Below are 62,132 nucleotides of genomic sequence, written 5' to 3'. Positions count from 1 at the left end.
GTGTCTAGCATGGTGCTGATCACATAATTTCTACTCAGTAGGAAGATAAAGATTCCTGGGCTTTATCTTTCAAATAGCAGCTCTTCATGCATGAAGTGGTTTTATTTCAACCTCATTTTTTTCATTTTTTAAAAAATTATAAACATTTTAGACCATACATAAAATAGAAAGAATAACACCTATATACCCATCTGGATTCATTTGTTACTATTTTGAGATATATATATCTATATCTGTATCTTGCTATTCATCATTTTTATATTTTTGTCTAAACACTTCAAAGTAAATTACATGTAAGCTCTAAATAATTTGTTTTGCATCTTCAAAATATAATAGTCCCTGAAATAACTAAATATCATTATAACCCCCTTAATAAGTTTAACTATAATTCCTTACATTTGAAATACACTCCATATTTAAATTTTTCAAATTGCTCCAAAATGTGGCTCATAGCTCCTTTACAAACAATGTTCCAATCACGGATAACACATTCTATTAGCTATTAGATATTGATATATTTCTTTTCTTAGCTGCCTGGATGACTAGGAAGTTATTGATATATTTCTTAACTCTTTTTTTTTTTTTTTCCCTTTTTTTTGTGGAGAACGGGGTCTCGCTATATTACCCAGGCAGGTCTCGAACTCCTGGGCTCAAGCTATCCTCCCGCCTCTGCCTCCCTGAGAGCTAGGATTACAGGCGTGAGCCACCGCACCCGGCATAACTCTTAATCTACAACAGTTATTCCCTTCAACTTTTTTTTGTGACACTGACTTTTTTAAGTTACCACGTGGATTGTTTTGTATAATGTCCCATACTCAGGATTTGTCTGATCGAATATTTATAATTTGTTTCACCTGTTACTCCTTGCTGTATATTTCCTACTACCTAAGAGTTAGCTTTGAAGGCTAGATTCATGTTAACCATTTTCCCCCTCTTCTTCTCTGGAGGTAGGATTCTAGATTGACAGGTTTGTTTCTTTTATATGAGTACTTAATTTGGTTGTTTTCTGGTTTTCACTACTACTATTGATTATCAGCTGCATGTAAAATTGGTATTACTTTGAAGGCAATTTATTTTTCTCTAACTCCTATTAATATCCTGTGTATGACTTTACTGTACAATTTTACTATGATGTGTTAAGGGTATGTATCTTTTTATTAAGTTGCTTGAGATTCACTGGGGTTTTTGAATATGTGGTTCTTTCATCAGTTCTAAAAATCCTCAACCATTGTCTTTTCAAATGGTGCCTCTGCCTCATGCTCTCTTTCCCTTCTACTTGAAATATTTTGTTCTTAATGCTAATGCTAACTGCAGAAAAAATTTCAATTCTAAATTCCACTTAAACTCCTCTTTATTTGGTTTTAATATTCTTTATGTTTCCCATTTCAATTAGTATATCATTTTTCTTTGCATAATGTTTATTTATATTTACTTTTCTAATATATTTGGAATTTTTGTTGGTACTTTGTTAATAATTTTAATGCTTTTTCATTTAGGAGCCTATTACAATATTTTATATTACATGTTATAAAAATTCCAAAATATGAGGTTTCTGGGAATTTTGATTCTTCAGGAACTTGTTCCTATAATTTAATTTACTCTAGTGTGTTTTGTGATTTTTAACTATGAGGTACTTATTTTCCTTTAAATTTCAACTGTAGGAATTCTTTATGTCCTAAGGGGAAGCTAGGTAATTCCAGGGATTTGCTTGTTTCAGTAATGTACCTAGGCTCACTACTTGTTTGGGACCTCAAAATTACCTATTTAATATTCATTTGACCAGTCAATTAATGTGAAATAGAACTTCATCTCTGTGTGTGGGTAGGCTTATGTTTAAAATTTCTCAAGTGAGTGACATCACTGAAAACGGCAGAGGAGGAAACTCCAAAACTGCATTCATCCATTAAAGAAAAAATGGTCAGAATCAAATATTTTGGCAGATAAATTATAATTTAAGAATTATAACAATAAAGGGAACATTTAATTTTAAAAAGGTACTAAATTTCAGTGAGAGAGCATTATGGCATTTTAACTTATTGTCTACCATCCTACACTACCTAGCTGGTAGGCAGCTATAGCAGCAGCTTCTTGTGTTCCTGGTGTGGCTTGCTAGGAACCAGAGAGGCAATTTGGACGTTGTTCTCCATAAATGTGGTTTTGTGTTTTGATCTGTCTGAAAGCTCCCAGAGGGGTTAGCTCAGAGTTGTGGTGTTTTTTTGTTTCTTTTTTCTTTGTTTGTTTTGTTTTTTCTTGCCAGCCTTTTAACTTTTATTGAAAGCATTTAAAGGCAAACATACAGGCTGCAGCCTCCTAGGACAAGAAATAATAGAAAGAACAAGGCACAGACAGACCAAAAATCCTGGGGGAAAATGTCAGTGAAGGAGATGATATGTGGGGAGTAAGGGCTTTTAAAAGCCCCTGTATATAAAAAGGAAACAGAAAGCTATGCGAGAGATACATGCTCAGAAAACACTGGAGAAAACTCGAAGATTTCACTTCTACCTGACCTTTACTTTAGGCTCTAGCAAGCAGGAAGTGAAGGTCTATGCAGAGATGTAAATGGCCAAGCCGAAAGAGTGCACCAATATACAGCCAATCTACAAAGATTGTAAGATAACTAAAAACTTTTTTTTTAACTTTAGATATTTTAAAAACTATGTTTAATCACTGACCACTGAGATAACAAAACAGAGATTTCAGGGACCAAAAATGACAAAATATAGTATTTAAAAATAGATCAGAAAAATCACTAAACAAACAAAAAATCACAACCTACAACAAATAGCAACAAAAAACCCCAAGGAGGAGAGATAACCTCATTTATAAAGTTACCACATTGTAATAATATAAAAATCCAGTTTTCAACAACAAAAAAAGAGGCACAAAAAAAGTAAGAAAGTGTGGTTCATTCACAGAAAGAAAAAAAATTAATAGTTATAGTCCCTGAGTAAGCCTAGACATTTTCCATATTAAACGAAGACTTTACACTTTAAACAAACTGCCTTAAATATGCTCAAAGAGCTAAGGGAAACAATGAACAAAGAACTAAAGGAAGCCTGGAGAACTATTATCTCAACAAAGTGAGGATATCAATAGAGATAGAAGTTGTAAAAGAGCACTACATAAAAATTCTGGATACAGAATTACAGTTGGATAGAAAGAATGAGTTCTTTTTTTTTTTTTTTTTTTTTTTTGGCTGTCTTCCAATAAAAGTTTATTTACAAAACAGTAGCTGGTTTGCAGGCCACAGTCTCTGAACCTCTGCTAAGCCTTGGGCATTTCCATTCATATTGTAAAATCACCTTATCAATTTGGAGATTATGGCTGATATAGTGTTGAGCCTTTCTAGGCTCAACAATTTGGGGAGAGTTGACATCTTAACAATGTTGCGTCTTCCAATATGTTAATATAGCAAAGTATATTGACTGATTTTTTAATGTTTTTTTTTTTTTTTTTTTTCCTTCCTTTTTTTTTTTTTTAATTTATTTATTATACTTTAAGTTCTAGGGTACATGTGCATGACGTTTATATCATGTATAACTCCCCAATGCAATCCCTCCCTCCTCCCCCCTCCCCATGATAGGCCCCAGTGTGTGATGTTCCCCTTCCCGAGTCCAAGTGATCTCATGTTCAGTTCCCACCTATGAGTGAGAACATGCGGTGTTTGGTTTTCTCTTCTTGTGATAGTTTGCTAAGAATGATGGTTTCCAGCTGCATCCATGTCCCTACAAAGGACGCAAACTCATCCTTTTTGATGGCTGCATAGTATTCCATGGTGTATATGTGCCACATTTTCTTAATCCAGTCTGTCACAGATGGACATTTGGGTTGATTCCAAGTCTTTGCTATTGTGAATAGTGCCGCAATAAACATACGTGTGCATGTGTCTTTGTAGTAGAGTAATTTGTAATCCTTGGGTATATACCCAGTAGTGGGATGGCTGGGTCATATGGTACATCTAGTTCTAGATCCTTGAGGAATCGCCATACTGTTTTCCATAATGGTTGAACTAGTTTACAATCCCACCAACAGTGTAAAAGTGTTCCTATTTCTCCACATCCTCTCCAACACCTGTTGTTTCCTGACTTCTTAATGATTGCCATTCTAACTGGTGTGAGATGGTATCTCATTGTGGTTTTGATTTGCATTTCTCTGATGGCCAGTGATGATGAGCATTTTTTCATGTGTCTGTTGGCTGTATGGATGTCTTCTTTTGAGAAATTCTGATATTTTGCAGATTTGTAGGGTAAATATGGGAGCAGAGATAAAAATCAATAGAGAATAGAAAAGAAATAGAGAGTTTGAATGAAACCGGAAGTTGCTTCCTCCAAAAGATTAAGAAAATTGTCAAATCTCTAGCAAGACTGTCAAAAAAAAAAAAAAAAAAAAAAAGAAAGAAAGAAAGAAAAAGAAAGAGAATCAATTTATAGAAATTAGGAAGTAGAGAACACATCAGCACAATGCACAATTGCAGAATAGGAGGATCCAGCCCCCGCATCTCCATAGAAACATTGATCTTAACAAACAAGTTTATAATTTGATGTTTGTTCCTAAAAAGCTCATGTTGAAATTTGATGCCTAATCTTGGAGGTGGAGCCTAATGGGAAGTGTATGGGAGTAGATCTTTCATGAAAAGATTAACACCCTCCCTCAGGGAGGGGGTGAGTGAGTTCCTGTTCTACTAGATCCCAGGAGAGCTAGTTGTTAAAAAGAGCCTGGAACCTCCCTTTCTCTCTTACTTCCTCTCTCACCACGTGATCTCTATACACCCTGGTTCCCCTTCATGTCTTCCATGAGTAGAAGCAGTCTGAGACCATCACCAGAAGTAAATGCTGGTGCTGTGCTTTTTGTACAGCCTGCAGAACCATGAGTCAAATAAACCTCTTTCCTTTATAAATAACTCAGCCTCAAGCATTTCTTTGTCACAACATAAAATGGACTAGACAGATGAGAAAACATTTAGGAGAGCCCAGGCATCTGGCTGAAAGGTTGGAGCTCCCTGCTGTAGAAAAACAAAACAAAACAAAACAATACAAAACAAAACAAAACAAAAAAAGCAACCCAGGAATAGATGTATTTAAGGGGATAAGTAGGACAATTTCATATACCCATGTCACCCTCCACCACCCACCTGCCCAGGGTGGCAGAGCTCAGGGCCAAAAGAGACCTCCTCAGAAACTGACAGTGGATCCTATGAACTGGTTTGTGTATTCCACCAAAAGTTCCACTCATGAACCTCATAGGATGTTTCACCTGCGGACCTCCCAACTAGCTGACATACACCCTTATTAGTCCACATGCTCTTTCCCCAAGAGCTGAGACCCTGCATTCACCCACAGATAGTGTGCGTAAGCCTCAACAGACAGCACACAGATACGAGCAGCCACTGCAACTCTACTAGATTTGGAGAAAATGCTCAATCTTGACACTTCAAGGCACTGCCATAGAGAAAGTAATCAGGCGGCTTTGAGCAGCTGGTATGACATTGTGAAATCAACAGAAGGTACACAATTCCAAGACTTCACCCTCACAGGGAACAAGAAGACTGGAGCAAATAGATCCATACAAAATATCTGAGAGATCCCCAAAATCTCGAATCAGACTCACTTGTGAAGATCTTTACTTTGAGGAGGTTACTGTTTCTTCAAATGTGAAGACAGAGACACAAGGCTTCAAGGAACATGAAGAATCAAGGACACATGAGACACCAAAGGAACAAAATAAAGCTCCAATGGTCGATGCCAAAGAAATGAAAATCAATGAACTTGTTAATAAGAATTCATAATAATTATCTTAGAAAAGTTCAGTGAGCTACAAGATAACACAGATAAACAACTAAATGAAATTTTAAAAACACATGAACAGAACGAGAAATTTAACAAAGAGATAGAAGCTATAAAAAAGAACCAACCAAATTCTGGAGCTGAACAATAACTGAACTGAACACTTCAACAGATAGCTCAACAACATGCTTAATCATGCAGGAAAAAAGTCAGTAAACCTAAAGACAGATCGTTTAAAATTATCCAGTACACAGAATGAAAAGAAAAAAGAATGGAAAAGTGTGAAGAATGCTTACAGGACTATGGAAGACCACCAAGTGAACCAATAGATGCATTATGAAAGTCCAAGGAGCAGAAAAAGGGAAAGGGAGAGAAAGCATATTTAAATAAATGATGACAGAAAACTTCTCAAATCTGGAGAGAGAAATTAATATCCAAATCCATGAAACCCAAAGAACTCAAAACAGATCGAACATAAAAAGGTATTCACCGAGACACATTATGAAAAGTCAATAACAAGGAGAACTTTGTAAGCACCAAGAGAAAAGCAACTCACCACATAAAGGGCATCCCCATAATATTACAAGGGATTTCTTAGAAGAAACCCTGCAGACCAGGAGAGAGTGGGATAATACATTCAAAGTGTTGAAAGGAAAAAAAACCAAAACACTACCAACTAAGAATGTTTTGTCCAGCAAGTTGTCCTTCAGAAATGAAAATAAATAAATAAATAAATAAATAAATAAAAAAAAATGTTCCCAGACAAAAAAAGCTGAGGGAGTTTATCACCAATAGGCCTTTCTTACCAAATGCTAAAGGGAGTTCTTCAAGTTTACAAAGAAAAGGATGATAAATAGCAACATTAAAACATATGAAAGTATAAAACTCACCAGTAAAAATAAGTATATAGTTGAATTCAGAATAGTCTAATACTGTAATGATGTTATATAAATCACTTTGAACTCTAGTATAAAGTTAAAAGACAAAAGCATTAAAAATAACTCTAGCCATAATAATTTTTTAATGAACACACAATACAGAATGGTGTAAACTGTGACATCAATAACTTAAAATGTGGCAGTGGAGAAGTAAAATTGTAGTTATTGTCTCTGATTAAAGTTAAGTTGTTATCAGCTAGAATCAATAATGATATTTATATCAGCAATATACAACTAGAAATCAGTAACAGGGGGAATCTTGGAAAAGTCACAAATACATGGAAGTTAAACAGCATTCCCCTGAAAAACCAATAAATCAAAGATTAAATAAAAAAGGAAATGAAAATTATCTTGAGAGAAACAAAATGAAAATATCATATACCAAACTTACAGTATACATCAAAAGCCATTATAACAGAGAAGTCTATAGCAATAAATGCCTACATTAAGAAAAACAAAAGATTTGAAATAAACAACCTAACTTTATAACTCACAGAGAAAAAGAAGAAAAAATTAAGCCTAAGGTGATTAGAAAAAAAGAAAATAATCAATATAAGAACAGAAATAAATGAATAGACACTAGAAAAACAATTGAAATGACCAAATAACTAAGAGTTGGTTTCTCAAAAAGATAAACCAAATTGACAAACGTTTAGCTAGAATAGAAAAAAGAGAGTAGACTAAAAAAAATCAGAAATGAAGGAAAAGACATTACAGCTGATAGCACATAATGCAATGGATCAGGAGAGACTACTTTCAACAATTATATGACAACAAATCAGACAACCTAGAACAAATAAATAATTCCTAAACATATATAACCTACAAAGACTGAAAAAATGAATATGCAGAAAACCTGAACAGACTAATAACAAGTAAGGATATTGAATTAGTAATCAAAAACCTCCTAACAAGGAAAAACCCAGGCCTTGATGGCTTCACTGGTGAATTATACCAGATATAAAGAAGCAATTATAACAATTGTATGAAACTTTTCCAAACAATTAAAGAAGCAATAATACCAATCATATGAAACTTTTTCAAACAATTAAAGAGAAGGGAACATTTCCAAACTCATTGCATGAGGCCAGCACTACCCTGATACCAATATAAGACAGAAAATTAGAAGTCAATATCCCTAATGTATACAGACGTAAAAATCCTCAACAAAATATGAGTAAAACAAATTCAACAACACATTAAAAGGAGCATTTACCATGATCAAATTGGATTTATCCCTGGGATACAAGGATAGTTTGCCATATGCAAATCAATAAATGTGATATACCACATTAACAAAATGACAGATAAAAATCATATGATTAGCTCAATAAATGCAGAAAATGTACCTGGAAAAATTTAACATTTTTTCATGATTAAAACTCTCATCAAATTAGGCATACATGCAAACAACCTCAATATATTACAGGCCATAAATGACAAATCTGCAGCTAACATCATACCAAGTGGTGAAATTTTCCTCTAAGATTAGGAATAACACAAGGATATTTACTCTCACCGCTTCTACTCAACATGGTATTGGAAGTCCTAGCAAGAACAATTAGGAGGGGGCGGAGCAAGATGGCCGAATAGGAACAGTTCCAGTCTCCAACTCCCAGCGTGAGCGACACAGAAGACCGGTGATTTCTGCATTTTCAACTGAGGTACTGGGGTCATCTCACTGCGGAGTGCCGGACAATTGGTGCTGGTCAGCTGCTGCAGCCCGACCAGCGAGAGCTGAAGCAGGGCGAGGCATCGCCTCACCTGGGAAGCGCAAGGGGGAAGGGAATCCCTTTTCCTAGCCAGGGGAACTGAGACACACAACATCTGGAAAATCGGGTAATTCCCACCCCAATACTGCGCTTTAAGCAAATGGGCACACCAGGAGATTATACCCACACCTGGCCAGGAGGGTCCCACGGCCACGGAGCCACCCTCATTGCTAGCACAGCAGTCTGCGATCTAACCGCAAGACAACAGCGAGGCTGGGGGAGGGGCGCCTGCCATTGCTGAGGCTTAAGTAGGTAAACAAAGCCGCTGGGAAGCTCGAACTGGGTGGAGCTCACAGCAGCTCAAGGAAACCTGCCTGTCTCTGTAGACTCCACCTCTGGGGACAGGGCACAGCTAAACAACAATAGGGGAAGCAGAAGAGGCCTGTGCAGACGCGAACGACTCTGTCTGACAGCTTTGAAGAGAGCAGTGGATCTCCCAACACGGAGGTTGAGATCTGAGAACGGACAGACTGCCTGCTCAAGTGGGTCCCTGACCCCTGAGTAGCCTAACTGGGAGACATCCCCCACTAGGGGCAGTCTGACACCCCACAATTCACAGGGTGGAGTACACCCCTGAGAGGAAGCTTCCAAAGGAAGAATCAGACAGGTACACTCGCTGTTCAGCAATATTCTATCTTCTGCAACCTCTGCTACTGATACCCAGGCAAACAGGGTCTGGAGTGGACCTCAAGCAATCTCCAACAGACCTACAGCTGAGGGTCCTGACTATTAGAAGGAAAACTATCAAACAGGAAGAACACCTATACCAAAACCCCATCAGTACGTCACCATCATCAAAGACCGGAGACAGATAAAACCACAAAGATGGGGAAGAAGCAGGGCAGAAAAGCTGGAAATTCAAGAAATAAGAGCGCATCTCCCCCTGCAAAGGAGCGCAGCTCATCGCCAGCAACGGATCAAAGCTGGTCAGAGAATGACTTTGACGAGATGAGAGAAGAAAGCTTCAGTCCATCAAACTTCTCAGAGCTAAAGGAGGAATTACGTACCCAGCGCAAAGAAACTAAAAATCTTGAAAAAAGAGTGGAAGAATTGATAGCTAGAATAATTAATGCAGAGAAAGTCATAAATGAAATGACAGAGATGAAAACCATGACACGAGAAATACGTGACAAATCCACAAGCTTCAGTAACCGACTCGATCAACTGGAAGAAAGAGTATCAGCGATTGAGGATCAAATGAATGAAATGAAGGGAGAAGAGAAACCAAAAGAAAAAAGAAGAAAAAGAAATGAACAAAGCCTGCAAGAAGTATGGGATCATGTAAAACGACCAACTCTACGTCTGATTGGGGTGCCTGAAAGTGAGGGGGAAAATGGAACCAAGTTGGAAAACACTCTTCAGGATATCATCCAGGAGAACTTCCCCAACCTAGTAGGGCAGGCCAACATTCAAATTCAGGAAATACAGAGAACACCACAAAGATACTCCTCGAGAAGGGCAACTCCAAGACACATAATTGCCAGATTCACCAAAGTTGAAATGAAGGAAAAAATCTTAAGGGCAGCCAGAGAGAAAGGTCGGGTTACCCACAAAGGGAAGCCCATCAGACTAACAGCAGATCTCTCGGCAGAAACTCTGCAAGCCAGAAGAGAGTGGGGGCCAATATTCAACGTTCTTAAAGAAAAGAATTTTAAACCCAGAATTTCATATCCAGCCAAACTAAGTTTCATAAGTGAAGGAGAAATAAAATACTTTACAGATAAGCAAATGCTTAGAGATTTTGTCACCACCAGGCCTGCCTTACAAGAGACCCTGAAGGAAGCACTAAACATGGAAAGGAACAACTGGTACCAGCCATTGCAAAAACATGCCAAAATGTAAAGACCATCGAGGCTAGGAGAAACTGCATCAACTAACGAGCAAAATAACCAGTTAATATCATAATGGCAGGATCAAGTTCTCACATAATAATATTTTTTTTTAAATTATTTATTTATTTATTTATTTTTTTATTATACTTTAAGTTCTAGGCTACATGTGCATAACGTTTATATCATGTATAACTCCCCAATGCAATCCCTCCCTCCTCCCCCCTCCCCCTGATAGGCCCCAGTGTGTGATGTTCCCCTTCCCGAGTCCAAGTGATCTCATTGTTCAGTTCCCACCTATGAGTGAGAACATACGGTGTTTGGTTTTCTGTTCTTGTGATAGTTTGCTAAGAATGATGGTTTCCAGCTGCATCCATGTCCCTACAAAGGACGCAAACTCATCCTTTTTTATGGCTGCATAGTATTCCATGGTGTATATGTGCCACATTTTCTTAATCCAGTCTGTCACAGATGGACATTTGGGTTGATTCCAAGTCTTTGCTATTGTGAATAGTGCTGCAATAAACATACGTGTGCATGTGTCTTGTAGTAGAGTAATTTATAATCCTTTGGGTATATACCCAGTAGTGGGATGGCTGGGTCATATGGTACATCTAGTTCTAGATCCTTGAGGAATCGCCATACTGTTTTCCATAATGGTTGAACTAGTTTACAATCCCACCAACAGTGTAAAAGTGTTCCTATTTCTCCACATCCTCTCCAACATCTATTGTTTCCTGACTTTCACATAATAATATTAACTTTAAATGTTAATGGACTAAATGCTCCAATTAAAAGACACAGACTGGCAAACTGGATAAAGAGTCAAGAACCATCAGTCTGCTGTATTCAGGAGACCCATCTCACATGCAGAGACATACATAGGCTCAAAATAAGGGATGGAGGAAGATCTACCAAGCAAATGGAGAACAAACAAGCAGTGGTTGCAATCCTAGTCTCTGATAAAATAGACTTTAAACCATCAAAGATCAAAAGAGACAAAGAAGGCCATTACATAATGGTAAAGGGATCAATTCAACAGGAAGAGCTAACTATCCTAAAATATATGCACCCAATACAGGAGCACCCAGATTCATAAAGCAAGTCCTTAGAGACTTACAAGAGACTTAGACTCCCATACAATAATAATGGGCGACTTCAACACTCCACTGTCAACATCAGAGAGATCAACGAGACAGAAAGTTAACAAGGATATCCAGGAATTGAACTCATCTCTGCACCAAGCGGACCTAATAGACATCTATAGAACTCTCCACCCCAAATCTACAGAATATACATTCTTCTCAGCACCACATCACACTTATTCCAAAATCGACCACATAATTGGAAGTAAAGCACTCCTTAGCAAATGTAAAAGAACAGAAATTATAACAAACTGTCTCTCAGACCACAGTGCAATCAAACTAGAACTCAGGAATAAGAAACTCAATCAAAACCGCTCAACTACATGGAAACTGAACAACCTGCTCCTGAATGACTACTGGGTACATAACGAAATGAAGGCCGAAATAAAGATGTTCTTTGAAACCAATGAGAACAAAGATACAACATATCAGAATCTCTGGGACACATTTAAAGCAGTGTGTAGAGGGAAATTATAGCACTAATGCCCACAAGAGAAAGCAGGAAAGATCTAAAATTGACACTCTAACATCACAATTAAAAGAACTGGAGAAGCAGGAGCAAACACATTCAAAAGCTAGCAGAAGGCAAGAAATAACTAAGATCAGAGCAGAACTGAAGGAGATAGAGACACAAAAAACCCTCCAAAAAATCAATGAACCCAGGAGTTGGTTTTTTGAAAAAATCAACAAAATTGACAGACCGCTAGCAAGACTAATAAAGAAGAAAAGAGAGAAGAATCAAATAGACGCAATAAAAAATGATAAAGGGGATATCACCACCGACCCCACAGAAATACAAACTCCCATCAGAGAATACTATAAACACCTCTGTTGAAATAAACTAGAAAATCTAGAAGAAATGGATAATTTCCTGGACACTTACACTCTTCCAAGACTAAACCAGGAAGAAGTTGAATTCCTGAATAGACCAATAGCAGGCTCTGAAATTGAGGCAATAATTAATGGCCTACCAACCAAAAAAACTCCAGGACCAGATGGATTCACAGCTGAATTCTACCAGAGGTACAAGGAGGAGCTGGTACCATTTCTTCTGAAACTATTCCAATCAATTGAAAAAGAGGGAATCCTCCCTAACTCATTTTATGAGGCCAACATCATCCTGATACCAAAGCCTGGCAGAGACACAAAAAAAAAGAAAATTTTAGACCAATATCCCTGATGAACATCGATGCAAAAATCCTCAATAAAATACTGGCAAACTGGATTCAGGAGCACATCCAAAAGTTTATCCACCATGATCAAGTGGGCTTCATCCCTGGGATGCAAGGCTGGTTCAACATTAGCAAATCAATAAACGTAATCCAGCATATAAACAGAACCAAAGACAAGAACCACATGATTATCTCAATAGATGCAGAAAAGGCTTTTGACAAAATTCAACAGCCCTTCATGCTAAAACGTTCAATAAATTCGGTATTGATGGAACGTACCTCAAAATAATAAGAGCTATTATGACAAACCACAGCCAATATCACACTGAATGGGCAAAAACTGGAAAAATTCCCTTTGAAAACTGGCACAAGACAGGGATGCCCTCTCTCACCACTCCTATTCAACATAGTGTTGGAAGTTCTGGCTAGGGCAATCAGGCAAGAGAAAGAAATCAAGGGTATCCAGTTAGGAAAAGAAGAAGTCAAATTGTCCCTGTTTGCAGATGACATGATTGTATATTTAGAAAACCCCATTGTCTCAGCCAAAATCTCCTTAGGCTGATAAGCAACTTCAGCAAAGTCTCAGGATACAAAATTAATGTGCAAAAATCACAAGCATTCTTATACACCAGTAACAGACAAACAGAGAGCCAAATCAGGAATGAACTTCCATTCACAATTGCTTCAAAGAGAATCAAATACCTAGGAATCCAACTTACAAGGGATGTAAAGGACCTCTTCAAGGAGAACTACAAACCACTGCTCAGTGAAATCAAAGAGGACACAAACAAATGGAAGAACATACCATGCTCATGGATAGGAAGAATCAATATCGTGAAAATGGCCATACTGCCCAAGGTCATTTATAGATTCAATGCCATCCCCATCAAGCTACCAATGACTTTCTTCACAGAATTGGAAAAAACTGCTTTAAAGTTCCCATGGAACCAAAAAAGAGCCCGCATTGCCAAGACAATCCTAAGTCAAAAGAACAAAGCTGGAGGCATCACGCTACCTGACTTCAAACTATACTACAAGGCTACAGTAACCAAAACAGCATGGTACTGGTACCAAAACAGAGATACAGACCAATGGAACAGAACAGAGTCCTCAGAAATAATACCACACATCTACAGCCATCTGATCTTTGACAAACCTGAGAGAAACAAGAATGGGGAAAGGATTCCCTATTTAATAAATGGTGCTCGGAAAATTGCTAGCCATAAGTAGAAAGCTGAAACTGGATCCTTTCCTTACTCCTTATATGAAAATTAATTCAAGATGGATTAGAGACTTAAATGTTAGACCTAATACCATAAAAACCCTGGAAGAAAACCTAGGTAATACCATTCAGGACATAGGCATGGGCAAGGACTTCATGTCTAAAACACCAAAAGCAACGGCAGCAAAAGCCAAAATTGACACATGGGATCTAATTAAACTAAAGAGCTTCTGCACAGCAAAAGAAACTACCATCAGAGTGAACAGGCAACCTACAGAATGGGAGAAAATTTTTGCAATCTACTCATCTGACAAAGGGCTAATATCCAGAATCTACAAAGAACTCAAACAAATTTACAAGAAAAAAACAAACACCCCACCAAAAAGTGGGCAAAGGATATGAACAGACATTTCTCAAAAGAAGACATTCATACAGCCAACAGACACATGAAAAAATGCTCATCATCACTGGCCATCAGAGAAAGCAAATCAAAACCACAATGAGATACCATCTCACACCAGTTAGAATGGCAATCATTAAAAAGTCAGGAAACAACAGGTGCTGGAGAGGATGTGGAGAAATAGGAACACTTTTACACTGTTGGTATTGTATGTAACTAGTTCAACCATTATGGAAAACAGTATGGCGATCCCTCAAGGATCTAGAGCTAGATGTACCATATGACCCAGCCATCCCACTACTGGGTATATACCCAAAGGATTATAAATCATGCTGCTATAAAGACACATGCACACGTATGTTTATTGCTGCACTATTCACAATAGCAAATACTTGGAATCAACCCAAATGTCCATCTGTGACAGACTGGATTAAGAAAATGTGGCACATATACACCATGGAATATTATGCAGCCATAAAAAAAAGGGAGTTTGCGTCCTTTGTAGGGACATGGATGCAGCTGGAAACCATCATTCTTAGCAAACTATCACAAGAACAGAAAACCAAACACCGTATGTTCTCACTCATAGGTGGGAAGTGAACAATGACATCACTTGGACTCGGGAAGGGGAACATCACACATCGGAGCCTATCATGGGGAGGGGGGAGGGGGGAGGGATTGCATTAGGAGTTATACCTGATATAAATGACGAAGTGATGGGTGCTGACGAGTTGATAGGTGCAGCACACCAACATGGCACAAGTATACATATGTAACAAACCTGCACGTTATGCACATGTACCCTAGAACTTAAAGTATAATAATAATAAAAAAAAAGAAATAATTTTCTAAGGGATACTGAACAGTCAAAAGATGTTTGAGCTCTCTGACATTCCCTCATTGAAAGCATTGATTCTTATTATACATGGTTTGTAGATTTAGGGAGATGTAAACTCTGAAAGAAACTTGAAAGTAATAATCCTGTATCTCCTTTCTGAAAAAAAAAAAAAAAAAAAGAACAATTAGGCAGAGAAAAGAAATGAAATACATCTAAATATGAAAGGAAGCAGTGAAATCATCTTTGTTTTCTGATGACGTGATCATATATATATATTAACATATATATTTCCATAGATTCCACTAAAAAAACCTGTTAGAACCAGTAAATGAATTCAGTATAATTGCAGGATACAAAATCAAAATACAAATATCGGTTGCATTTCTAAACCCTAACAATGACCTATCCTAAAAATAAATAAATAAAACAATCGTATTTACAATAGTATTAAAAAGAATAAAATACTTAGAAATAATTGTAACCAAGCAAGTAAATTCTGTACACTGAACAGTATAAAACATTGTAAAAAGAAACTGAAAAAGATACAAATAAATGGTAAGATATCTCATGTTAATAAATTTGGAAAATTAATGTTATTAAAAATGTCCTTATTATCCAAAGTGATCTATAGATTGACAACAATCTCTACTAAAATTCCAATGGTATTTTTCCCCAGAGAAATAGAAAAAACAATCCTAAAATTCATATGGGACCCCCAGAAGATTCTAAATAGCTAAAGCAGTCTTGAGGAAGAAGAATGAAGTTAGAGGCATAGGATTTCCTGATTTCAAATTACATTAAAAAACTGTAGTAATCAAATAGTATGTTATTGCATAAAAACAGACATACAGACCAATGTAACAGAATAAAGAGCCTGGAAATCAGTCCAAGCATTTAAGTCAACTAGTCTTTGACAAATGTGCCAAGAATATGTAACGGAGAAAAGATGTCTCTTCAATAAATGGGGCTGAGAAAACTGAGTATCTACATGCAAAAGAATGAAATTGGACCCATATATTGCACTCTACATAAAAATCAAGTAAAATTGGATTAAAGACTTAAATGTAAGACCTGACACTATAAAACTCCTAAAAGAAAGCATAAGGAAAAAGCTCCTTGACATTGTTCTTGGCAATAGTTTCTTTTGGATTTGATTTCAAAGGCACAGGCAACAAAAGTAAAAATAAAATTTAAAAAAAAGTGTGATTTCATCAAACTAAAAAGCTCCTAAACAGCAAAAGAAACAATCAACAAAATGAAAAGGCGACCTACAAGATGAGAGAAAATCTTAGCAAACTATATATCTAATAAAGGGTTAATCTCCAAAATATACAAGAAACTCCTCTAACTCAATGACAAAACAATCCCAAATATTAAAATTGGCAAAGGACCTGAATAGAGTTTTCTCCAAGGAAAACATACAAATGGCCAACAGGTATATGAAAAGGTGTTCAGTATCACCAATCATAAGATAAATGCAAATCAAAACCACAGTTAGATACAACCTCACACTTGGTAGGATGACTATTATTTTAAAAGCCAAATGACAATAAGTCCTGGCAAGGATGTGAAGAAAAGGGTACCCTTGTACACTATTGGTGGAAATGTAATTTGGCATAGCCATTATGGAAAGCAGCACCACACTAACAAATTAATGGAGGTTCCTCAAAAAATTAGAAACAGAACTATCATATGACCTAGTTACCCTATACCTGGTTATTTTTCTAAAGGAATTGAAATTAGGATCTTGAAGAGATACCTTCACTTTCGTGTTCATTGCAGCACTATTCACAATAGCCAAGACACAGAAACAATCTAATTGTCTGTCAGTGGATGAATGGATAAAGAAAATGTGGCCGGGTGCGGTGGCTCATGCCTGTAATCCCAGCACTTTGGGAGGCCGAGGCGGGCAGATCACGAGGTCAGGAGATCGAGACCATCGTGGCTAACACAGTGAAACCCCGTCTCTACTAAAAATACAAAAAATTAGCCGGGCATGGTGGCGGGTGCCTGTAGTTCCAGCTACTCGGGAGGCTGAGGCAGGAGAATGGCATGGAGCTTGCAGTGAGCCGAGATCGTACCACTGCACTCCAGCCTGGGAGACACAGTGAGACTCCATCTCAAAAAAAGAAAAGAAAAGAAAAGAAAATGTCACATACGCACACACACACACACACACACACAGGAATATATTTAGCCTAAAAAAAAAAGAGAAAAATCCTATCGGTCCCGACAACATGAATGGACCTGTAGTGAAATAAGCCAGACACAAAAAGACAAATATCATATGATCTCACTCATACGAGGAATCTAAAATAGTCAACCTCATAGCCGTGGGGAGTAAAATGATGGTTGATGGGGTCTGGGGGAGGAAAAAATGGGAAGGTGATGGTCAAAGGGCACAAAGTTTCAGTATGCAATATAAATAAATTCTGGAGACTTACTTATGATATTATGATACAAGCAATATATATTTGGTCTCTACCTCAGGTTCTTGGCACAGAGCTCCTAAAACCCTTGTAATTTCCTGAGTAGCAGCAGGCTAGGTGTATCTTTTGATCTAATATTTGGTCTTTGACCCAATTCCTGACATGGAGTTCCTAATCCCTTGGAATTTCCTGGGTGATAGGAGTGTCTTTTATTCTAATGAAGCAACTCTTTGTGGGCTCCTGGATGGGGGCTGGTCAGCAGAAAGATCAAGCTGTGATTAGAAGCTTGGAACTTTCAGCTCTACTCCTCCCCATCCTCTGGGAGGGGGAAAGGGGCTGGAGATAGAGTAATAATCATGTGTGCCTGTGTGATGAAGCCTCCATAAAAATCCCTGAACTACAGAGTTAGGAGAGCTTCTGGGCTGGTGAACACATCCACATGTCAGGAAGGTGGCACACCGCAACTACATGGGGACAAAAACTCCTTCACTCAGGAACCTTCCAGTCCACACCCTATGTATGTCTTCATCTTGATATTCAACTATACCCTTTGTCATATCCTTTATTAATATAATAAACCAGTAAATTTAAGTGTTTTCTTAAATTCTGTGAGGCACGCTAACAAATTAATGGTACTTGAGGATGGGGTCATGAAAAACCCTGATTATTAGCTGGTAGGTCAGAAGCACTTGTAAAACAATCTGGAGCTTTCAACTGGCATTAGAAGTGGGGGGCCATCTTGTGGGACTGAGCCCTTAACCTGTAGGATTTGACTCTAATTCCAGGTAGAGAGTGTCATAATTGAATTGAATTATAAGACACTCTGTTGGTGTCTGTTGCAGAAAAGTTTGGTGTTTAGGGAAAAAAGCCACACATTTTGGCCACAAAAGTGTTCTGTGCTGTGTTGAGTGGAGCATGTGAGAGAAGGAAGAACATCTTTTTTTTTTTCCTATCAAATACACTAATAAACAGCATAATATCGATAGGTAACAATAATGTATTATATGCCTAAACTTTGCTAAGACAGTAGATATGTTAAGTGTTCTTAACACACACACACACACACACACACACACACAATGATAATAAAGGGGATGGGAGGACTCTTTGGAAAGTGATGGATATATTTATGCCCTTATCATTAACATTAAATGTATAGAGCTTTTTAATATGTGAATCATATATCAATTAAATAGTTTAAAAATGAAATAAAATGTGGGGACATTACTAGAGACCTTACAGAAATATGAAGTAGTATAAAACATACGATGGACAATTGTCTACCGCATATTAGATAACCTAGATAAAATGGACAACTTCCTAGAAACACAAAAACTGCCCAAATGACTCAAGAAGTGCAAAATCTGATGAGATATAGGTAAAGAAAATGAATCAGTAACCAAAATCCTCCTAGAAAAGTCCAGGATCAAATGGCTTTGGTAGTGAATTGTACCAAACATTTAAAAGTAATTAACACAAAGTTGGGTGCAGTGGCTCACGCCTGTAATCCCAACACTTTGGGAGGCTGAGGTGAGCAGGATCACCTGAGGTCAGGAGTTCGAGATCAGCCTGGCCAACATGGTGAAACCCCATCTCTACTAAAGATACAAAAACTGCCAGGTGTGGTGGTGCATGCCTGTAATCCCGGCTACTTGGGAGGCTGAGGCAGGAGACTAGCTTGAACCCGGGAGGCAGAGGTTGCAATGAGCTGAGATTGCGCCACTGCACTCCAGCCTGGGTGACAGAGCGAGACTCTGCCTCAAAATAAATAAATAAATAAATAAATAAATAAATAAATAACACAAATACATCTTGAAGTATTCCAAAAATTAGAAGAGGATGTGACATTTCCTAACTCATTCTATGAAGACATCCTTAAACGGATATCACAGCCAGACAAAAATATCACAAGAAAACTATAGATCAATTTCACTATGAATATAGATGTAAAAATTCTCAAAAATATCAACAACTATCAAACTGAATCTAACAGCATATTAAAATATTATACTCCATGACCAAGTGGAATTTATTTCAGGAATACATATTTAGTTCAATATATGAAAATCAACATAATACATCACATTAAGAGAATGAAGGAAAAACATCACGTTCTTACAAATTGATACAGAAAAGGCCTTTGACAAATTCCAATTCCCTACCATGATAAAAACACTCACCAAACCAGGAATAAAGGAGAACTTCCTTCACATGATAAAAGGCATTTACAAAAATTTAAGGATGAAAGACTTTCTCCTATAATCAAAAACAAGACAAGGATGCCCACTTTTACTGCATCAGTTCAACATGGTACTGGAAGTCTAGCCAGATAATTAGGCAAGCCAAAAGAATAAAGGCATATAAATTGGAAAGGAAAATGTGAAACTCTCTCTCATCATTAATGACATGATGCTATACATAGAAAATCCCAAGATCCACAAGAAACTTACTAGAACTAATAAACCAGTTCAACCACCTGTGGCAAACTGCTTACTACCATTCCACAAAGACACGAGAAGCTTGCATCATAATGTCAATGTGCTCGCTGCTACTTTCATTTAAAAAACCTGCTATGAAAATAATGTGTAATTTGTTGTCAATTAAATAAATTCTGGCATAGATTCCTTTTCTTTTAACTTCAGATTAGCACTTTGAGTAGCATCATTCAGGATTGATCATATGCTCCAACTTTATAACTAAATTTTACACATTTAAATTAATATGAAAAATGATTGTGCTCACTTTGGCAGCACATATACTAAAATTGGAACGATATAGAGAAGATTAGCATGGACCCTGTGGAAAGATAACATGCAAATTCATGAAGCATTCTGTATTTTTAATTAAAAGACACAGAATGGCAAGGTGGATAAACAGTCAAGACCCATCAGTGTACTGTATTCAAAAGACCCATCTCACATGCAAAGACACACATAGGCTCATGAAAGCAGAAAGAAGGCAGGGTTGCAATCCTAGCTTCTGACAAAACAGACTTTAAACCAACAAAGATCAAAAAAGACAAAGAAGGGCATTACACAATAGTAAAAGGTTCAATTCAACAAGGAGAGCTAACTATCCTAAATATATATGCACCAAATACAGGAGTACCCAGATTCACAAAAGAAGTTCTTAGAGATCTACAAAGAGACTTAGACCCCCAAACAATAACAGTGGAAGACTGTAACACCCCACTATCAATATTAGACAGACTGTCAAGACAGAAAACTAACAAGGATATTCAGGACTTGAACTCAGCTCTGGATCAAGTGGACCTGACATATATCTACAGAGCACTCCATGCAAAAACAACAGAATATACATTTTTCTTGGTACCACGTAGCACTTACTCCAAAATCGATCACATAATTGGAAGTAAAACACTCCCCAGCAAATGCAAAAGAACTGAAATCATAACAGTCTCTCAGACCACAGTACAATCAAATTAGAACTCAAGATTAAGAAACTCACTCAAAACCACACAACTACATGGAAGCTGAACAACCTGCTCCTGAATGACACCTGGGTAAATAATGAAATTAAGGCAGAAATCAAGAAGTTCTTTGAAACTAATGAGAACAAAAAGACAAAGTACCAGAATCTCTGGGACGCAGCAAAAGCAGTGTTAAAAGGGAAATTTATAGCACTAAACGCGCACATCAAAAAGCTACAAATATCTCAAATTAACACCCTAATAACACAACTAAAAGAACTAGAGAACCAAGAGCAAAAAAACCCCCAGAGCTAGCAGAAGACAAATAACCAAGATCAAAGTTGAACTGAAGGAGATACAGACACGAAAAACCCTTCAAAAAGTCCATGAATCCAGGAGCTGGTTTTCTGAAAATAATAATAATAACAATAATAACAAAATACATAGACCACTAGCTAGACTAATAAAGAAGAAAATATAGAATAATCAAATAGACACAATAAAAAATGAAAGAGGATATCACCAATGACCCCACAGAAATACAAAAAACTACCAGAGAATACTATAAACACCTCTATCCAAATGAACTAGAAAATCTAGAAGAAATGGATAAATTCCTGGACATATAGACCCTCAAGACTGAACCAGGAAGAAGTTGAATCCCTGAATAGACCCATAACAAGTTCTGAAATTGAGGCAGGAATAAATAGCCTACCAACCAAAAAAAGCCCAGGACCTGAAAAATTTACAACTGAATTCACCCAGAGGTACAAAGAGGAGCTGGGACCACTTCTTCTGAAACTATTCCAAACAACTGAAAAGAAGGGACTCCTCCCTAACCCACTTTATGAGGCCAGCATCATCCTGATACCCAAAACCTGGCAGAGATACAACGAAAACAAAAAAACTTCAGGCCAATATCCCTGATGAACATCGATGCAAAAATCCTCAGTAAAATACTGGCAAACAGAACCTAACAGCACATCAAAACGCTTATCCACCACGATCAAGTTGGCTTCATCCCTGGGATGCAAGTCTGGTTCAGCATATGAAATCAAATTAACATATTTTATCACATAAACAGAACCAATGACAAAAACCACAAGATTATCTCAATAGATGCAGAAAAGGCCTCCGATAAAATTCAACATCCCTTCAAGTTAAAAACTCTCAACAGACTAGGTATTGAAGGAACATACCTCAAAATAATAAGAGCCACTTACAGCCGGGTGTGGTTGCTCACGCCTGTAATCCCAGCACTTTGGAATGCTGAGGCAGGTGGATCACCGGGGGTCGGGAGTTCGAAACCAGCCTGGCCAACATGGCAAAATTCCATGCTACTAAAAATACAAAAATTGGCCTGGCATTTTGTATTTTTAGTGGCAGGTGCCTGTAGTCCCAGCTACTTGGGAGGCTGAGGCAAGAGAATCGCTTGAACCCTGGAGGCAGAGGTTGCAGCGAGCTGAGATTGTGCCACTGCACTCCAGCCTGGGTGACAGAACAAGACTCCATCTCAAAAAAAAACAGAAAGAAAAAAAAAGAAAGAAGAGCCATTATGACAAACTCATAGCCAGTATCATACTGAATGGGCAAAAGCTGGGAGCATTTCCCTGAAAACCAGCACAAGACAAGAATACACTCTCTCTCCCCTTCTATTTAACATAGTATTAGAAGTTCTGGTCAGGGTAATTGGTCAAGAGAAAGAAAGAAAGGGCATTCAAATAGGAGGAGAGGAAGTAAAATTGTCTCTGTTTGCAGATGACATGATCCTATATCTAGAAAACCTAGATATAGGTTTTTCATGTTTGTTGGCTGCATAAATGTCTTCTTCTGAAAAGTGTCTGTTCATGTCCTTTGCCTACTTTTTAATGGGGTTGTTTGGGGTTTTTTGCTAAATTTTTTAAGTTCCTTGTAGATTCTGGATATTAGACTTTTGTCAGATGAATAGATTTCAAAAAATTTCTCCCATCCTGTACGTTGTCTGTTGACTCTGATTATAGTTTCTTCTGCTGTGCAGAAGCTCTTTAGTTTAATTAGATTCCATTTGTCAATTTTTGCTTCTGTTGCAATTACTTTTGACATTTTTGTCATGAAATCTTTGCCTGTCCCTACGTTTTGAGTGGTATTACCCAGATTTTCTTCTGGGTTTTTATGGTTTGGGGTTTTACCTTTAAGTCTTTAATCCATCTTGAGTTAATGTTTGTATATGATGTAAGGAAGGGGTCCAATTTCAGTTTTCTGCATATGACTAGACAGTTTTTACAGCACCATTTATTAAATAGGCAATCCTTTCCCTGTTGCTTGTTTTTGTCAGATTTGTCGAAGATCAGATGGTTGTAGATGTGCAGTCTGATTTGTGATATCTCTATTCTGTTCCATTGATCTGAGTCTGTGTTTGTACCGGTACCATGCTGTTTTGATTACCGCAGCCTTGTAGTATAGTTTGAAGTAGTGTGATGACTCCAACCTTTTTCTTTTTGCTTAGGATTGTCTTGGCTATACTGGCTCTTTTTGGTTCCATATGAATTCTAATGTAGTTTTTTCTAATTCTGTGAAGAATATCAATGGTAGTTTATAGGAATAGCATTGAATCTATAAATTGTTTTGGGCAGTGTGGCCATTTTCACGATATTAATTCTTCCTATCCATGAGCATGGGATGTTTTTCTATTTATTTGTGTCCTCTCTGACTTTCTTGAGCAGTAGTTTGTAGTTTTCCTTGAAGAGGTCCTTCATTTCCCTTGTTAGCTGTATTCCTAGGTATTTTATTCTCTTTGTAGCCATTGTGAATGGCAACACATTCATGATTTGGCTTTCTGCTTGTCTGTTGTTGATGTATAGGAATGCTTGTGATTTTTGCACATTGATTTTGTATCCTGACTTTGCTGAAGCTGCTTCCCAGCTTAAGAAGATTTTGGGATGAGGTGATGGAGTTTTCTAGATATAGGATCATGTCATCTGCAAACAGAGACAATTTTACTTCCTCTCCTCCTATTTGAATGCCCTTTCTTTCTTTCTCTTGACCAATTACCCTGACCAGAACTTCTAATACTATGTTAAATAGAAGGGGAGAGAGAGTGTATTCTTGTCTTGTGCTGGTTTTCAGGGAAATGCTCCCAGCTTTTGCCCATTCAGTATGATATTGGCTATGAGTTTGTCATAAATGGCTCTTCTTTCTTTTTTTTTCTTTCTGTTTTTTTTTGAGATGGAGTCTTGTTCTGTCACCCAGGCTGGAATGCAGTGGCACAATCTCGGCTCGCTGCAACCTCTGCCTCCAGGGTTCAAGCGATTCTCTTGCCTCAGCCTCCCAAGTAGCTGGGACTACAGGCACCTGCCACCATGCCAGGCCAATTTTTGTATTTTTAGTAGCAATGGAATTTTGCCATGTTGGCCAGGCTGGTTTTGAACTCCTGACCTCAGGTGATCATTAGAGAAATGCAAATCAAAACCACATTAAGATATCATCTGATACCAATCAGAATAGTGATTATTAAAGAGTCAAGAAACAACAGATGCTGACGAGGCTGTGGAGAAATAGGAACACTTTTACACTGTTGGTGGGAATGCAAATTAGTTCAATCATTGTGAAAGACAGTGTGGCAATTCCTCAATGACCTAGAACCAGAAATACCATTTGACTCAGCAATCCCATTACTGGGTATATACCCAAAGGAATATAAATCATTCTATTATAAAGATACATGCACATGTATGTTCATTGCAGCAGTATTCACAATAGCAAAGATGTGGAATCAACCCAAATGCCCATCAATGATAGACTGGATAAAGAAAACGTGGTACCATATACACCATGGAATACTATGCAACCATAAAAAGGAATGAGATCATGTCCTTTCAGGGACATGGATGGAGCTGGAAGTCATTATCTTCAGCAAACTAATGCAGGAACAGAAAACTCAACATTGCATGTTCTCACTTATAAGTGGGAGCTGAACAATGAGAACACATGGACAGAGGGAAGGGAACAACATACACTGGGGCCTGTTGGGGGAGGGCAGGGGAGGCAAGAGTATTAGGGAGAAGAGCTATTGCATGCCGGGCTTAATACCTAGGTGATGAGTTGATAGGTGTGGCAAACCACCATGGCACACATTTACCTATATAAAAAAACCTTACTTATGTACATGTATCCTGGAACCTAAATTTAAAAATGTATTAACTTCTCAATCAAAATGAATTACTTGCTCTTGTGATTTTAATTTTAGTTTTCTCTAGGTCTGTATAAAGTGAGTGAATCCACTAACTGCTAGTATTCGAGTTCCTGTGCTGTTACTATTTCTCCTTATATTTAATAAACTGATATTTTGAATTCTGTAAACCTTGTAAACTTGCTAAACATGAGCTTTTCCCACACAGATGGATTTTATTTTTCTGTTATGAGGTTATTGAGCTTCTGAACTGGTATGATCTACGGCCAGATATTGTGTACTTCTTTTAATGCCATCAAGGTACTGAGTGTTATTATGGATGGCTTCTTGACGACATCCAGTAGACCTTGCAACACAGAGACCCATCCGTTGGCCTGACCAACAGCCTTTTCCATCTTGAAACTCCAAGAAAATTTCAAGGGAATTATAGAAGAATATTAGTGTCCCTCACCACTAATCAATCTTATTGAAGGAATATGAAAATAAAATTAATTGGAGATGAAATTAACTAGAGAGCCCAACCATGTATGTGAGTTATGGATATAACATCTCACATAAGCCACAATGCTTATTATAAACTGCAGTAAGTGAACTGTTATGTTTCTAACACTAGAGAGCAGTTACCTCAGAAACACATATGAAAATTACATCATCAATTTCAAAAGAGACATGAGAAATTGTTGGAGTAGGGGCATATTATTGAATAAATGATACTGGTATTATATAGAAAAAATCCATTTCTATTTTACTCTTCTATTTTCCATTTACCAGCCAAAATTCATTCTAGGTAAATAAGTATTTATTTCTCCTTCCACTCCATTTAAAACACTCACTAAGACATCTAATCTTCCTGGGATTTGTTCATGTGTATTGGAATTTAACTTGTTTTCCCAAACAACTAGCTAATTATTCCAACACCATTCACTAGATATGCAAAAAAAACCCAAAAAACAAGTTAACATAGCAGGCCTGAGATTGCTCTCCTTAGAAACTCCTGCTTGCCAGGACGGCCCTGGAGTCTGGGAACTAGGACTAAGGGAGAATTCCCATCATTCCTAGAGCTGATAAGAATGGCTCACTGTACATAAACTTTTTGTGCAAACAATGTGGTTCATGCAAAATACTTTCTTTCCTTCTTGGATTTTGGAATTTTGGTCTGTGCTAGGCAAAGGGCACATACTTGAAAAGCCCCCAATAAAAATCTTGGGCATACGGGCACATCACGAGGTCAGGAGATCGAGACCATCCTGGCTAACATGGTGAAACCCCGTCTCTACTAAAAAAAATACAAAAAACTAGCCGGGCGAGGTGGCGGACGCCTGTACTCCCAGCTACTCCGGAGGCTGAGGCAGGAGAATGGCATAAACCCGGAAGGCGGAGCTTGCAGTGAGCTGAGATCCGGCCACTGCACTCCAGCCTGGGGGACAGAGCAAGACTCTGTCTCAAAAAAAAAAAAAAAAAAAAAAAAAAAAAAATCTTGGGCATTGAGTCTCTAATGTTGTCTTTGGTAGACAAAACATTTCATACATGTTGTCACAATTAATTGTTGGAGGAATTGAGCATATCCTGTGTGACCATACACAGCAAGAGGACTCTTGGAGGCTTGAGCCTATTTTCTTCTAGATTTTGCTCCATGCTTTTTCCCCTTTGCTGGTTTGGTTTTGTATCCTTTCACTGTAATGAATCACAGCTGTGAGTACAACTATATACCAAGTCCTGTGTGTCCTGCTAGCAAATCATAGAACATATGGATGGTCGTGAGGACCCACAGCAGACAGAATATTTCACTTTCTTCCATGAATCTGAACTGTCGTCTTAGTATAAAAGTCTATATATGGGCTCTCCGTGTCCCATTTATCTTTTCCTGAGTCAGTTCTACTATTTTAATAACCGTAGGTTAATTTAAAAAAAAATTAGATTCCTGCCCAACCTCCAAATTACTTTTCTTTCAAAATTCCTGGACTGTTCATAGGTTTGTGTGTGCACAGAAATTTATAAGGATTTGTTGAACCTCTGAAAACCTCTAAACCAAGGACCTCTAAAGGCAAATGGGGAAAACCTAAAAATACTCCACTCACAAGAAAGAAAATACAACTAGCTAATAAACATCTGAAAATATGTTTAACCTTTTTACTAATATCAAAACAACAGTGCGATACTACATTATCTAATTCCATTAGTAAATGACTTAAAAATTAAAAATATATGCCAGTAAGGTCATAAACACATTAAAAACAGTATGTTCTAAGCTTACCATCTCTTGCTAAGACAAACTGTCTAGTGTACAGTCCCATCTCAAAGGAAGTATTTACTTGATTCTGAAGCAAGGTGTTTCCACTAACCTGAACCAGCATTCAACACCTGGGCCAAGGATAAACAAAGATACACAGAGAAGGAAGGATCAGGAATGTTAGTGGCAGAATATGAAGATTATCTGAATGGCTGTCCAATCAAACAGTACAAGTTAACCACTGGAGTGAAGGTATAAACACATTAGTTTAGGAAGTGGGCTCAAAAGAAGGTAGAAGTTCACGGAGTTGGTGAGAGGGATCAGGAGTGTCACCATGAAGGGGGTGGATGGCCTTCTAGAAAATATTTGAAGGATGGACAGGCTTTTGATGGATAGACATTATAGGGGGCTGAGGATAACTGGAGGGAAGGGACAAAGTAAGAAAGGTAGCTTTTCCAGGTACAACAAACTGTGTGAATAAGCTGCAGTGCAGATAATGAGTGTGAAGAGCTTATTTTAATCTGTAAAGAATATGTGATGTATGTGCCACCTAAAAGGCATTGGGTACAAATGTTTCAGAGATAAGTTTTAAGGTGTCTTAAGGTACAGACAATCTCTATCTTACACAAACAGTTCCTGAGACTAGAAAAAGAACAAAAGCTATCCAAACTGATTTATTGAGTTCAACATAACAAAACCATAATGAGAAAACTAAAGAATAAAAATAAAATTATAGGGCAATTTCAATCATAAACAATAATGAAAAATTGTCAAGGTGAACCCCACAGTATATTAACAAACAATGATAATAACAAAAATACTGTGATAGAACTTCAATGAGATAGGCATATCCACAATTGTAAATAGGAATATGCATACTTACAGTCAAAGATTTCAGCAACACTGTTTCAACAACAAAAAATAGAGACAACATAAGTAAAGATGTACAATAGAAGACGTAAAATTATGAACTGGAGAAGGGCCCAAGATGGCCGAGTATAAACAGCTCTGGTCGGCAGCTCCCACTGAGACAAACGCAAAAGGCAGGTGATTTCTGCATTTCCAACTGAGGTACACAGATTTTCTCTGGGTCATTGGGACTGACTAGGTGGATGGCATCACCTATGGAGAACAAAGAAATGCACGGTGGGGCGACAGTTCACCTGAGAGCTCCCTTCCTCAGCCAAGGGAGGTGGTGAGGGACTGTGCTACCTGCCCAGGGTTCTACACTTTTCCCACAGATCTTTGCAATCTGCAGATCAGAAGATTCCTTTGTGTGCTTACACCACCAGGGCCTTGGGTCCCAAGCACAAAACTGGGCAGACCTATGGCAGCTGCACCAGTCAGCAGTGGTTGGGGCAGGCACTGAGTTGCAGGAGTTTTTACATACTCTGGTGGCTCCCAGAACTCCACAGTGGCAGGAGAGCCATCCACTCCCATGGAAAGGGGGCTGAAGTCAGGGAGCCAAGTAGTCTTGCTCAGTAGGTCCCACAACCACAGAATCCCACAAGCTAAGACCCACTGGCTTGGAATCCCCGCTGGACAGCACAACAGCCTGGAGTCTGCGAAAGATGACTGAGTTCCCGGGAGGATGGGTAACTACCATTACTGTGGCTCTAGTTGGCAGTTTTCCACTGCCAGTGCTAGAGAAGCTGGGTGGTTTGGACTGGGTGATATTCCCCACAGCACAGCACAGCGGCTATGGAAGATCTTGGCCAGACTGCTTCTTTAGGTGGCACCTGTATCCATCCCTCCTCATTCGGCAAGGCCTACCTACAGGAATTCCTGCAACTCTAACCAAGGTCTTACAGACAGAACTCTCATCTCCCTGGGAAAGAGCACCTTCAGAGAGGGTTGGCCATGGTCTCAGGTTCAGCAGACTTAATCTTTCCTGCCTGCTGGCTCTGAAGAGTCCAGGTGATGTGGACAAGGGGGATTCCCCAAACACAGCATGCCAGCTCCACTAAGGGGCAGCCAGACTGCTTCCCCCTGATCCCACGCCTCCTGACTGGGTGAGACCTCCCAACAGGGGTAGCCAGACACCTCATACAGGAGAGTTCTGGCTGGCATCAGGTCGGTATCCCTCTGGGACAAAACTTCCAGAGGAAGGAGCAGGCAGCAATCTTTGCTGTTCTGCATGCTCCACTGGTGATACCCAGGCGAACAAGGTCTGGAGTGGACCCTCAGCAAACTGCAGTAGACCTGCGGAAGAGGGACCTGATTGCTGGAAGAAAAACAAACAGAAAGCAACAACAAAAACATCAACAAAAAAAGACCCCACAAAAACCCCATACAGGCCGGGCGCGGTGGCTCAAGCCTGTAATCCCAGCACTTTGGGAGGCCGAGACGGGCGGATCATGAGGTTAGGAGATCGAGACCATCCTGGCTAACACGGTGAAACCCCGTCTCTACTAAAAATACAAAAACTAGCCAGGCGAGGTGACGGGCGCCTGTAGTCCCAGCTACTCGGGAGGCTGAGGCAGGAGAATGGCATAAACCCGGGGGGCGGAGCTTGCAGTGAGCTGAGATCCGGCCACTGCACTCCAGTCCGGGTGACAGAGCGAGACTCCGCCTCAAAAAAAAAAAAAAAACCCCATACAAAGGTCAACAGCCTCAAAGAGCAAAGGTAGATAAATCCATGAAGATGAGGAAAAACCAATGCAAAATGCTGAAAATTCCAAAAGGCAGAATGCCTCTTCTCCTCCAAATGATTGCAACACCTCTCTAGCAAGTGCACAGAACTGGGCTGAAGCTGAGATGGATGAACTGACAGAAGTAGGCTTCAGAATGTGGGTAATAACAAACTTCATTGAGCTAAAGGATTATGTTCTAACCCAATACAAAGAAGCTAAGAACAATGATAAAAGGTTACAGGAGCTGTTAACTAGAATAATCAGTTTAGAGAGAAACATAAATGACCTAATGAAGTTGAGAAACACAGCACGAGAACTTCAAGCAACACACAAGCATCAAAAGCCAAACTGATCAAGTAGAAGAAAGAATATCAGAGCTTGAAGACTATCTTGCTGAAATGAGACAGACAGACAAGATTAGAGGAAACAGTAGGAAAAGGAATGAACAAAACCTCCGAGAACTATGGGACTATGTAAAAAGACCAAACCTATAACTGATTGGAGTACCTGAAAGAGACAGAGAGAATAGAATCAAGTTGGAAAACACACTTCAGGATAACATCCAGGAGAACTTCCCCAACCTAGCAAGACAGGCCAACATTCAAATTCAGAAAATCCAGAGAACCCCAATAAGATACTCCACAAGAAGATCAACCGCAAGACACGTAGTCATCAGATTCTCCAAGGTCAAAATGAAGGAAAAATGTTAAAGGCAGCCAGAGAGAAAGACCAGGCTACCTACAAAGGGAAGCTCATCAGACTAACAGTAGATATCAGTGGAAAACCTACAAGCCAGAAGACATTGGAGGCCAATAGTCAACATTCTTAAAGAAAAAAATATTCCAACCCAGAATTTTATATCCGGTCAAATTAAGCTACATAAGCGAAGGAAAATAAAATCCTTTTCAGACAAGCAAATGCTGAGGGATTTTGTCACCACCAGGCCTGCCTTGAAAGAGTTCCTGAAGGAATCACTAAACTTGGAAAGGAAAAACCATTACCAGCCACTACAGAAACACACTGAAGTACCAACGACACTATGAAGCAACTACAGTAACAAGTCTGCAAAATTAATCAACCAGCATCATAACAGGATCAAATTCATACATAACAATATTACCCTTAAATGTAAATGGGGTAAATGCCCCAATTAAAAGACACAGAATGGCAAGCTGGATAAAAAGAGAAGATGCATCAGTATGCTGTATTCAAGAGAAACATCTCATGTGCAAAGACACACAGGCTCGAAATAATGGGATGGAGGAAATTATACCAAACAAATGGAAAGCAGTAAAAAGCAGGGGTGGGAACCCTAGTTTCTGACAAAATAGACTTTAAACCAACAAAGGTCAACAAGGACAAAGAAGGGCATTACATAATAGTAAATGGTTCAATTCAACAAGAAGAGCTAGCTATCCTAAACATATATGAACCCAATACAGGAGCACCCAGATTCATAAAACAAGTTCTTAAAGACCCAGAAAGTGACTTAGACCCCCATGAAATAACAGTGGGAGACTTTAATACCCTGCTGTCAGTATAAGACAGATCATTGAGACAGAAAATTAACAAAGATATTCAGGACTTAGACTCAGTTCTGGACCAAGTGGACCTGATAGGTATCTACAGAACTTGCCACCCAAAAACAACAAAAAATACATTTTTTTCAGCAGCACATGGCACTTACTCTAAAATTGATCACATGATTGGAAGTACACTTCTCAGCAAATGCAAAACAACTGAAATCATAACAGTCTCTCAGAGCACTCAAGATTAAGAGTTGAGTGAATTGAAACCCACTCAAAACCACACAACTACATGGAAACTGAACAACCTGCTCCTGAAAGACTCCTGGGTAAATAATAAAATTAAGGCAGAAATCAAGAAGTTCTTTGAAACTAATGAGAACAAAGGGACAATGTACCAGAATCTGAGATGTAGCTAAAGCAGTGTTAAGAGGAAAATGTATAACACTGAATGCCCACATAGAAAAGCTAGAAAGATTTCAAATCGACACCCTAACATCACAACAAAAAGGCTAGAGAATCGAGTCAACAAACCCTAGAGCTAGCAGAAGACAGGAAATAACCAAGATGAGAGCAAAACTGAAGGAGACAGAGACGTGAAAATCCCTTCAAAAATTCAATGAATCTGGGTGCAGTGGCTCACGCCTGTAATCCCAGCACTTTGGGAGGCTGAGGCAGGTGGATTACGAGGTCAGGAGATCGAGATCATCCTGGCTAACTCGGTGAAATCCCGTCTCTACTAAAAAAATACAAAAAATTAGCCGGGCGTGGTGGTGGGCACCTGTAGTCCCAGCTACTCGGGAGGCTGAGGCAGGAGAATGGCATGAACCCAGGAGGTGGAGCTTGCAGTGAGCCGAGATCTCATCAGGGCACTCCAGCCTGGGCAACAGAGGGAGAGTCTGTCTAAAAAAAAAAAAAAAAAAATTCAATGAATCCAGGAGTTTTTTTTTATATATATTTAAAAGTCAATAAAATAGACCACTAGCTAGACTAATAAAGAAAAGAGAAAAGATTCAAATAAACAAATCAGAAATCATAAGGGGGATACCACCACTGACCCCACAGAAATACAAAAAAAACCAAAAAACAAACAACAACAAAAAAACCCCAGAGAATACTATAAACACCTCTATGCAAATAAACTAGAAAATCTAGAAGAAATGGATAAATCCTGGAGATATATACCCTCCAAGACTGAACCAGCAATAAGTTGAATCCCTGAGCAGACCAATAACAATTTCTGAAATTGAGGTAGTAATAAACAGCCTACCAACCAAAAAAATTTCAGGACCAGATGGATTTACAGCTGAATTCTACCAGAGGTACAAAGAGGAGCTGGTACTATTTCTTCTGAAACTATTCCAAACAATGAAAAGGAGGGACTCCTCCCTAATTCATGTTATGAGGCCAGCATCATCTTGATACCAAAACCTGGCAGAGATGCAACAAGAAAAGAAAACTTCAGGCCAATATTCCTGATGAACATAGATGCAAAAATCCTCAGTAAAATACTAGCAAACCGAATCCATACGCAAATCAATAAATGTAATTCATCACATAAACAGAACTAAAGGGAAAAAAGCACATGATTATCTCAATAGATGCAGAAAAGGCCTTCGATAAAATTCAACACCCCTTCATGTTAAAAACTCTCAACAAACTAGGTATTGAAGGAACACACCTCAAAATAATAAGAGCCATTTATGACAAACACACAGCCAATATCATACTGAATGGACAAAAGCTGGAAGCATTTCTCTTGAAAACCAGAACAAGACAAGAATACCCTCACTCACCACTTCTATTTGACATAGTATTAGAAGTTCTGGCCAGGGCAATCAGGCAAGAGAAAGTAATAAAGCATATTCAAATAGGAAGAGAGGAAGTCGAATTGTCCTTGTATGCAGATAACATGATCCTATACCTAGAAAACCCCATCAATACAGCCCAAAATCTTCTTAAGCTGATAAGCACCTTCAGAAAGTCTCAGGATAAAAAATCAATGTGCAGAAATCACAAGCATTCATATATACCAACAACAAACAAGCAGAGAGCCAAATCATGAATGAATTCCTATTTTCAATTGCCACAAAGAGAAGAAAATACTTAGGAATACAGCTAACAAGGGAAGTGAAGGACCTCTTTGAGGAGAACTACAAACTACTGCTCGAGGAAATCAGAGAGGAAATGAGCAGATGGAAAAACATTCTATGCTCAAGGACAGGAAGAATCAATATTGTGAAAATGGCCATACTGCCCAAAGCAATTTATAGATTCAGTGCTATTCCCATTAAACTACCATTGACATTCTTCACAGAATTAGAAGAAACAATTTTAAAATTCATATGGAACTGAAAAAGAGATCGTATAGTTGGTAAAGTCCTAAGTAAAAAGAACAAAGCTAGAGGCATCATGCTACCTGACTTCAAACTATACTATAAGGCTACAGTAACCAAAACAGCATGATACTAGCACAAAAACAGGCATATAGACCAATAGAACAGAATACAGAACTCAGAAATAAAACTGCACATCTACAACCATCTGATCTCTGACAAAAACAAGCAATGGGGAAAGGATTCCCCATTTAACAAATGGTGCTGGCAGAACTGGCTGGCCATATGCCAAAAATTGAAAATGGACCCCTTCCTTACACCATATACAAAAATTAACTCAAAATGGATTAGATACTTAAATGTAAAACCCAAAACTATAAAAACTCTAGAAGAAGAAAATCTGGGCAATACCATTCAGGACATAGGGACGGGCAAAGATTTCACGACAAAAATGTCAAAAGCAACTGCAACAAAAGCAAAAATTGACAAATGGGATCTAATAAAACTAAAGAGCTTCTGCACAGCAAAATAAACTATTATCAGAATGAACAGACAACCTACAGAATGGGAGGAAATTTTTGCAGTCCATCCATCTGACAAAGGTCTGATATCCAGAATCTACAAGAAACTAAAATTTACAAGAAAAAACTAAACAACCCCATTAAAAAGTGGGCAAAGGAAATGAACAGACAATTTTCAAAAGAAGACACAAATGCGGCCAAAAAACATATGAAAAAAAAGCTCAATATCACTGATCATTAGAGAAATGCAAATCAAAATCACAATGAGATACCATCTCACACCAGTCAGATTGGCGATTATTAACAAGTCAAGAAACAACAGATCCTGGTGAGATTGCGGAAGAATAGGAATGCTTTTACACTGTTGTTAGGAATGTAAATTCGTTCAAGCATTATGGAAGATAGGGTGGCGATTCCCCAAAGACCTAGAATCAGAAATACCATTTGACCCAACAATCCCATTATTAGGTATATACCCAAAGGAATATAAATCATTCTATTATAAAGATGCATGCACACGTATGTTCACTGCAGCAATACTCACAATAGCAAAGACGTGGAATCAACCCAAATGCCCATCAGTGATGGACTGGATAAAGAAAATTTGGTACATGTACACCATTGAATACTATGCAGCCATAAAAAAGGAACGAGATCACGTCCTTTGCAGGGATATGGATGAAGCAGGAAGCCATTATCCTCAGGAAACTAATGCAGAGAGAGAAAACCCAACACTGCATGTTCTCACTTATAAGTGGGAGCTGAACAATGAGAACACATGGACACAGAGAGGGGAACAACACACACTGGGGCCTTTTGGGGGTGGGCAGCAAACAGGCAGAGCATTAGAAAAATGAGTTAATGCATGCCAGCCTTATAGCTAGGTGATGGGTTGATAGATGCAGCAAACCACCATGGCACACATTTACCTATGTAACAAACCTGCACATCCTGCACATGAACCCTGGAACTTAAAAAATAAAATAAAATAAAATAATTCTGAACCAACTGGGCCTTACTGACATTTATAGAACAATTCATACAATAACAGAAGAATACACATTCTCTTCAAGTACACATAGAATATTTATCAAGATAGACCATATTCTGGACCATAAATGAATTCTCAATAAATTAAAAGGATTCAAGTTACACGAAGTATATTCTCTGGTTACAATGTAATTAAATTAGACATCAATAGCTGGAAAATCCCCAAATACTTGAGAACTACACAGCATACATCTAAATAACTAACTCTTGGATCAAAGAACAAACTCAAAGAGAAATCAGTAAGTAATTTCAAACTGAAGAAAAATGAAAACACAACACATCAAAATTGTGAGATATAGCTAAAGTAGTATTAGAGGGGAATCTGCAGTACTAAAATGCCTATATTAGAAGAGAAGAAAGGTCTCAAATCAATGGCCTCAGTTTCTACTTTAAGTGACCAGAAAAAGTAGATTGGCTTAAACACCAAGTAAACAAAAGAAATAATAAATATAAAGGGAGAAACCAAGGAAATAGAAAACAGTAAAACAATAAAGAAAATCAGTAAGACTAAATGCTAGTTCATTGAGATAGTCAATAAAATTGATAACCCTCTAGGCAGAAAAATTTTTAAAAAGAGAGAGGAGTAGACACAATTAGTAACATCAGGAATGAGAGAGGTTAAGTCATCAGATACTCTACAAATGTCAAAAGAATAATAAGAAACTGATTAACACGGCTGCGGTAAAACAGATACTCACATATATTGCTGGTGGCAGTAAATACTTACAGTACCCCTTTGGAGGGAAATTTGAGAATACCTAATAAAACTACACACATGCACTTACTATTTGACCTACCAGCACCAGACCTAGGAATCTGTGAAGATACACATCCAAACATACACAAATACTGTATATTTTCACAAGGTTATTCCTTCCAGTATTATTTGTAATAGCTTAATATGAGAAACAAATGTCCACTCATAGGAAAGTGAGTATATAAATTATGGTAGTGACACAATAAAGCACAATGCAGCTGTAAAAAATAATGTGGAAGATATTTATGAGTTGGCTTCAAATCTGTAAAATGCAAAAAATATAGAGGTTAATAGGACTAATATAATTTATTTTTTCTAATATATTGTCCTAAAAGAATTTGGTATCATGTGGTTATCTCATAGACCTGAGCTATGACCAAAAGAGTTCAACACCAACTAGGAGGTGTCACCAAGAATAGGTGCAAATCACCAAGTCTAAAGCATTGGCCATAAAACTGAAACAAGGAAGAGAGCAAAGGGTCTACAGAGGGGAATCTGTAAGACAGTCTCTGTAGGTGGTTCTCAGAAAGACCCTTTCCCTGGACTTTAGGAGGAGGGGACATCAGATGGAGCAGCAACCCTTGTCATCAGATGAAAGGGCACTGTTGAGAGCACAGTTTGAGACTGGCTCCTTTCAGGACCTCATACCCAGGGCAGATCCTCAGGATGCTGCTGCCTGAGGTTGAGATCTAGAAATTGACCTGGGGATTGAGGATGCTGCTGCCTGAGGTTGAGATCCAGAAGTTGACTTGGAGGTTGAGAAACATAGAGTATCCCAATGAAAATTCCTACATGAAGAACCCAAAGCATTTAGGTTACCTCCTCTTGAGTCTCTGTTTCCTTCTTTCTTCCCTAGAGCTGAAAATTGAGGTTCATTCCTCCTTGGATTCCCAGCCACCTAGAGCCTTGGAGCAAAAGGCGGATGTCCATGTTCCCCCTCCCCACCTAAGACATGATTAGAGGGTTGGAACTTTTAGCCTCACCCCTTGACCTCCAAGGAGAGGATAGGGGCTGGAGATTGAGCTAATCACCAATGGTCAATGATTTCATCAATCATATCTATGTAATGAAACCTCTACAAAAACCCTAACTGTCTGAGATTTTCCAGGTTGGTGAACTCATTCATATTCTGGGAAGGTGGTGTACCCCAAATCCACATGGATGGCAGCTTCTGCATTTGGGACCCTTCTGGACCTTGCCATAATGTACCTCTTCATCTTTTAATTTATATTCTTTATAATGAACCAATAATAGGAAGTAGTGTTTCCCTGAGTTCAGTGGGCCCCAATAGCAAATTACTGAACCTGAGGAGGGGGTTGCGGGAACTCCCAACTGGGAGCTAAGTCAGACAGAAGTGTGGGTAAGGTGGAGATCCATTACTTGTGATTGCTGTCTGAAGTGGGGGAGGGCAGTCTCATGGGAACGAGCCCTGAACCAGAGAAGTCTGCACTAACTCTGGGTAGTGTCAGAATTGAATTAAATTGTAGGAGACCTAACTGGTGTCCTCAAAGAATAGGAGAAGTGCTTAGTGTGAAAAATCCACACATTCTGTGCCAGAAATATTGTGGGTAGAGGAACCACTTTCTTTCACTTGGTACCCAGTGGATGCACGGGGCAGGGGGAAAGAAGGATATTCAATGTGAAACAGGACAAGGACTTACCATGGGGTTGCTACCTGGATGGGACCAAAGAAACACATCCCAAGGAATAAGCAGAGATCACAACACAAGAGGGCAAAGGGTATGCAGAGGGGAACTTAGGAAACTATCCATGAAACAGTTTCTGTAGGTGCTCCCCAGAAAGACCTCCTCTGAGGCCCAAGAGAGCAGGGAGAGTGTCACATGGAGCAGCAACCCACTTTGTGTCCCTCAATGGGAATGAGATTCTGCTGCATGGGGCTGAGATCCAGGAATCCCGTTGGGGGTCGAGAAGCTTGGAGTATCCTAATGAGAAATCCTAGGTGAAAGACCCACAGCATCTAGGTTTCCTCTCTTCGAGTTTATGTCTCCTCCTCCTTTTCCTAGAACTGCCAGGATTGAGGTTCATTCCTCTCTTGCATCCCCAGTCAGCTGGAGCCTTGGAGGAAAAGGCAGATGTATGTGTTCCCTTCTCCTGCCCTCCTCCACCCTCTGCCAGTTTTAAGCTGGTATTAGCCATCCCCAATGCCTGAATACTGCCAGTAAGAAGACAGACAGACAGAGAGCAGAGTGCCTACTTGGTGGGAGGAAGACGGCAGTAGCAAAGCCCATGGTTCCCATCCCCACCCTTACCTTTCCTGATCCAGCACCACAGGTGTTCACGAATTGTCACTTCACCATTTCCCCTCTCTGGGCTCCCCTGAAGCCAACTCCATCCATATGCCCACCTCCCCCACCCGCACATAGATACACCGGGCACTGGGCTGGGAGCCCTAGGATGTTCAAAAGGCAGGAGGTAGCCGGCAGATCCGAGGCATTACCTGCACCCGCATCTAGTCTCAGTCACCGCCTCTCAGGGAAGGCATGTGCCGTCCTTGCACCCACCTCCTCCAATAGCAACAGCTGCTTCTCTTCACGAACGCCTTGGGCAGGTAGAATCTCTGCTTCTTGAGTTCCTGGACAAAAGACAGACTGTCTAAGACGCTCGCGGTTGGCCGAGGGATAGTTTCCTCTACCAAAAAATACTGTAATTCCTGTCGCCTGAGAAATTAGCTTTCAGGCTGATGAAGCATGGCGAGACACCTACACCTACCTACCTTAACATCCCGCCGTTCCCCCCAACCTCCCGCTCTGCGCTCTGCGGAGCACAAGTGTCGTCCGCCTTTCCTGTACTTTCTGGGTGTAAGAAAACACTCTTCTAGGCCAGCCCAACCCAGAGCCTGGTCACATGACCCACCGTCAGCTCCCCCCCGCCCCCGACCCCCGCCCCACCCCTCCACGTGACTGCGCAGTCAGCTAGTTCGCCACAGCCCTGGATGACAGTCAGAAGACAGCCTCCGGGGTGCTTGCTAGAAGACCCTCAAGCTCCTGGCCCAGACAGCTGGAAGGAAGGCCAGGCTTTGCTCTGGAGGACCGGCGAGGAACATTCGATGAGGATTGGGGAAATGAAGTGATTTGTAATATTTTGTATACGACTCGAGCGACACACTAAAAACACGCAAGATCTGTCTTGAAAAATGCTGGTAAGCAAAACAAACATTCAAACTCCAATTTGCACCACCAGGATGATCCCTGTTAAAACTTTTGATTTGTGAAGGGAGGCAAACTGCCAGTTTGCCCTACTTTTGTAAAGCTTAGCAAACTAACATCATACTGGAATTTAATTTATATCATTATAATGAACCAGAAATAGTAATGAGAAATGATATCAGGTGGTAAAAAGCACTTTGCATCCTGAGGCAAACCAAATGTAAAAGGGTCACTGTATCTAGTGTTTGTTTTTTTTTTTTTCCTGAGAAAATAAAACTTTGCATATTTCCTGTTATCCTGGACTCTGTCTCTTGCTACTGTTTGAAGATACATGTTCCAACCTTTTTAAATGTAAAAATATATGTGGGATGAACTCAGGAACTTTGGTAATTTTACAATTTGGTCCTTTAAATAATTTTTATTTTTTATTTGACAAGCCAGTTCTTCTGAAATTGTAGTCTCTCTTACCTCTTCATTCCTTTGATACATTTTATATCATTGTAGAATTCTATTATTAAATAATATACACTTCACATGAGTTTGGTCAATTTATTCACATTTATTTTTCAAATGGGATCATACTTTCCATGTATGACACCAGTGTTCTCTATTATATGAAATATCGAAAGTGTCAGGGCTTTTGCTAATTTAAAACCCTATACATCATCATGTTTACTGGCTGTATGATGTTGCCTTAGCACTTGCCTTAGCACTTACCATGGTACCATCATGATTAAATTGTCTTCCTGACTCAATCAAATCCCTATGCTTTCCTGTCTTATTATTTTGCCCTTTAGGTAGTATGGAAGCAGCAGTTGTGCTCTGAGCTGTAAAATGCAAATTCTCAGCTCTTTAAAACTTGTATCATCCTCTATGTTGTTTAATATTCCTCTCACTCACTCTAGGCAAACAGGATACCTCACTCCATAGGAAAATTTTTCCCAACTCCATGCTTTTTTTTTTTACACCACCAACCTCTTTCCCAAACTTCAGAGTCCAACCGAAGTAGCTACTTTTCTCTGAAGTATGCCCTACATAGCAGTCCCTGGTATTTTTGTGTTGAAATCTGAGAAAAAACTTTTGAAAGGAACATATTATTCATATATTAATTATCTCTGTGTGTATTCATGTGTTATCATTGGGTCTGTATTTAAGTTCAAGAAGAAGGGTGATTTCTGCCAACTTTAACATATAACTTTATTGAAACACAAACAACACTCAAATATATATATATACACACACACACACACAAACACACACACACAGTAGAACGACAGTCAGAAGGGTGGCTTATTTATGATGGCTCAGTTCACTATAAGCTCAAATACTGAACATCACAATCTGGACAAGACAAATATCAACAAATGTGTTTTCAGCTCTAATATTCAGTTGGCATCAGAAAAATGCTCCAGCTTACAGACAGAGTTGGACAAAGTTAGTGTCAGCACTAAAGATATATGTTGCAACACAGAACCAACTGTTAAAGCCAAAGCATTACTCAAAGATCATAACTCAGGAACATAAGGACAATCTGAGGTCAGCAATTAAACATTACTAATTTTCTTGGTCCCCTTCAGGGTCATTTTGATTGTCTGTTTTGCCTTGCAGTTCCTTAGCAAATTTCTCAACTTTGTGGAATGCAGAAATAAGCGGCTCAAGATTGAAATCATCATCAGTGAACACTGTTTCTTTTTTGATATTGTTACCAATATTCTCAAATATTGCAAGAACAATTTGAATATTGTCATTTGTCTCTTCCCTGTTAAAAAGACCCATAAATTCTGACACTGCTTCAGCACTGAGTAGTTCTTTTGTCATGAAAAGATTTTCAGACAAATTCAGTAGCATTTTCAAAATATGAAACCTTGTTTTGGTATTGCCTGTAGCTAATAAGGAGAGAAACCCAGACATATAATTGGCAACCAGTGTGTGATAGTCAGTAGTAGTAGTAAGATGTCTAATCATCCTTATTCCAGACAGCTGTTCTGGGGAATCCACGCTATAAGCAAGGGTTTCCTCACACACTTTACATATGTATGTCTGAATCATGTTTAGATTCGGATAAGGTGGGGCCATGCGAATCATATTTTCCAAAAACCTTGTTCTAACTCGGGAGGATGGATAATTAAGCAAGGTTTCAATAAGTGAGACAACACCTGAATCTCGAATGAAATCTCGGGTAAATTGAGAAGCACTTCTCATACCCATTGCAATTTTAGATATTTCATGAATAAAAGGATCCCGAATTTTTTCCATTAATAAAAGGAGTTCTTCAAACTCTTCAGAACCAATTTTCAGCTCACATTGTATGCAGCTACAGGACCAACTCTCAGGCTCTGCACTCTCTTTGGCCCTAAGATGCTCTCGAATTTCCTGGACTGACGGTAGGAAGGATCATACTGAAATGGGAACTCAGGATCAGGCTGATCAGGCTGAAGCAAAGATTCCTGCTCTTCCCCTTCTGGGCTAAGTACCACGTTCCTGGGTTTGCCCCCAAACATTTCACAGAATAAAGATGCTGCCTCTTTTGGAAATCTAAAGGGGCTTATAGATGGGAAGCCGACCCTACCCCATGGACCAGGCTTGAACTGAACAGTAACCTCCTCCCAACTCTGAGGCCTGCGTGAAGGATCAGGCTCCTGTTCAACCGAACACGTGGACCTGCAAATGGCCCTGAACACGGGGCTAGGATTTGATTCAAAATGGGCCTCATCTCCTGCCCAGAACCAGGACCCCACTATGGCCTCATCTTCATCAGCTAATGTCCTGGACTCACAGTTGCTTCCATTGTCAGTCCTGTTATCTACCTCATCTTCAGCCTCAAACCAAGACCAACAATGGCCCCTTCCTCATTTTCTGGCTTGGATTCACAGGTGGCCACAGTTCCAGTTTCCTTAGTGGCTTTGCCTCCAGACCAGAACCAGGACTCAATAATCATCTCTTCATCATCCTCTGACTTGGATACACAGCATGGTCCTGCTTCTTCACTGACTTCTTTTCCAGCCCAGAACGAGGACCCAAAAATGGTTTCCTCTTCAGTCTCTGACTCCATCTCCTCTATTGCCTGAGATCCAGCCTCTATACTGGTTTCTTCTTCAGGCCAGAACCAGGACCCAACAGTGATTTCTTCCTTCTCAGTCCCTGGCTTTGGCTCAAAGCCAACTCCTGCCACTGCCTCCAGACTGGCCTCTTCTTCCCAGAACCAGGACCCAATAATGACTTCTTCCTCTTCAGCTTTAGGACTGGATTTGCTGCAAGACCCAGCCTCTCTTCTAATGGTCTCTTCTCTGGCCCCAAACCAGGAACCAACAATACCTTCTTTCTCAGCTACTAGCCTGTCCTCTTCTCTAATCTCAGCAGCTGGCTCTAGTCTGCCCTCTTCTCCAGCCCAGAACCAAGAACCAATAATGTCCCCCTCCTCAGCTTCTGGTCTGGACTCTTCTCTGTCAGTAGCCTCTGAAATGGCTTCATCTTTCCAGAACCAGGAATTGATCATGGTCTCCTCTTCAGTCAGTAACTTGGCCTCTTCTCCAGTTCCATCTATATTACTCTTTTCTGTAGCCCATAACCAGGACCCTATAATGGCCTCTGGCTTTGTGTATTTTCTGGACCAGAACCATGAATTGACAATGTCCTCTTCCTCCTCTGGCCTAGTCTTCCAAATTCCTCCACAGGTAGGATACATACAGGGTTCTTTTTCTGCCCAGAAGCAAGACCTATTATTGGTCTCCTCAGCCCCTGCCATAAATCTGCATCTGACACCAGTCCCATGCTTCATACTGACCTTTTCTTTGGCCCCAAAACATGGTATCATGGCCTTTTCCTTGTCTTCCAGGCTAGACTTGCTGTTGACATCACCCTCCACACAAGCTTCTACTCTGGTCCAAAACCAGGACCCAATAATGGGCTCCTCCTCCTCAGCCCCTTGCATGGTGCCACAGCTAGCTTCAGCCCTACAATCCATATACGTGTGGTTTTCAGCCCAAAACCAGGACCCGAATATTGTCTCTTCTTCAGCTCCTGGCCTGGCCTCTTCTCCAATCCCAGCCTCTATATCAACTTGTTCTCCAGACCAAAACCAGGGACCAATGACCTCTTCTTCCTCAGACCTTGACCTGGACTCACAGCTGACCCCAACACCAGATTCCACACTGGCCGCATCAGTGACCCAGAACCAAGACCCAAAAATGGTCTCTTCCTCAGCCTCTTGGTTGACCTCTTCACCAGCCCAGAACCAGGAACCAATAATGACCTGTTCATCATCAGCTGCTAGTATACATTCAGAGGTGGCCTCAGCTCCAGTTTTCATACTAGTCTTTTCCCCAGTCCCAAATAAGAATCACCAATAGGCTCTCCATCAGTCCTCGGTCTGGATTTACTGCTAGCCCCAGTTCCCATACTGGCCTCTTCTTCAGTCCAGAACCAACTCCCAATTATGGACTTATCCTCTACTTGTAGACTGGACTCGATGCTGGCTTCATCTGCCATGCTGGACTCATCTGTAGCCCAGAACCAGGTCCCAATGAGGGCTTCCTCCTCTGACCTGGCTTCTTGCTTGGCCCTGGCTCGGGCCTTGGTTTTAGCCTCTTCCTTTGCCATTGCTCTGGCCCTGGCCTCTTTCTTGATCATGGGCCTTGAAAAGGTATTAGCATTTTCTTCAGGCCAGAAACAGGACTCTCTTTTAATTACATCTATAGACCCAGGCATGAAATCAATGCAAGCTTCTCGTTTGGCCCTATGCCTGGCCCTGTTGTTGGTCTCCTTCCCGGCTCTCATTCTGCACCTGAATTTGGCCTCCTCTCCAGCCCAAAACCAAGATTCCAAATGGTCTTCATGCTCAGACCCAGAACTGGATTCAACATAGACTTCTTTCTTAGCCCTAAACCTGGACCTGCTATTGGGATCTTCCCTGGGCCCAGACCAGGTGTTGGTTTTATCTCTGGCCCAGAACCAGGGTGTCTTTACAGATTCATCCTCAGAACCAGAACTAGATGAAATATAGAGCTCCTGGTTAGTTTGGGACCTAGACATGGTATTAGCCTCTTGATTGGCCATGTGCCTGGATCTGGTACTGTCTTTTATCCTATTCCCAGGATGAAATTTTACAGTGACCTCATCTCTACTCCAGAACAAGGAACTCACAGAAGATTTGTCTACCCACTTGAAATCAGAATTAGGAGAGACTTCTTGTTTGGATGTAGGCCTAGGACAGCACCAGGACCCCATATTGGTCTCCTCCTTTGACCTAAAGGAAGGTTGGAATCCTGCTTGGTAATGGGCCTTCCTTCCAGGAAAGCTCTCAGTGTCTGTATTAACCAGTTCTCTATCCTCAGACAGGTACTTTGTTTTAGCAACCAACACAGAATCAGTACTGACAAGTGGAGAGGCTATGATATTGGTCTGGGAGTTTCTCTCTGTTTTAGACAATCTTTCAGGACCAAACCTGGGCTGAGCCCACATCTGGGCTTCTTCCTTAAATTGTGAAACAGGTATTGCCTTGGCCTTACTCTTAGGACGTGCCCCACCCACTGCATTTGTCTCAACTTTGGTGCTTGCTCCAGGTATAACCTTGGACTTATCCTTGGGCCTTGCCCCAGGCATTATCTGGGCCTGGGTCCTAACCTTGGGTCTGACAACCAAAGGGACATCATTCTCTATCTCAGCTCCACCTACAACCTCTTCCCCAGGCTTCTTTTCAGGCTTGACCTGGGCACCAGACTCAATCTCTGCCCCAGTCATGGTACAAGTTACAAAGAAAGTCCAGTAATATACTCCTCCCCCAGTCTAAACTTCAACCACAGATCTGTCACAGGTTTGTTTCTTCACACTCTGATCTTTAGGTGATTGAGGATATAAGCTTGGAAACAAGAGTTACAGTCAATATCCAATCCAGTAGTCACTCAGCCTCCTTCCCAAACACAGTCTCAGTCAATAATTCAATAATACAGATAGTGCGTAGAACAGGCACAACCAAGCTTGAGGAAGACAGATATTTCCTGGATGGGTGCAGACCCGTTGAGGGTGGTTGTCAGCAGCAACTGCACCACCAGCAGAGCAGCCACTGGAGGTGGATCTAGGGAGAGAGAATGAAATGGGGCTTTGAGTCTCTTCCAATTGTATGAGACATATGCAGTGAGACTGATGTTGAATGCTAGGTGGGACAGCTAGGCTTTGAGAAAGTCTCTCTGGACCAGCTGCCTGCTACAAAACAGGTCCAACAACGGTGGGAAAGTGTGTTGGCAATGGGAGGGGCCGAGAAGCCCCCAGATTGGACCCTAATCACTCCTGGACCCATGCTGGTCTCCACCACCCCACCAAAAGTATACCCGCTCTCATACCAACCTTCACTGATGTGGTGCAGTTTCCCCCTCCTTTTCTTGTTCAAGTGGTGTCAAGCCCCACAGCTGACAGAAGGGGGTCCTACAGACAAGTAAACATACAGGAGAGAATGGAGAATGGTAGATAGGCAGGCACTCTGGCCCCTGTGACAAATATCTCTCTTCCCATTCAAGGGTTCAACGTATCTATGGTTTCCTGTATCCTAGTCCCTGCTCTCCGGTTTTTTCTGAGTCACAACCCAACCTACACCTATCTCGTGTCTCCTGCAAGAAACAAAAAGGATGCTGGCACTGTGCAAACCCGGCAGAATAGAAGTGGGTCTGCCACTTCTACTACAGGTGGAAGTGGATCTGCCACCTGCCATGCTCTCTCTCTCCAACTGTCCCCTACATTGCCCCCTCCCCCTTCTCACCAACCTCCAGAGTTGTGAGCCAGTCTCCTCCTCCTTGCCTTTCTTGCAGAACTGGCTAGCCTTAAAGTAGGCCTATGGACAAACACATGAAAAATTAAGACAGTCAGGATATGAGGGGTGGCAGAAGAGCACTTGGTAGACAGACCAACGCCAAGGATAAGAATCCCCGTATTATTGGTATCTGTCTTTCAACATTCGGGGTTTTGCTGGTGGAATATTCTCGTTTTATTTGGGCCGTGCTTCAAGGTTCCAGAGATAACAACTCCTTCTCTTGACGTCATACTCTTCCATTACTCCCTTCTCCAATTCTGAGCATTCACCACTAGGTGCGCCACATCCCCTTGCTCTGCGCAGCATAAAATGGGGGAAGGGCGCCGCATATTCTAGAAAACAGGTTGTGAATTGGTACTTGTCAGTATGTCTCCCTCATCACCCCCACTTCCAAAGCCCACCCTTTCATGCCCCCAGTTTAGGACAGTGGGGGAGCTGGGTGGGGATGGAAGATGGGGGAAGCGCCATTAGAGAGGGGAAGATTAGGAAGTGCTCCTGGATGCCTGACTTGCTCTGGTCACAGTCCCCGACCCCGATTCGGTTCTCCAGTGTTTGGCGCCCACCCCACATCCCCACACACCTCCAGAAATCCAGGCAATACTCGTGCTCCTCCTTTATCTCAAGCCTCTCCTCTACAGATGCTCACTGTGTCCTGTCAGAAGACGCCAGACCTACCGCGCAGACGGAAGACTTTGACCTCAACCTGGAGCCTGTGGGAAGGGAAGGCACCCAGGACATGGAGCCTCACAAGCCCCTTTTGGGAATCGGGGCGCGGAGTAGCAAACGCGGCCCACCTCCCGCGGACTGGGTACAGAGCCCGGACGCCGACCCCCGCCGGCTTCCCCGGGCGCCCCCCACAACGGCTCCTGCTCCGCCATTTCTCCCGCAGGAGCCTCCCCCACAGCCCTCTCCGGGCACAGACACGGTCGAGGGCGGGGCGCGGGCGCCTGCAAGGCTGGCTGGGAAGCGGTCAGCGCGGTTCTCCTCCAAAGGATCTGACAGTGCCTCTAAAGCCAGCCCCTCAGCCCTTGGCCCGGCCCGGCCCGCTCTGGTCACCGCCTCCCCATCGCCAGGGGTCTCGCGCACTGCGCACCTCTCTCAAGCGCCTGGCTCCCACCGGATCGTCTCCTCGTTGCCAAGCTGTCAGGGTCCGCGGGGCAGGCTGCCTGCTGTTCCACCCTGCCGGACCACCCCCGCAACCCGGACCCCCACCTCAAGCACGCGCACTTGCCTTCAGAGGCCCAGGGCCCAGGTCGTCGGCCTCCCCCTCCTCTCCTCAGCTCTCCTCTGGCGGCTCCTCACTTGGAGCCACCGCTTTCCCCGCGATCCAAATGGCAAAGACGCGTCCCGCCCCCCACGCCTCTGCACCAAAGTAGGCAGGGGCTGCGCAGGATGCGGCAAGAACCGCTCGCCGCGAGGGTGTCGGGAAGGGGGGCGGAGGGATACGGCGCGAAAGTGCTCGACGCCCCCTCCCAGGCCCACCGTAGTTCCGACCCCGAGGTGGGCGGGGCCAGGATGAGCCCCAGCCTGGGTGTGCGGATTGGCACCAGGGTGCCTCAGGAGGCCCCCGCGGACCCTAATGTGGCGACCACTACCATATTTCTGGCGCTGCTATAATATATGGGACCGGCGGGCGGCTGGGAGCCCGGGCAGAGGACAGGATCGCGAGGTCTGGAAGAGCCGCGCTGGAGCGAACAGCGGATGGATACCAAACCGCCCAGTGATATGTCTGCACCCCCCCCCAAGAACCCCCTTCACAAGGACTGCTGGGTGTTTGCCCTCTCCCTCTCCCTAGTCTGCTCACGCTCCTTCTTGGATGCTAATGGGAGAGGGGGTGTCAGTACTGCAGTGTGGGAGGGGAGAGGCGATTTCAGGCCAAACAGACCCGGGGCTCCAGGGTGGTGGTCCTGTGCGTTTCTTTCTCAGCTTCATGGAGTCACGCAGGGGAGGAAAGTACACCTGCTCTTAAGTGAATTCTGGGGCAGGGGGCTCCCATCAAGGCCTTACCACTGCCTCTCTTCTAAAAGAAGGTAGACCTAGACCTCTGACCCTAGGAAACCAACCACTGGTCTGCACCAGACTCATTTCTTTCTGCCACACTGCTTTTTCTCATTTCAAATGGTGGCTCACGTTGGCGTTGCACCGTCCCCACAGTTGCCCCCGAAAGAGGGCCTTTCCCTGTCAGGACCCGCAGGAGGTCATAATAGTCCTCTCTCTTTGATGGCACCAGGTAGGGATGGTCCTGGCTCTTCTTTGGTTCCCTGTCAAGTCTTCTCTTGCCATGATACTTGGCACTGTGGAAACGTGGCTGGTATTCGAACCAGCTTGGATCTCAGCCACCTGCCACAACGACCTATTGTTTAAGCAGTCATTCTCAGGAGAGTATCTCACCGTGCACCCCCCTCCCTGAGACAAAGCAACCTGGCTCCTTTTGAATCCTCTTCTTTCACCCCTACATCCGTCCTCTACTCTTGAGCCCCTCCTTTCCCTGCTTCCTGCATGGGACAGAGCAATGTGGTTAAACACCAAGTCGATGTTGTTACTGCTGTCCATTTGAAAACTCATTTAGACGCTACCCTCATTGTGTTTGGCAGGTAACGGTCCCCTAAGATGTCCATGTCCTGTTCTCCAGAACATGTACCATTTTCTATTACCTGATCAAGGATCATTAAGATTGCTATTCAGCTGAGTTATTTAAGATTATGCTAGATTGGCCAATGTAATTGAAAGGGTACTTTAGATGTGGAAGGCAGGGACTCCATGTTAGATTGAAGCAGCATGAGAAAGTCTACACTAGTCATTGTTGGCTTTGAAGATGGAAGGAAGCCAAGATCCAAGAAATATAGGCTGTCTCCAGAACCTGGAAAAGACAAAGAAACAGATTCTTCCCTAGAAATCCCAGAGGGATAGCTCCTCTGGCAACATCTTGATTTTAGTGTGCTGAAGCCCTTTGCAGATTTCCAACCTTCAGGACTGTAAGATAATAATAAATTGGTATTATTTTAAGCCATTCCATGTATGGTAACTGGTTCCAGGGTAGCGGCCCAAGACCTATCTGGTTTAACTTTTATATAACAAAGTTGTGCATTGTCTTTCAGTTGCCAGGGACCCTCAGATCATGTTACCTGAGCATCACCACATGAACCAAGCATGCAATCAGAGGGAGAACGTTAGTGTTTGGAATTAGGAGCAGGGCTGAATTAAGAAATGGACACTGCATGGCAGGATCCAGTCAGATCATGCCTCTCAGCATCACCTCATTGTAAGATCAAAAGCCACCAGGAGATACCCTTAATACCCTATGTTTATGAAAACCTTTAGGGCCGGGCACGGTGGCTCATGCCTGTAATCCCAGCACTTTGGGAGGCCGAGGTGGACAGATCACGAGGTCAGGAGATCGAGATCACGGTGAAACCCCGTCTCTACCAAAAAATACAAAAAAATTAGCCGGGCGCAGTGGTGGACGCCTGTAGTTCCAGCTACTGGGGAGGCTGAGGCAGAAGAATAGCGTGAACCCGGGAGGCAGAGCTTGCAGTGAGCCGAGATCACGCCACTGCACTCCAGCCTGGGAGACAGAGCGAGGCTTCGTCTCACAAAAAAAAAAAAAAAGAAAGAAAGAAAACCTGACCCAGCCCCCATCTCAGGGAGACACTGTTTTGGGAAGTATCCCTAGTGTCTCATTACTTTGTTACAAGTAAGAAATCCCCTTACTAAATCCTTGCTGTGGTCATGGGGTTGATGTCAAATGACTGAACCTACCCACTGTGTTGGTTGGTAACAACAGCAGGAGTAGGAACAGAATACACTCACCATCCTGATGAATTCTATTCCCATTGCCTTTCTTTACCTGTGCTTCAGTCTCTGAGAAATACTTTAGGGCTCATCTCACCAATACAGCCACCAATCCCCTTCAATGTTTTATAAGTATGTCCAAAATCACACTTGTGCAAGCTTCTGTGGTAATTCTGGAGGTGCTAGTATCTTTATTCCAAGATATTTACTGACAGATGAATGGTTCTACCAAAAGCTGACAAATTTTACTGTGTGAAACTTTAAAATGTGTGTTGGACAATTTGTTGTCAGTACCCTTAGAAAACATCATCTTGTATTGGTTAGTATGTATTGAAGTGATAAAGGCCCTACTTTAAGCTTTTCATGTGTTAGCTTTGTATGGGTATGTATCAAATAGATTATTATTTTTAAAACCTTTGAGCAAATAAAAGATTGAAATAAGATATTCTGACTGCTAAGCACTATTTATTTCCTTCTATAATTGATTCCAGTTCAATAAATTCCAACAGTCATCTTTCTACTCCTCAGTGCCTACACTAGCACCTGTGTAACCCTGACTTACCTCTGAAATCTAAATGTCAGAGCCAAATAATCTACAAGCATTAAGTCCATGATACAGATGCAGCTGTGCTCACTCATCATACTCACTGTTTTCTTCCAAATCCCACCCACCACCCTCACGCATGCTCATGAACTTGCACACCAGCCTATCACTTGGCTGTTCGCCTCTTGTCTGTCTCAGTCACCATGGTCATGGACTTGTTTTTGCCTATTTAGTTTTACTTGCCTCTATACCGTCCTTTATGGGCCTCAAGCAAAGCTTCCTTCTGAGACTTCTCTTTTGGCCAAGGCTGAGCCAAACCCTATGTTTTCTTATAATGTATCTCCTTCTATCCCAAAGTTTCAAAGGTTGTACACAGAAATTAAAGTCCCCTGTAGTCAGGAATAACTAGGCTGAGGTGGGTCTGGTGAACTATATGGTGAAATTGGCCCAACAGATGTCTATTTTCAGTGTAGCCTGAAAATGCTATGGGAAAGATCTCAGCCTGCCTCTACTACCTGAGACAGGGTACATTTGCAGAACTGGTGGGGAGGCCTGACCGAAGAATATTTTCAGGTCATATTTGGGATGGGGTCTACTTCAAGAGAATTAATCTTGAAGAAAAACCAAGTCAGGCACAAGGACCCTAGCCCATGAACAATGCCTTGCCATTAGGGAAGTATAGCTATTCTAATAGCAACACTGAAATTATTATAGAACTCCTATTTGTGCCTGTTCCAACAGAAACCCTCAACTGTATATCTATCATAGCAAAGGCAGGTTTATACATATACAGGAAATAACTGTCGTTTAGTAAACTCTATAACGCTCCAATGTGCAGATCCCATTAATAAAGCATAACCTAAAGAGAGGAAAATATCCTCCCAACATGGATTTAAACTTTTGACTACTACTCAGCTCTGACATCATGATAACCCTGTGTATAGGTGGGGTTAGGAAAATTAGAACAGTTAGAGGACCTTAAGTGCCTGGCAATACAGCTTAGAATGGCAGCAACAACTGGAAGAATCACAGGAAAACCCCAAAAATTCAGGACATGGGAAATACTCCTTGAGGATTTTTAGAACTATAGAAGCTGGCAAGGAGAGCTAATTAGCTTTACAGGGAGAAGAAAACCTGAATTTCCACAATGCCAATAAATATTAGAAATTAATGGAATGTCAAATTGCTTTCTATAATAGAAAAAATAATGAGAAATCTACACTACCTTTTGTTGTTGTTTCTAATTAACTAACCATCACTTCCTGCCTCATCATGATAGGGCCTCATCACAGCCTGCATCTAATCAGCAAATGAGAAAAAGGAGAATAGAAGTAGTTCATTTCCTTCTTAAAATCCATGGTGAGGAAATGCTCACATCATTTCCACTCACATTCCATTGATGGGACTTGGTATGTTTTGACTGTGTCCCCATCCAAATCTCCACTCGAATTGTACCTCCCAGAATTCCCACGTGTTGTAGGAGGGACCCAGCGGGAGGTAATTGAATCATGGGGACCGGTCTCTCCCATGCTGTTCTCATGATAATGAATAAGTCTCACAAAATCTGATGGGTTTATCAGGCGTTTCTATTTGTGCTTTTTCCTTATTTTTATATTGTCACTGCGATGTAAGAAGTGCCTTTTACCTCCTGCCATGATTCTGAGGCCTCCCCAGTCATGTGGAAGTATAAGTCCAATTAAACCTCTTTTTCTTCCCAGTCTCGGGTATGCATTTATCAGCTGCGTGAAAACAAACTAATACAGCAAATTGGTACCAGCAGAGTGGGGTGTTGCTCAAAAAACACCCCAAAATATGAAAGTGACTTTGAAACTGGGTAACAGGCAGAGGTTGGAACAGGGCTCAGAAGAAGACAGAAAATGTGGGAAAGTTTGGAACTTTCTAGAGACTTGTTGAATGGCTTTGCCCAAAATGTTGATAGCGATATGGACAATAAAATTCAGGCTGAGGGGGTCTCAGATGGAGATGAGGGACTTGTTGGGAACTGGAGCAAAGGTGACTCTTGTTATGTTTTGGCAAAGAGACTGGCAGCATTTTGCCCCTGCCATAGAGATCTGTGGAACTTTGAACTTCAGAGAGATAATTTAAGGTATCTGGTGGAATAAATTTTTAAGCAGCAAAGCATTCAAGAGGTAACTTGGGTGCTGTTAAAGGCATTCAGTTTTATAAGAGAAGCAGAGCATAAAAGTTTGGAAAGTTTGCAGCCTGACTATGTGATAAGAAATAAAAACCCATTTTCTGGGGAGAAATTCAAGCCGGCTGCAGAAATCTGCATAAGTAGCAAGGAGCCTAATGTTAATCCCCAAGACCAAGGGGAAAATGTCTCCAGGCCATGTCAGAGAACTTCCCGGCAGTCCCTCCAATCACAGGCCCGGAGGCCCAGGAGGAAAAACTGTTCTTGTGGGCTGGGCACAGGGTTCCCAGGCTGTATGCAGCCTGGGCACTTGGTGCCCTGTGTCCCAGCTGCTCCAGCTGTGGTCGAAAGGGGCCTACAGCTTGGGCTGTGGCTTCAGAGGGTGGAAGCCCCAAGCCTTGGCAGTTTCCACGTGGTGTTGAGCATTCAGGTGTACAGAAGTCAAGAACTGAGGTTTGGGAACCTCTGCCTAGATTTCAGAATGTAAGAAATGCCTGGATGCCCAGGTAAAAGTTTGCTACAGGGGCGGGGCCCTTAAGTGCAGAAGGGAAATGTGGAGTCAGAACACTCACACAGAGTCCCTACTTAGGCACCACCTAGCAGAGCTGTGAGAAGACGGCCACCATCCTCCAGACCCCAGAATGGTAGATCCACTGACAGCTTGCACCATGTACATGGAAAAGCCACAGACAATGCCAACCCATGAAAGCAGCTAGGAGGGAGGCTGTACCCTGCAAAGCCACAGGGCAGAACTGCCCAAGACTGTGGGAACCTACTTCTTGCATCAGCATGACCTGGATGTGAGACCTAGAGTTGAAGGAGATCATTCTGAAGCTTTAAAATTTGACTGCCCCACTGGATTTCGGACTTGCATAGGCTCTGTAACCCCTTCTTTTTGGCCAATTTCTCCCATTTGGAATGGTTGTATTTACCCCACTACCTGCACCCCTGTTGTATCCAGGAAGAAACTAGACTGGTTTTGATTTTACAAGCTCATAGGCAGAAAGGACTCGCCTTGTCTCACTAGACTTTGGACTGTGGACTTTTGGGTTGATGCTGAAATGAATTAAGACTTTGGGGGATTGTTGGGAAGCCATAATTGGTTTTAAAATGTGAGGACATGAGATTTGGAAGGGCCAGGGGCAGAATGATATGGTTTGGCCTTGTCCCCACCAAAATCCCAACTCAAATTGTATCTCCCAGAATTCCCATGTGTTGTGGTTAGGACCCAGGAGGAGGTAATTGAATCAGGAGGGGTAGTCTCTCCTGTGCTATTCTTATGATAGTGAATAAGACTCATGAAATCTTACGGGCTTATCAGGGGTTTCTGATTTTGTTTCTTCCTCATTTTTCTCTTGCTGCCGCCATGTAATAAGTGCCTTTTACCTCCTGCCATAATTCTGAGGCCTCCCGAGCCATGTGGAACTGTAAATCCAATTAAACTTCTTTTTGTTCCCAGTTTCGGGTACATCTTTATCAGCAGCATGAAAACAAACTAATACAGGACTCAATCACCATTTATTAAAAATCTTGTCCTTTTTCTACATGTGGTGATGGTAATGAGAGAACTGGATATCCACAGATAAAAGAATAAAGTTGTCTCAGCAAACTAAAAATAGAGGAGAACTTCCTCAACTTGATACAGGGCATTTACCAAAACCTACAGCTAACATCATACTTAATGGTGAGAAACTTGGTTTATCAGTAAGATCAGGAACGAGGCAGATATTTTCCCTTTCACTACTGCTTTTCTAGGTCATAATGGAAATCCTAGCTAATGCAGTAAAGACAAGAAAAAGAAATTAAAGTTATACTGACTGGAAGAAAGAAAACTGTTTTCATGTGCAGATGAAATGATTGTGTATGTACAAAATATGAAAGAAGTGACAACAACAAAAAAACTTCTGGAACTGATAAGCAATTATGGCAAGGTTGCAGAATACAAGATTAATATATTTTAAAAATGACTTTCCTAAATACAAGCAATGAAAAAGTAGAATTTGTAATTTAAAAACGATAACATTTAGCACCTAAAAGTGAAACACTTAGGTATAAATCTAGCAGAATATGCACAATATCTATAGGAGTGAAACTATGAAACACTGATGAAGGAAATAAAATAACTAAATAAATGCAGAGATATTCCATGTACATGGATAGAGGATTCAATATTGTCAAGATATTAATTCTTTCAAATTTGATCTAGAAATTCAGTGCAATCCCAACCAAAATTGCAGCAAGTTATTTTGTAGCTACTGACAAACTGATTCTGAAGTTTATATGGAGAGGCAAAAGGCCCATAATAGCTGACACACTATTGGAGAAGAACAAAGTTGACCACACTACCCAACTTTAAAAATTACTATAAAGCTATAGTAATCAAAACAGTGTGTTATCAACAAAAGGACAGGCAAATAAATGCAACAGAACAGAGAGCCCAGAAATAGACCCATGTAAATATGGCCAACTGATCTTTAACAAAGGAGCAAAGGCAAAACAATAGAGAAAAGAGAGTCTTTTCAATAAATTATGCTGAAACAACTGAACACCCACAGGCAAAAAAAAAATCTAGACACAGACTACACATTTCACAAAAATTAACTCAAAATGGATAACAGAACTAAAAGTAAAATGCAAAATACAGCTCCTAGATGGTTACATTTTCTAAAAGTCTAGATTACCTTGTGTATGGTGACAATTCTCTAAATATAATATCAAAGGTATGATTCATGAAATAAGGTATTGGTTAGCGGGACTTCATTAAAAGTAACAACTTCTACTCTGAGAAAGACACTGTTAAGGTAATGAGAAGATAAGCCACAAACCAGGACAAAATATTTGCAAAAGACATATGTGATAAACAACTGTTATCTATAATATACAAAGAACTCTTAAAACCAAACAATAAGAAAACTAACAACAAGATTAAAAAATGGGCTAAGGACCTTAACAGTAACCTCATCTAAGAAGATATACAGATGGCAAATAAACATATGAAAAGATGCTCCACATTATATGTCATTGGGAAAATGCAAATTAAAACAATAGTGAGATACCATTATACACTTAATACAATAGTCAACATGTAGGACACTGACACCACTAAGTGCTGGAAAGGAGGTAGAGCAACAGAAACTTATTTAGTGCTGGTAGGAATGCAACATGATATAGCCACTTCAGAAGATGGTCATGGTTTCTTAGAAAACTAAACATATTCTTAGCAAATAATACAGAAATGGAACTCCTTGGTATTCACGCAAGTGAGCTGAAAATTTATGTCCACACAAAAACTTGCACATGGATGTTTCTAGCAGCTTTATTTATAATTGCCAATAATTGGAAGTAACCAAGATGTCCTCTACTAGATTAATAGATAAACTGCAGTATATCCAGACAATTGAATATCATCCACCACTAAAAATAAATAAGCTATCAAGACATGAAAAGATCTGGATGAAACTTAAACTCATATTACTAAGTAAAAAAAAAGCTTGTAAAAAGGCTACATACTGTTCATCTTGCAGTTCCAGTGGATACAATATCTTTCTTCCTACTTATTTTGGGGACTTGGTTAGTCTATTCAGGTATCATACCATGGAAGGGAGAAGATTTTATTGCATATAACTTACATGATTATGTAATATGATGAATATTTGGCTGAAATAAAAAATATGAAGCTAGACTCCTTTTCATACTGTATGTAATATTTAATTCCAAATAGATTAAAGACAAAATATAAGAGCTAAAATTATCACACTCTTAGAACAGTGATATGGTTTGGTTGTGTCCCCACCCAAAATCTCATCGTGAATTGTAACCTGTGTAATCCCCATAATCCTCATGTGACAAGGGCAGGACCAGGTGGTGGTAATTAGATCACGAGGGCAGCTTCCCCCAGACTGTTCTCGTGATAATGAGTGAGCCTCACAAGATCTGGTGGTTTTATAAGTGTCTAGCATTTACCCTGCTTGCACTAACTCCGTACTGCCACCCTGTGAAGAAGATGCCTGCTTCTCCTTTGCCTTCTGATATGATTGTAAGTCTCCTGAGGCCTCCTCAGCAGTGTGAAACGGTAAGTCAATTAAACCTCTTTCCTTTATAAATTAACCAGTCTTGGGTGTTTCTTCCTAGCAGTGTGAGAGCGGACTAATTCAAATACATAGGGGTAAACCTTCATGACTTTAGATTTGGCAATGGTTTCTTGGATATAATACCAAAAGCAAGATTAAGAAAAGAAAGAAAAAAACAGATTAAATGGACTTCATCAAAAATTTCACCCATGGCTAAAACACCAAAATCAACAGCAACAAAAGCCAAAATTGACAAATGGGATCTAATTAAACTAAGAGCTTCTGCACAGCAAAAGAAACTATCATCAGAGTGAACAGGCAGCCTACAGAACAGGAGAAAATTTTTGCAATCTATCCATCTGAAAAAGGGCTAATATCTAGAACCTACAAAGAACTTAAACAAACTTACAAGAAGAAAAACAACCCCATCAAAAAGTGGGCACAGGATATGAACAGACACTTCTCAAAAGAAGACATTTATGTGGCCAACAAACATAAGAAAGCACATGAAAAAAAAGCTCATCATCACTGGTCATTAGAGATATGCAAATCAAAACCACAATGAGATACCATCTCACGCCAGTTACAATGGCAATCATTAAAAAGTCAGGAAACAACAGATGCTGGAAAGGATGTGGAGAAATAGGAACGCTTTTACACTGCTGGTGGGAGTGTAAATTAATTCAACCATTGTGGAAGATAGTGTGACGATTCCTCAAGGATCTAGAACTAGAAATACCATTTGACCCAGCAATCCCATTACTGAGTATATACCCAAAGGATTATAAATCATGCTGCTATAAAGACACATGCACACATATGTTTATTGTGGCACCATTCACAATAGCGAAGACTTGTAACCAACCCAAATGCCCATCAATGATTGACTGGATAAAGAAAATTTGGCACATATACACCATGGAATACTATGCAGCCATAAAAAAGGATGAGTTCATGTCCTTCACAGGGACATGGATGAAGCTGGAAACCATCACTCTCAGCAAACTAACACAGGAACAGAAAACCAAACACTGCATGTTCTCACTCAAGTGGGAGTTGAACAATGGGAACACATGGAAACGGAGGGGAATGTCACACACTGGGGCCTGTCGGGGGGTGCAGGGCTAGGGGAGGCATAGCATTAGGAGAAATGCCTAATGTAGATGATGGGTTGATGGGTGCAGCAAACCACCATGGCACGTGTATACCTATGTAACAAAGCTGCATGCTCTGCACATGTATCCCAGAACTTAAAGTATAATAATAATAAAATAAGAAAATGGAAATTGATTTTTTTAAAAATTTGCAATGTGCATCAAAAGACAACACTAAGAAAATTAACAGAATGGGAGAAAACATTTGCAAATAATTTATCTGATGAGGGTTTAATATTCAGAAAATATAAAGAACTCCTACAACTCAACAGCAAAAAGAGACAACCCAACCTAAAATGGGCAAAAACTTGAATAAATATTTTCCCAAAATGACATAAAAATGGTCAATATGCACGTGAAAGGATTCTCAACATCATTAATCATTAGGGAAATGCAAATCTAAACCAAACTGAAACACTGCTTTACACCTCCTATGATTAGTATAATTTTAAAAAACAGAAAAACAAGCATTGGTGAGAATATGGAGAAACTGGAACCCTACTGGAAATGTATAACCGTGCAGTCATTGTGGAAAAGGTTTGGCAATTCCTCAAAAAGCTAAATAGAATTACCATATGATCTTACCATTCTTCACCTAGATAATATATCCAAGAAAAAAGAAAAGAGGTATTTAAACAAAAACTTGTACTCAAGTGTTCATAATATTAATAGCCCTATTCACAAAAGACAAATGACTTAAATCTATCTGATGAACAGACACACAAAATGTGATACATACACATAATAACATTTTCAGCCAGAAAAAGAATGAAGTTCAGATACATGCTACAACATGAATGAACCTTGAAAACATTATGCAAAGTAAAAGAAACCAGACACAAAAGACAACTATTGTATTATTTCACTCACTTGATATATCTAGAATAGGCAAATTAATAGAGATAGAAAGTAGAAGTTACCAAGTGCTCCGAGGAAAGGAAAATAATTATTAAAAAGTTTCTATTTAGAATGATGTATTCATTTCCTTGGGCTGCTGTAACACAAACTGAATGGCTTAAACAACAGACATTTATTTTTGCACAGTTCCATAGGGTAGAAGTCTGAGATAAAGGTGTCTGCAGGCCCACGCTCCCTCTGAAGGCATACGGGAAGGATTTGTTTCAGGCCTTTCTCCTAGCTTCTGGTGGTTTGTTGGCAATCTTTGGTATTCTTTGACTTCTTTGTATCACTCTGATCTTTTTCTTCATCTTCACTTGGCACTCTCCCTGTGTGCTTGCCTCTGTGTCCAAATTTCCCCTTTTTATAAGGACACTAATCATATTGGATTAGGATTCCAGCCTAATTATCTCATGTTAATTTGAATACTTTTATAAAGATCCTACATCCAAATAAGGTCACATTAATATTAAGGGATAGGATTCCACATATCTTTTGTAGGGGCACAACTCAAACTATAAGAGGTGATAAAAGTTTTAGAAGAAGATAGTGGTGACAGATGTACAACAGTGTGAATGTAATTAATGACACTTAATTGTCCACTTAAAATGGTTAAAATGGCAAATTTTGTTATATTTTACCCTAATTAACAAAAGATACCACACATTCTCCTCTCTCCTCAAACAATAATCACCTCCTACATATACTCGCTTTGAGTTGATGACTTTGGTTCTTATTTCATTGAAAAAAATAGCAATTAGAAGGTAACTTTTATAAACCCTATCACTATATCTACTATACCACTTGCATCTATGCACATAAATTCTGCCTTTTCTGCTATTCTATGAATGAATTGCCCAGGCTCTTATCTAAAGCCAGCTTCTCTATTTGCTTACCAGATGATAGCCCATCTGCTCTATTCAAGGTCATTGTTCCAGCAATTTTCTTCTCTCTTCTGTCTTAAAAATTTCCCTCTCAATTTCTGTTGTCCAGTTCTACATGAAGCTTGGAAGTCACCACTCTATCTTAACAAGTAAAAAGTTGAACAAACTGAAAAATTAACCATTATTCCTAGATCTGTAAGAGAAGTGAGGTCACAAGGCAAACCTCTGTCCCAAAAATTGGAAGAGAAAGTCATAGATGGAGAGAATCACAACACACTTTAACAGAAACCTCTTTGGGAACCAGTGCTAGCGTAGGAAAATCTGAACTGTAATTCACAAATTGCTGAAAGCTAGGTGTGTACAAATCTGAGAGTTAAAAATTCCAGGAAGATCCACTAATGGGGGATCCCATGCTTTTGTGACTTCAAGACTAACTGTAAAGCTATAGTAATCAAAGACAGTATGGTACCAGTGAAAGGAAGGACAACAGATAGAGAGCAATGCAACAGAACAGAGAGCCCAGAAATAGATCCATATAAATATAGTCAACTGATCTTTGACAAAGGAGCAAAGGCAATACAATGGAGAAAGGACAGTCTTTCTGATAAATTATGCTGGAACAACTGGACATATACACACAAAAAATTAATCTAGATACATACGTTATACCTTTCAAAAATTAACTAAAAATAGATCACAGTCTTAAATATAAAGTATATCTCCTAGAAAATCACATAAGATAAAATCTGGATGACCCTGGTTTGGTGATGACATAGACACACTACTAAAGGCAATGATCCATGAAAAAGATGCGTGTATGAGGGGTGATGAAGAGAGGTTATTTAATGGGTACAAACATACAGTTAGATAGAAGGAATAAGTTCTAATGTTCAATAGCATAATAGGGTGATTATAGTTAATAACTATATATTATATATGTCAAAAAAGCTAGAAAAGAGAACTTGAAATGTTTCCAATGCATAGAAATGACAAATACTAGAGGCGATGGATACCCTAAATACCTTGACTTGATAATTACACATTCTATCCATGTAACAAAACATTACATGTACCCCATAATATGTAAAAATACTATGTATTACTAAAAAACATAAAAAGCAAGGTTTGTTAAAATAAATAATTAATAAGCTGTACTTCATTACAATTAAACATTTCTGGTCTGCAAAACATGCTGTCAAGAGGCTGAGGCCACAGACTGGAGAAAATGCTTACAAAAGACATATCTGGTGAAAGTATTGTTAACCAAAATATACAAAGAACTCTTAAAATCAACAATAAGAAAACAAACACCACAATTTAAAAACAGGCCAGCTATCTTAACAGATATACCTTAACAGATATATCCTCACCTAAGAAGATATAGAGATGGCATATGAACATATGAAAAGACATTCCACATCATATATCATTAGGCAAATGCTAATTATAAAAACAATGAGATACCAATACACAACTATTAGGATGGCCAAAATCCAAACACTTACAGTGCCAAATACTGGTGAGGATATGAGGCAACAGGAAGTATCATTCATTGCTGGTGGAATACAAAATTGTAGAGCTAACTTGGAGGGCAATTTAGCAGTTTCTTACAAAACTAAATGTACTTAGCATACAATTCAGTAATTGCTCTCCTTGGTATTTACCCAGATAAACTGAAAACACATCCACACCAAAACCTGCACGTTGATGTGTCTAGCAGCTTTATTCATAATTGTCAAACATGGAGACATCAAAGATGTCCTTCAGTAGGTGAATGGATAAATACACTGCGGTACATCCAGACAATGGAATATTATGCAGCACTCAAAAGAAATGAGCAACCAAGCCATGAAAACACATGGAAGAAATTTTAATGCATATTAGTAAGTGAAATAAACCAGTCTAAAAAGGCTACATACTGTTTTATTCCAACTATATGATGTAAAAGCAAAACTATGGAAAGAGTAAAAGGATCAGTGGTTGCCAAGGTTAGGGGGGAGGGAGGAATGAATAAGCTGAGCACAGAGGATTTTTGGGCTAGTGAAAATACTCTGTATTATAATATAATGATAGATACATGACATTATATATTTTTCCAAATCCATAGAACATACAACACCAAGAGCGAACCCTAATGTGAACAGTGGAGTTTGGGTGATAATGATGTGTCAACGTAGGTTCATCAATTTTAGCACATGGAATCACTGTTGTGGAGAATGTTGGCAATGGGTGAGACTATGCATGGTTGGGGGCAGGAAATACATGGGATAACTTTGTTCTTTCCTCTCACTTTTTTATTGTGAACCTTAAACTGCTCTTTAAAAAATAGTCTACACAATTTTCCTCTCTCCTGGAATATTCTCATCAGCATGAAAACATGCTGTACTATTCCCTATCTTGAAAAACAAAATTCTCCCTGTACCTATATCATTCCAGAGCTAATGCCCCAATTCTGATATGTTTTGCTGTAGAACCCTTCAAAATAGTTGTC

At 40.3% G+C, this 62,132-nt stretch overlaps 1 protein-coding gene and 1 non-coding gene across 2 annotated transcripts; one reads left to right on the top strand and one right to left on the bottom strand.

Moving 5' to 3' along the window:
• The first annotated feature begins 20,262 nt into the window (after positions 1-20,262).
• Positions 20,263-20,369, top strand: LOC117078590. Its single transcript, XR_004435040.1, has one exon. It is a non-coding gene; the product is annotated as a U6 spliceosomal RNA (small nuclear RNA).
• A 19,184-nt stretch (positions 20,370-39,553) lies between these two features.
• On the bottom strand, positions 39,554-46,164 carry GPRASP1 (G protein-coupled receptor associated sorting protein 1). Its single transcript, XM_033201467.1, is given in 6 exon segments — positions 39,554-41,727; positions 41,730-42,176; positions 42,179-43,684; positions 43,687-45,419; positions 45,689-45,766; positions 46,102-46,164. Coding segments are annotated over 4 exon segments (4,179 nt in total). The 5' UTR covers positions 45,086-45,419; positions 45,689-45,766; positions 46,102-46,164; the 3' UTR covers positions 39,554-40,900.
• Positions 46,165-62,132: the final 15,968 nt, after the last annotated feature.

Source organism: Trachypithecus francoisi, unplaced genomic scaffold (genome assembly GCF_009764315.1).
Source record: "Trachypithecus francoisi isolate TF-2019V2 unplaced genomic scaffold, Tfra_2.0 Lachesis_group6, whole genome shotgun sequence".
Classification (NCBI taxonomy): domain Eukaryota; kingdom Metazoa; phylum Chordata; class Mammalia; order Primates; family Cercopithecidae; genus Trachypithecus; species Trachypithecus francoisi.
Note: the sequence above shows the minus strand (reverse complement) of the source record. Positions and strands in the feature narration are given on the sequence as shown.